This window comes from Gossypium arboreum, chromosome 4 (genome assembly GCF_025698485.1).
Source record: "Gossypium arboreum isolate Shixiya-1 chromosome 4, ASM2569848v2, whole genome shotgun sequence".
Lineage (NCBI taxonomy): Eukaryota > Viridiplantae > Streptophyta > Magnoliopsida > Malvales > Malvaceae > Gossypium > Gossypium arboreum.
The window spans coordinates 6095430-6167077 of record NC_069073.1 but is presented as its reverse complement, the minus strand read 5'-3'; the positions used below and the strand labels follow the sequence as shown (position 1 = coordinate 6167077).

Sequence of the window (71648 nt, the reverse complement as noted above, 5' to 3'; positions counted from 1 at the left end):
TCATGGCGAACAACACAACCTCTTAGGCACTCATTCATGGCCGATTATGCATGTTGATGTTGAGGCCAATTACATGTTTAACACCACACATGAATGGCACACATTTTACTAGCTAATGCTTTACATATTGTAGCTCAATACTTATAATATAGCATCAAGCACTCATATGGCCGATTATACTTAGTCATTCTTGCACCAAATCAACAATAAATTCCAAGATTTTCACATCATATGTGTACTAGGCCGAATGTACTTGCAATTTCACAACCATTCTTCAACATTTTCTTCTTTAAACAAACATATTTATCACTTACTTCATAACCAAAACATCATGTGCAAACATATACACACATATAGGTGCAAGGTCAATCTCAAGGGTTCATACCCATCCAAACACAAATTTTACCAATCAAGTAACAAGCATAAATCATGCTCATGAATGCACCATGGCCGAATACCTCACACCATGCTCCTTTTAATTTTGTTTTTGATCATGGTTAAACAAAGAATTCAATGTCCTACTCAAGAATACTAAAAGAAATTTCAAGAGTAGTCAATCCTTCATTACATGCATCATCAACAAGCTTCACATTTAGCATGCAATGGCTTTAACACAATATCAACCTTGGCCAAACACCATTTTCATGGCATAACAAGGATTTGAACCATGGCTAACATGCACATCAAGTTAGCAACCAAAACAAGCATGAATCTCATGACACAACCTCAAACATACCTTAATCTTGATGCAAGTATGACCAAATCTCCTTCTAGTTCTCTTCCAAGCCAAGCATGAAGCAAAACTCCTATCTTCTCCTTAGTATTTTCGGCCAAGAAGGAAAGAACAAGGATGAACAAATTTTTTCTTGTTTTTCTTTCACATACACGGCAATGGGGGAATGCCACACTCACACACATTTTTTTCTCTTCTCTTCCCACAACTTAATTATTAAATCATTTCCTCATCATCCATTAACAAAACATGTTTCAACATGTTTTCTTTGCCCATAACCCTTGTCATGGCCGGCCACTAAGCTTCCTTTTGGGGAAATTTGACATGCAAATCCTTTATTTTTGCATGCATGATTAACTAGTCATCACACATTTCCCCATCATACTTTCAAAGTTTACTACTAGGTCATTTCTAGTGAAATTCACCTTTATAACACTAAATCGAATCATCAAAAATGCCACACACAAATTAACACATATCATAGGCATCAAAATAAATTTTAAATTATTTTTATGCCTCAATTTTTTGGTCCCGAAACCACATCCCGACTAGGGTCAATTTTGGGCTGTCACATTATGGATTTAGAATTTTAAGTGCAGGGGACACATGACCATAACCCACACCTATGGGAAGGAACCGTGTGTTACACACAACCTAGACACACGCCCGTGTGTCTAACCATGTGGACCCTAATAGGCTATTTTCCAAGCCTTTGGTCACCTTTTCTACCATCTATACTTAACGGTTATCAATTTTTGAAATAAAACATGACTACGCATTTGTAAATCTTTGAAAAATCTTATCATATGGAAACCTCATATTATTGGTTTCATACATGAAAGGTTATTTCCCATTTAGCGTTTATGGGTTTCCATTTCACTTTAATTCGTCCGAAATTGGCTCGTTCATATGACTCATTGGCCATTGGTAACAACCCATCACGTGTAAATAAAATCATGCATAGATTCGTAGGTCATAGCCTACTCTAATTAAGCCAATTTCCATGGCCATATACAAAGAAATAAACATATTTTACATGCCTTCATTTGGCAAAGCAAATGACACATATAACAAAATACTCAAAACCCTATACATGCTATTGAACAAAATAAAGGTGTCTATATACCAAAGCTAGGCTTGTTGGTAGTGTGCTGACTCTCCTATCATCTTCCAATCTTTACGAGTCTTTGAGCTCTGAAAAATAGGGAAAAGTAAGGGGGTAAGCATTTACATGCTTAGTAAGCTCGAATAATAGGAAAGTAGACTTACCAAATATTTAACATGCATCCATGATGGATAAGGAAACCAACAATTATGAAATGCTTCCCTATTACATGCACTCAATCAAAAAGTTAGTAACATAATCAAGCATCATATAATTAACTAGATGAGCTCATCATTCAACATCTCATTTACACAAACATCTTATGTTAATCTCATTGAGTTTTTAGGAAATCTCGATGGAATACCCATTAACCGTCAATTCATACGAATGATCATTCCATATATGTACTCCCGCGAGCCTCACATCTTATGGCAGGATTACCAGTCCAAGCTAAATCCCTTATTACGGCAAACACTCTTAATGAACTCGGATCTGAATTACCAATCCAGGCTAAATTCAGACCCTAATCAGATTACCCGTCTGGGCTAAATCCATAATGCACACAAAATCTTCGGGAGGCTTGATCGTTCAAAGGAACACCCGTCCGGGCTAGATCCTTATTATAATTGAGATCAACGGGATTACCCGTTCGGGCTAAATCCTTACTGTAACACATGCAGGATCTCAAATCACCTGTATTTTCGGGTTACCCATCTAATTCACTTTTTCAACCTCAACCGAGACTTTTAACCACAATTCTTTACTAAGAATGTATTTCATGAATATTCACACTATCAAGATGTACAGTTATCATATGTTCATAAATCATACAATTATGCATACTACAAGTTTACTTGTGTTATCCGAACTTACCTGGTATTTGTTTCGGAGCTGTGTTTCAGTTATTCCGAAACCTTGCGTTTACCTTGATCGACCTCCGAAATTTGATCCTCGGGGTCTATGACAACAAAATTATATCATTAATACCCCACATTATACATTACAAGTCCAATTCTCACCCTCGGTTTAAATGACCGTTTTGCCCCTAACCTTTAACATTTTTACGATTTAATCCCTAGGCTCGTATAATGAAACACATGCACTTTCTATCTTACCCAAGCCTAGCAAAACACTTTTCTCTCTTATGGAAACCCACATTTCCCATTATTTTCTCATTTCTACCACACAATTTATAACTTTTTCAAAAAGGTCCCTAGAAGGGTTTTTCATGAAAATTACCCAAGAAAAGATGTTTAACACATATTCATCTCTCATATTCCTTCATAATCCATCAAAATACAAATAAATCATGCATGGGTAAATTTTTAAACATGAACTCTAGCATGAAATATGGGTAGAAATGAAGAGTACAAGCTACTGGGATTCCAAAAATACAAAGAACATTAAAAACGGGGCTTGGGAGCACTTATAATTGAGCTTGAAATGTTGGCAAACCCTAGCTATGGTGACAAGAGAATTTCGGCAGCTATGGGGAAGAAGATGGCTGATTTTGGCTTGATTTTTCCCATTTTATTTCATTAAAAAACCAAATGACCAAAATGCCCTCATGCCCTTTCTTTAAAATTTCATCCATGCAAGCCCATTTTTGTCCAAAAATTTAGAAATTGGGAAAATTACTCTCCAAGACCTTATAATTCATAACTCAATGAAATTTCATATAAATTTCTACTAGAATTCAAGTTTTACAATTTATTCAATTTAGTCCCTAATTTCCAATTGAACACCTTACTCAAAGAATTTTTTCATGGAACTTTAACACATGCATATACTCATAATCTAGGCCTCATAATAATCATAAAATAAATATTTTTATGTCGAATTTATGGTCCCAAAACTACTATTTCGACTAGGCCCTATTTCGGGATGTTATATTTCTCCCCCCTTAGGACTTTCGTCCTCGAAAGTCTTACCAGAAAACAGATTCAGATATTGACTTCTCACGGTTTCTTCCGGCTCCCAAGTAGCCTATTCCATATCATGTCGATGCCATAAAACTTTTAGTAAAGCCACATTTTGGTTCCTCAACTATTTAACTTCACGAGCCAAAATCTTGACTGGTTCCCCTCCTGGTCATGTCCGATCGAATTTTAATCTCAGTCGGTGAAATCACATGGGAGGGGTCTGATCGGTATCGCCTTAACATAGATAAATAGAACACATCATGAATCTTTTCCAGTTCCGATGGCAACACCAAACGATAAGCTAACGGTCCAATTCTTTCGGTGATCTCGTACGGTCCGATAAATCGTGGACTCAGTTTACCTTTCCGACCAAATCTTAATACATTTTTCCATGGAGATACTTTCAAAAATACTCTATCTCTAATTTGGAACTCAATTTCCTTTCTTTTCAAGTCAACATAAGACTTTTGCATATCTGATGTCGCTTTTAAACAATATTGTATCACTTTAACTTTCTCTTTAGTTTCTTTAATCAAATCAACTCTGTGAATCTGATTTTCCTTGAGTTCTTTCCAGTACAATGGATTTTGGAACTTCCTACCATACAAGGCCTCATAAGGCGCCATCTTCAAACTTGTTTGGAAACTATTGTTGTAGGAAAATTCTACCAAAGGCAGATATTTTTCCTAGTTACCCTGAAATTCAAAGATGTAACATCGCAACATATCCTCGAGAATTTAAATCATCCACTCAGATTGACCATCAGTCTGAAGGTGAAAAGCTGTATTCAAGCTTAACTTCGTACCCAAGGCTTCTTGTAACTTCTTCCAGAATCTCGAAGTGAACCTCGGGTCTCTATCTGAAATAATCGACAGTGGTACTCCATGTAATCTTACTATCTCAGAAATGTACAAGTCGGCCAATCTATCAAGGGAATAATCTATCCTTACCGGAATAAAATGAGCCGACTTCATCAATTTGGCCACGATAACCCATATGGTATATTTCTTTTTCGGAGTCAAAGATAATCCTATCACGAAGTCCATGGTAACTCTGTCCCACTTCCATTCGGGGACCATTACAGGCTGTAACAAACCTGAAGACACTTGATGTTCAGCTTTAACTTGCTGACATACAAGGGATTTCGATACAAACTCAGAAATATCTCTTTTCATGCCTTTCCACAAGTATATTTTCTTCAAGTCGTTATACATCTTGGTACTTTCGGGGTGAATAGACAAACGACTGTTGTGAGTTTCTTGCAAAATTTTCCAAATAAGTTCATTATCTTTTGGTACACAAACCTTATTTCTGAACATCAAACATCTATTGGAACTAATTCAAAATTCTAATTCAACACCTGACTCTCAAAATCCCTTTTTGCTTGCAAGTCATCATCATTAAGCTGAGCATCATGAGTTTCTTACAGAAATATCGACCTAGCCTCCAGTTCGGTCAATACTGAACCATCTTCAAGCAATGTCAAACGAGTATCCATGGCTCTCAAAATAAACAGGGATTTTCTGCTCAAAGCATTGGCGACCACATTCGCCTTTCCCGGGTGATAGTTGATGATCAGATCATAATCCTTAATTAATTCTAACCATCTTCAATGTCTCAGATTAAGTTATTTTTGAGTCATCAAGTATTTCAAACTCTTGTGGTCTATGAATATACGGCAAGTCTCACCATACAAATAATGCCTTCAAATCTTCAGAGCAAAAACGATGGCGGCAAGCTCTAGGTCATGGGTTGGATAATTCTTCTTGTGAGGCTTCAACTGCCGTGAAGCTTAGGCTATTACCTTACCATCTTGCAGAAGTACACACCCCAATTCGTTTAAGGATGCATCACTATAGACCACAAACTCTTTTCCCGGTTCAGGTAGTACTAAAACAGGAGCTTCGGTCAGTAATGTCTTTAACTTCTCAAAACTTTGCTGACACTTCTCCATCCATTCGAACTTAACATCTTTCTGTAGTAACCTCGTCGTTGGAGTTGCTATCATGGAGTATCCTTTTACAAATTTTCGATAGTAACCGGCTAAGCCCAAAAAGCTTCTAACCTCAGTTACATTTTTAGGCGGTTTCCATTCGACAATTGTAGAAATCTTACTTGGATCAACTCGGATGCCTTCACTCGAAACAATATGACCCAAAAATCTGACTTTTTGGAGCCAAAACTCACTCTTGCTAAACTTGGTATACAGCTGCACTTCCCTCAAAGTCTGTAGCACGATTCTCAGGTGCTTCGCATGCTTTGTTTCATCCTCAGAGTAGATCAAAATATCGTCAATAAACACAACAAAAAACTTATCCAGATATGACGAAAGATCATATTCATTAAATCCATAAATACCGCTGGTGCATTCATCAGCCCAAACGGCAAAACAAGAAATTCATAATGAGCATACCTCGTCCTGAAAGATAGCTGTTTTAGGTACATCCGAGTCTTTAACTCGCAACTGATAATAGCCAGACCTCAAATCTATCTTAGAGAACACAGTGGCTCCTCTCAATTGGTTAAACAAGTCATCAATCATTGGTAAATGATACTTATTCTTGATAGTTACCTTGTTCAGTTCCCGATAATCGATACATAACCTCATTGACCTATCTTTCTTCTTTACAAACAATACGGGGGCACCCAAATGTGAAAAACTTGGCCTTGCAAATCCTTTATCCCTCAGCTCTTGCAACTGTGCTTTCAACTATTTCAACTCAGTTGGTGCCATTCTGTGCGGAGCAATAGAAATAGGAGTTGTCCCTGGTACCAATTCAATACCAAACTCTATCTCCCTTTTAGGAGGTAATCTGAGTAATTCCTCCGGAAACACATCTGGATACTCACATACTATCGGCACAGACTCAATCTTCAATTCAGTTTCCTTAGTGTTCAACACAAATGTAAGGTAAGCTTCGTATCCTTTCCTCATATATCTCTGGGCAACCATTGTCGTGATTATCATTAGCGGCGAACCCAATTCTCTTGATTCGACCCGTAGAATTTCACTATCCAGGCATTTCAATTTAATATACTTACTACCACAATTTACAATTACATCATGCAGGGCTAACCAATCCATACCAAGTATTACATCAAATTCATCAAATGGTAACAACATAAGGTTAGCTGGGAAACAATAACCTCGAATCGTCAAAGGACAATTCTTACAGATTTTGTCAACTAGGACTGACTTGCTTAGTGGGTTTGACACTCTAATAATATCTTCCGTATTTTTAATAGGTATGTTCAAACTAGACGCCAATCTTATACAGATATATGAATGCGTCGACCCCGGGTCAATTAAAGCAACAACATTTGTATTAAATAGAGAGAAAGTACCCGTAATAACATCAGGAGCAGCGGCTTCCTCTCGAGCACAAACCGTATACGTTCTTGCCTGGGCTCGAACCTTTGATTTTATAGTATCTTTACTCAACACTCGTCTGTCACTAGCACTCCTAGGGTATTTCAGAGGTCTACTTCGTGAAATAGGAGTACTCGATTTCTGGGTTACATCCACTTCTCTTTTCGCTCGGTCTGGGCAGTCTCTGAGAAAGTGATCAAAAGAACCACACCTAAAACATGTGCCACTCTTTATTGGGCACTCTCTGAAATGAAATTTATTACAGCTCTTACACTTCAGTTTTTGGCCATCTACACTCCCCACACTAGTCACCATCGGGGAGAAAGACTTTTGACCTAGTCATTTAGACCTTCTCGCTCCACCTGAATATCCCACTGACGAAGTGGAGCGTTCATGCTGGTTCCTGGCTTTTTTCATGGATAACGAGAGTGTTTTACTGCTAGACCTCTTGCTGGCAACTCGAGCCTCTCTTTTAGCTTGTTTTCTTTCATTATTAAGTTTATCGACCTTCTTGGCTCAATCGGTCAATGTGGCAAATTTCCGTATTTCCAAGATCCCAATCAACAACTTGATGTCCTCATTCAGACCTTCTTCGAAGCGTTTACATATTTCCGTTTTCGTTTGGACCCATTCAGTTGCGTAATGACTTAGTCGTACAAACTCTCTCTCATATTTCGCTACAGTGTTGTTCCCTTGTTTGAGTTCTAGGAACTTCTTTCGCTTTGAGTCCAAAAACCGTTAACTAATGTATTTCTTCCTAAACTCTACTTGGAAGAAATCCCAAGTAATATTTTTATTCGGTACTACCGAGGATACGGTCTTCCACCAATGGTATGCAATGTTCGTCAAAAGGGACACAGTACACTTCAAACCTTCCTCGAATGTGCGCGACAAATCATCTAGCACCCGCATTGTATTTTTGAGCTAGAACTCGGCTCTTTCAGCGTCATCATCAACTTTAGCTCTAAATTCCTCAGCCCCATACTTTCTAAGCTTATCAACAGGGGCTTTACCAATTCTCACCGGTGCCATTCCTTGTGCATGTCCTCATCAGGTTGGTTGGGGGTGGGGGAAGTCTTGGTACATTGGGACGATTTCTTAAATAATCCCCAAACCATTAGTCTATCATATCAAAGATGGCAACTCGGGCCTCTTCCCGGCCTTCAGACATAAGCCTTCTACTACTAGTAGATACAACTCATTGTACGGAAGCTGGAACATGGCTCTCGGCTCCCTTGGACTCATCTTGCGCTTGATTGGAAGATATTTACTATATTCAAAATAATTTAAACAATTAGGAGATATCACATTATCAACATTCGAATAATGGCATGTATAGCGAACTTTATCATCTTCTACGGTAGTCCTAGAATAGACTAAACCATAGCTCTGATACCATTAAATGTAAAACCCATCACTCGTATCCGACGCCGAGATAGAGTTCGAGGTGTTACCAGGACTTTACATTTGTATCACATTATTTGGGATCGCAAACTTTTGCTCAAACTTAATACCTTTCAACCATGAATATCTCGCCCCTTATATAGGCCTTCGAGGCCTATAACATACTTAGAGGTAGTGCGGGACTAATTCGTGCACATTCACTAAACCTTGTACTCCTTAGAAAATTTTTCTTATCTTAAAGTGTCACACGCCCGTGTAGATGGGTCGTGTGGTCACACACGCCTGTGTGACTTGAGACATGCCCATGCCCTTTGGCCGTGGGCAACACTGACTTATCAACACAGCCATAGTATACGCCCGTGCTACCTGCTCGTGGACAACACTGTCTTTTAGACACGGCAAGTACACAAGCCCGTGCGGCCTACCCGTGTGCACTATTGGTTTAGAATTTTAATGCAGGGGACACACAGCCATAGCCCACACCCATGGGAAGGAACCGTGTGTCTAACTATGTGGACCCTAATAGGCTATTTTCCAAGCCTTTGGTCACCCTTTCTACCATCTATACTTAATGGTTATCAATTTTTGAAATAAAACATGACTATGCATTTGTAAATCTTTGATAAATCTTATCATATGGAAACCTCATATCATTGGTTTCATACATGAAAGGCTGTTTCCCATTTAGTGTTTAAGGGTTTCCATGTCACTTTAATTCATTCGAAATTGGCTCGTTCATGCTACTCATTGCCAATTGGTAACAACCCATCACATGTAAATAAAATCATGCATAAATTCGTAGGTCATAGCCTACTTCAATTAAGTCAATTTCCATGGCCATATACAAAGAAATAAACATATTTTTATATGCCTTCATTTGGCAAAGCAAATGACACATATAACAAAATACTTTAAACCCTATACATGCCATTGAACAAAATAGAGGTGTCTATATACCAAAGCTGGGCTTGTTGATAGTATGCTGACTCTCCTATCGTCTTTCAATCTTTACGAGTCCTTGAGCTCTGAAAAACAGGGAAAAGTAAGGGGGTAAGCATTTACATGCTTAGTAAGCTCGAATAATAGGAAAGTAGACTTACCAAATATTTAACATGCATCCATGATAGATAAGGAAACCAACAATTATGAAATGGTTTCCTATTACATGCACTTAATCAGTAAGTTAGTAACATAATTAAGCATAATAAAATTAACTAGATGAGCTCATCATTCAACATCTCATTTACACAAACATCTCGTGTTAATTTTGTTGAGTTTCTAGGAAATCTCGATGGAATACCCATTAACCGTCAATTCATACGAATGATCATTCCATATATGTACTCCCGCGAACCTCACATCTTATGGCGGGATTACCAGTCCAAGCTAAATCCTCCATTTTATGAACTCATAAGGTGATGTCGGGATTATCAGTCCAGGCTAAATCCCTTATTACGACAAACACTTTTAATGAACTCGGATCTGAATTACCAGTCCAGGCTAAATTCAGTCCCTAATCGGATTACCCGACCGGGCTAAATCCATAATGCACACATATTTTTCGAGAGGCTTGATCGTTCAATGAAAGACCCGTCCGGGCTAGATCCTTATTATAATTGAGATCAACGGATTACCCGTCCGGGCTAAATCTTTACTGTAACACATACAGGATCTCAAATCACCTGTAATTTCGGGTTACCCATCTAATTCCCTTTTTCAACCTCAACCGAGACTTTTAACCACAATTCTTTATTAAGAATGTATTTCATGAATATTCATACTATCAAGATGTGCAATTATCATACGTTCATAAATCATACAATTATGCATACTACAAGTTTACTTGTGTTATCCGAACTTACCTGGTATTTGTTTTGGAGCTGTGTTTCGGTTATTTCGAAACCTTGCGTTTACTTCGATCGACCTCCGGAATTTGTTCCTCGGGGTCTATAACAACAAAATTATATCATTAATACCCCACATTATACATTACAAGTCTAATTCTCACCCCGGTCTAAATGATTGTTTTGCCCCTAACCTTTGACATTTTTACGATTTAATCCCTAGGCTCGTATAATGAAACACATGCACTTTCTATCTTACCCAAGCCTAGAATAACACTTTTCTCTCTTATGGCAACCCAGATTTCCCATTATTTTCTCATTTCTACCACACAATTTATAACTTTTGCAAAAAGGTCCCTAGAAGGGTTTTTCATGAAAATTACCTAGGAAAAGATGTTTAACACATATTCATCTCTCATATTCCTCCATAATACATCAAAATAAAAATAACTCATGCATGGGTAAATTTTTAAACATGAACCCTAGCATGAAATATTGGTAGAAATGAAGAGAACAAGTTACTGGGATTCCAAAAATACAAAGAACATTAAAAACTGGACTTGAGAGTACTTACTATTGAGCTTGAAATGTTGGAAAACCCTAGATATGGTGACAAGAGAATTTCAGCAGCTATGGGGAAGAAGATGGCTGATTTTGGCTTGATTTTTCCCATTTTATTTCATTAAAAAACCAAATGACCAAAATGCCATCATGCCCTTTCTTTAAAATTTCATCCATGCAAGACCGTTTTTGCCCAAAAAATTAGAAATTGGGAAAATTACTCTCCAAGACCTTATAATTCATAACTCAAAGCAATTTCATACAATTTGCTTCTAGAATTCAAGTTTTACAATTTATTCAATTTAGTCCCTAATTTCCAATTGAACACCTTACTCAAAGAATTTCTTCATGAAACTTTAACACATGCATTTACCCATATTATAGGCCTCATAATAATCATGAAATAAATATTTTGATGTAGAATTTGTGGTCCCAAAACCACTATTTCGACTAGGCCCTATTTCGGGATGTTACAATTGTGGTCATTTTGATATGTAGTTTGGTAGTGAATTTTGCCATTTAAGTTGGCTTGTAAATATTTATGTTTTGTTTTGTATATATATAGCCATGAGTGATGGCTTATTTTGGTTTACTTTGGCAAATATGGTGATGTGTATATATATGTTAATGCTCTTTAGTGATGAGGTTTATATTTGCTATTCGAATGCTTAGATGAGATATGGTAGTGAAGGTAGCTAATGGTGGAGAGTTTGACATTGATATGTTTTTGGTCCTAAGTAAAGAAATACTTATATTAAATTATGCATATAAATGCTTTGTGAATGTGAAATTGGTTTGATTTGAATAAGTAAAACAGGATATTATAAGTATGTTAGTTATTGGTATTCAAATGGCATGTTTTAGCCTTGGTTTTGATTGTATTGGATGCTTATATATGCTATGATTTGTGCCATTTAGGTTGTGTAGGTGTGAACAAGTTTGAGGTGGAAAAATATCTTGGTAAATAGCCTATTTTTGTCCACACGGGCAGAGACACAGTCGTGTGTCTCAGCCGTGTGTGATGCACGATCAGATTATATGGTCGTGTATCCCCTGGTGTTGAAATAAAAATTAAGTCAATATGCTCCACACGGCCTCACACACGGGCATGTGGCTTGGTCGTATGGCATAGGTCAGTATACCCTACAGGTTTGGCATGACTTAGCACACAACCTGGTACACGGGCGTGTATGGCCATTTTTAGGGCACATGGGCTAGCCACACGAGTGTGTGTGTTTGCCATGTGACCCAAGTCAGAGAGTTACACGGGGTCGGACACAGGCTGGGACACGGCCATGTGATCCTATTTCGAATGTCCACATGACCTGTGACATGGGCATGTCTTTGGCCGTGTGAGACACACGGTCGGGCCATATGGGCGTATGTCTCTTGTTTTTGAGAAAATTTTCTAACTGTTTGAAAAGTTTCCAAAGTTACTGGTTTAGTCCCGAACCACACCGAATACATATTTTAGGGCCTTGTAGGCTCGTATTAGGGACGATGTGGATGTTGTTGATTGATATTTGAATTAAATTTGATAAAGTATGTGAAATGCATGTAAAATTGTTTATTATGTTCGGTAATGCTCTGTAACCCTATTCCGGCATTGAATACGGGTGATGGGTGTTACAGTACATATATCTATAATACATAAAACATGTTGCCTCTTTAAAAACTTTACCAAAAAACTCAGCACAACAAAATGGAAAAGGAACACAGCGCATATTTATTCCCTTCATGACAACTTCACATAAAATCTCATATTAAACATATTTAATCTGGAATACTAGCTTTTCAATAATCACTTGAACGAATTTGTTAAACATTTTTTATCATCATTCTCCTAGAAGTCATGAATAAGTAATAATTTTTTATAAATATATTTTGATCTCTTTAAAAATTACAACAATAATCATTACATATAGATACAAATGGTCCAATGGGAGCAAAAATTTCCAGGAGCATTTGGAACATTTCATTTCTGAACAGAAGAGCCGTTTTCAAGTAGTGTTCGATTGATTATGTATTAATCAATATTTGATTGATTGGTCTGAGGTTATCGACAAAAAAGATTTGTCTAAGTCATTTCGTTTCTTTTTGTCCAAGTTACTTTTCTTTTTGTCTAACTCACTTCTTTTTTTCTTTGTGAGTTTCGAGAATATCCCCATTCATAGGTCTAAAATCCACATTTATGAATTGAAAGGTCCAAATGATTAACTTTGCAATACATTGTTAGAATCAATAGGTCTTCAGATTATTCATTTGAAAATTTTGAAACCTTTCTTATTGGATGATCATAATACTTCTCGAAAATCAAAATTCTTGATCAATAGAGGAACAATATCACCATTATTGGTCAATAAGATACCAAAGTGGATGATTGACTCATTTCATACTAGAAATAATCGCAGGAAATCTTTTGATAACATGGATTTCTATTTTTCAATGATATCCCACGATCAAGACGATTGGTTGAATCCCGTGAAACCATTTCATAAAATTTCATTGATATCTTCTTTTTTATAAAGCAAATCGACTTCGATTCTTGAATAATCCACATCACTTCTGCTTCTATTGTAACAAAAGATTCCCTTTTTATGTGGAAAAGGCCCGTATCAATAATTATGATTTTATGTATGGACAATTCCTCAATATCTTGTTCATTCGCAACAAAATATTTTCTTTGTGCAGTGGTTAAAAAAAAATACTTTTTGGGGAAGAGATACTATTTCACCTTTACCAATCTAGATCATAATCCTTCTATACATGCGCATGTTGGTCATTATAAAATATTCTTTTAACTATTATTCACTGAGTTAATTCTACATTCAAATTAATTTAATTTATATAATATTTATTCAAACAAATCCAGCAATTTCCCAATAGCTTATATATACTTTTAGCATTCTAAATTTTTCAATGATTTTAATAGAAACTTCAGATATAGTGATTCATATAAAATTATAACAACAATCATTAGATGCATGTAAAATCTTTCATGATCGGTCATTGCAATAAGATTTTAAAGATATATCAATCTCATTTCAAATGTATAAATGTTTTTATTTTATTTTATTTTTATGTTTTTAAGAGGTAGTTATAGATATTGTTTACCACCAAACTTAATAAAGTATTAATTGAAAACTTGAAAATAATTTTTTGTCATTCCACCAGTAGTTCAATTAATTATACTATAGAATTTATATTATATGAAAATTAAATATATTTTAACATAATGTAAATATTAAAATTATAATAAATTATTTATATTTAGAATTTTAGTAAAATATATAATATTATTCAATATGTATATTTACATATAATTATTAAATATTAAATAAAAATATTTTTAATAAAAATATAAAAAAAAACACGTCACCTAAATGGATTCAAGTTAACTATTTACAAATATGAGCGAGCTTGAACAAAACTTGACTCATACTTTCGATTGAGCCAAGCTTGGGTAACTATGCATAATATTAAAAACATGAGGTTCAGTATGGTGGTTGCTTAATTATGTATAATATCAAAATCATAAGGTATGGTGTGGTGATTGCTCACCTTGTCTCTTGATCATGAAGTCAGGGATTTGATCTCTGTTCATGAGAATAGAACACATTTCATGGTTAGTAATTTACTTCTTTGAAGAGCACTCACGACGAGGGAATTAGTCATTGCTATTGGTAGTGGACACCTTGGTTTCGACCAAAATTTTGCAAATTTGGCACTATCATTAAAAACTATTTTCATTAAGGTCACTCACCATTAATTTGGAGTTAGACAATATTTTTGTACACACTACACCCATTTTAGCCACCTAACTTTAGTAAATTTTCATTTTGATTATTTATTTCTCTTTTATATATTTTATTTTTTTCAAACAATTCTTTGTAAAAATCTAAGTTTTTCCTTGTAAAACCCAAAATTTCCATTTTCCTAAAAAACTAAAATTAATTCAAAACATAAAGAAAATAGAAAAGATAAAATGTTTTTTCTATAAAAATACAACGTATAGAAACTTAGGTAATTCTCAGTAAAATCTCTTTTACTTGAAAAAAACTAAAACTATTTCTAGAAAATGGGCAAATCAGGAGAAATTAAAATGATGATTTGGTTTTTCCTATAAAATTCAAGTATTTCCTTATAAAAATCTCGTAATTTCTTGTAAAATCTTAAATTTTCTCTTTTACAAGGAAAATTAAAATTAATTTTTTAAAAAATTAATAAAATTAAGAAATTAAAAGATAATATGATTTTTCCATATAAAACCAAGGGTTTTTCCTATAAAACCTAAAATTTTCCAAAGTTCAAAAGATGTGACCAAAACTTACTAAAGTTAGAATGATTAAAATTAGTGTATAACAATATTGTCTAATCGTAAATTAACACGGGTGACCAAAATAAAAGCAATTGTAAGGGTAGTATCCTTTTGGTAAAAATGTATTAAATGTTATTTTCTTTTAAAATTTAGTTAAAATTATCCTTATTATTGTATAGGTATTGGTTAAGAAAATCTTAAAAATAATATGTTAATCTCTAGTATCAAAAATATTAAAATATCACTTATAATCTAAATCTATAGTTATTTAATGATATAAAACAAAATTTTATCTTAAAAATATATCAAAATTTATTCATCTAATCTATCAAACAAAATATTTTTAATTTATATAATTAAAATATTAATTTTATCAATCAAATTTGATAAAAATCATGAATTTCATAAATAAATAATAGAACTTCATCTAAGAGTATCTCCTTTCCTTGTTCTAGTGTTTACTTTTATCTAATATATAGTGATCCGATTTTCGTCAATGGCGGAAAATTTAATTTTAGGCTCGAAATCATTGAACGGAGCTGTTTAGGAAGTTAAATTGAAAGGTGTGTTCGGACAAAAAAGAGAATTGAGAGGGGAATTAATAAGTGAATTATTAAGTATAGTACAATGACAAAATTGAATGGTGACTAGAACAGTGTGATTAGATTCGAAATTAAATAAGTCCTTAATGTGCTATTTAACCTGGCCTTAAAGTGCAACTTAGTTTAAGGTAAATTAATGTTTTCATGAAAAGGTAAATTAAGATAAAATGTATAGATAGTGAGTGTGTGGATGAACTCACAACGTAGCCATATCTTCTTCCACCGAACTTAAGAGAAGAGAAGGAAACTTTGCATGTTTGAACCACCATTGTCGTGTATTATTTTTAAAGGGGAGAGAGGTTTTTCATTGAATCTTTGTTAGATTATTACTTGAGGGTGCTAGCTAAATGTAGCACATTGAAGCTTTGCATGTTTCAACCAATATTGTGGTGTATTATAATTTTAATGTAATTAAAATTGAGTTATGTAAATTATTTAATTGAATTAATTAATTATTTTTTAAGAATATTCAAAATTTTGGTTGGATATATGAACTTGGTTTTTTATTCAGCTACATTTAGTCGAACTTGGACTGACCCACCTAGCCTAATAAGGTTAGGGTGTCGTGGCACGTAAGGAGTAAAATCCCTTAATGTAATCGACTTCTAGGCCTAGAAGTACTACTAGGATTTGGATTCTTATTAAATAATTATTTCATGTACTCTGAATTCAAGTATAACTCTCGCAAATGTTTCCTCTATAAATACTATATCATAGTTAAATTGTATATAGGCCCATATTAAGGGAAAACTTTGTCAAAATTTAGTAAAATTTTTTATTTGAGTTATTTTTCTTTAAACTCAAATAAATTTTATTTTTATTTAGTTTTGTTTTTTAAATTTGTGAGATTGCAATTGCAATCATCTAGGGATTAATATTCAATTTTAAAAGTTGATTTTCGATTTTGGATTTCCACGTAAAGAGGAAGTCGACATCCCCTTCGGGAAATCTCAAGTTTTCGTCATCATCTTGTCTTTGATTCTTTGAGTTAGAGCTCACTCTCTGAGCATCCAAGAGTTTAAGAATAACGAAGAAGATCATTTAGTTGAAAGTTTGAAGGATTTGGACTCCAGTTTGGATCGATTGTGTAACACTTCTCGCCCGACCCAATTGTCAGGTCTAAGTTACTAGATGCTACAATAGTCATCGGAGCAACTACCATCAAATATACCAAAAATAAATCATTCAAACATTCCATCATGTCTTAAACACATCCACATTATGTAATGAACCGAAAGTTACGGTATCGGAAATTGAGTCTTGAGTACTGTTTCCATGAAATTTATTCATGAATATTTATTAGAAATATTTATGAATTATAGTTGAATGGTTATTTAGTGTTTAATTAAGTGTAGTAGCTTGAATTTAGTTTAAAGGACTAAATTGCATACGGTATAAAAGTTTAATTATAGATTAAAGATTAGTAAAGGGACTAATCTAGCAATTAGACCCTAAATGCCATGTGTGTGAATGTATGATATAACATGTGTAATAGTTGGTAAAGATATTAAATGTGTTAAAGTAGTTTTTCTTATAGATTAAGTTATTTTATTAGAATAATATTATATTATTAATATTATTATATTGAATATAGATTTATGAGTAAATTAAAAAAAAAGAAAGAAGGAAAGAAAGATAGAAAGAGTTACAGAGAGCAAACGTGAGAAAGAAAGAAAGAAAGAAATAGAAAAGAGAAATTTGAGGATTAAGGCCCTAAAGCTTGATTGGTAAGATATTTTAGCTTATTTTCTTATAATTTTTATGTTTATGGATGCCTAATTCAAAGTTCTACATGTATGAGGTTAAAATGAAGAAAAATAAAAAAATTTTAGATATTGATTTAGTTGAATAAATTGAGGTTTTATGGGTTAAATTGATAGAAATTGAAGTTAGAAGTGAAAATTGAGTGATTTATTAAAAGAATTCTAAGTTAGGTTTAAATAGGGATTAAGTTGAATAGAGCTCAAAATTTATGTTTTATAATGAATTTTATGAGTTAGAAATTGTTAATGAGTTGATTAAAAGAGAATATGAAGCTTAAGTTAAAGAAAAAGATTAGTAATGGAAAAAGGACGAAATTGGAATTTTGTAAAAGTTTGATAGAAAGTGAAAATGTGTTTTATGAATTAGTATATTGATGATTTTTAATTGTATGATTGTTAGTAGCAAACGTAGCACGGATACGTCATCAAAGAAGGAAAAGAGAAAGTGAACAAAGATATCGATTAAATTCGATAAATAGTGGTTTGTATTTCTATAAACCGAGCTTAATCGTTATTGCTATATTTGATATTTATATTGTATGAAAATGTGAATGAGGTAAGTATTTTTACCGTATTGAAATGAATGTGATTTTGAATACCCTATTAACAGTGCCGGGCTAGTCGGATATAGTTGACATGTCATAGGAATTGGAAGTATTGGGATATTCCGACATTGAGTCGATGAGACACTATGTGTCGACTACTGTTAAAGTTTCGGATTTGTTCCGATGAAGTACTTTGTGTACTATAATGTTAAAGTTCGGATTTATTCGATGAAGCACTATGTGCTTATCCCGAGTGTGGGTTGGATCCGTATCCGTCGATGTCCGAGTTATGTTAATAAGGGTAAAAAAGTACAGTTATTAAAGTCTTGATTGATATTGAATAATAGCAATAATGTGTTTGAATTACCATGTTTTAAAGTTGATTAAGCTATTGTTTATAGAAATACCACTGAGAGTATTCTCAGCGTAGGTTTGTTTCCGTGTGCAGGCTAGGTACGAAAGTATAAGGACTCAGCATACAAGCCGATCCCCGAACTTAAATTGGTGAAGTTTCTATCTTTTTGGAAAATGGCATTGTACCTAGGATGTCTTTTGGTCATTTTGAAAGTATCTAAGTTGTTAAGTGATATTTTGGTATGTTTTGTAAATGTTACCAAAACCTTAAGTATATTATGTTTTGATATGTTAGTGAAGAGTAATAAGAGGAAGTGTTGGTAAATATTGTAGAGAGAAGAAATGAAGATGTTATAAACTTAGTTATCAACATTTTATACTAAAACAGATTTGGACAGTAACAGTAGTCCAACTTTGAAAATATACCAAAAATAGTATAAAGTGAATTAGATGATGAATAAAATATGTAATTTAAGCTTAATGAATCTATTTTTATATGGAAGAAACAAAATAGGTAAAAGAGTTGTATTTTATGAGATATTTACGTTTTGGTGAAATAGGGTTAGAGCAATTTCTAGATTCCCTATTTTGAATTTAGAAATTCACCATAAATTGTGTATTAAGAATTATGACTCAAACTTTATATGTCTGGATTCCTTATTGAGTCTATTTTTAATTGAAATAAATGGAATAGTCATTGGATTTCTGTACCAGAAGAAATTTGATTCGTAGTGCACAAGGGTCAGAGTAGCCGAACCATGAAACAGGGGAGACTTTTTCTAATAAACTGTACTAATTGGCCTGACCAAAAATTCTAGAAAAAAATTAGTAAGTAGATATATGAGTCTATTTTCAGGGAAAATTTACAGAATTGGATTTCGAGTTTCGTAACTCGAGATATGATTTTTTTAGCGACCGTGACGCAGATGGATAGTTTACTACAAAAACTGTTTAAGTGCTAAGATAAGTTTTGTAATGTCCCCTGCTTGACTCCGGCAACGGTCTCGGGTAGGGGGACGTTACACATTATGATATACAATTAAATCTAAAACTAATTCGAGCTTACGAATGCTACAATTAAATCTAAGACTAATTCGAGCTTACGAATGCTTTTTATAACCCGAGCATGAAATAGGACCAAATTGAAAAAAATTTAAAATTTCAGATCATGTTTTGATACCCTTACCTAGTACCAATACCAATTTGAGCTTTGATGTTTAAGAAAAATTGAATTAAAACCAAATGTACCTATACCAATTGATCTGTCGTAATTTGATATGGAAAATTAGGCTTTCCCAGTGTACTTAAGTAGCTTATTCTCAAGGAAGGTAGCGTCTTTTTTGTAATTTTTATATTTTAAGTTGATAAGTGTAGATATCTTGTTTTTACTCATTTTGTAACCCAATATGGCCAATAGTGCCATCAGGGGCCCTAATGTGTGGTTAAGTGGTGTAGGGACATGTTGGAGGTTGAAAACAAGCGAAAACGAAACTAAAGGAAAATGTATCGCGATATCCAAACCTTAGAATCGTGATACCTGTAATAGACTTGAAGATTGGAAACCACCCTTTAGTGGTATCATGATATCCACCTTTTAAGAAGACCTCTAAGTTCGAAACTGACCGGGGTATCGTAATATCCTTTCTTGGGTATCATGATACTTATATTATGAGGGGACAAAGTTGGACAAAAATGGTAGTCTTTGTCCACTCGACACACCAATCACACAAGCCCCTTCAGGGGCAATTTTGGCAACAAAAATTCATCAGCCGTCAACCTAAAACAACCAATTTTGACTGAGGAGAGTGGGAACTCACATTAGTTTTATTTTTAGCTTTAGTTTCTCTAGGTTTTCTTTAGTTTTTCAGCAAATTTTTTTAGGGTTTATATTTTCTTTTCTCTTTTCTTAGTTTTAAAGATTGTTTTATTCTATTTTCTTATTGTTCTTATAGTTAGTTGAATTATTTATCATTGTAGCTTAGGGTTATTTGCATCACTAGTTCATGTACCTTGGTTGTAAGTCATTTTCAGATTTTGTTTAATGTATTTCATTTTTATTTTTATTTTTACTTTGTAGTTGTTAAAGTTTACTCCTTTTATGTTTATTGTTTTAGATATTCTTGTTGAATACTTTTTTTACATGCATTTTATATTTTCTCTCATAAAATCTCAATTTTTATATTTTTCTTAACCTTTACTTTAATGGCTTCTTTGCTTTTCATTTTCATGTGTTAGCTTAATAGATTAACTTGAAATCACCAAGAGGGGTGAATTGTAGAGGTGTTCATGGGTCGGGCAGGCGGGTTGGGTCGGGCTCAACTAAAAAATTATCAAAAATGAGCCTAAAATTTTACCCAAGCCCAACCCAGATAAAAATACTAAAACCCGAGCCTAGCCTAGCTCACCAGATTAATTTTTTATATTATTTTTATATATATATAATACATCAAAATACTAAAACATCAAAATAAATATTTCCCAACAAATTGAAAATAAATTTTAAAAATATGTAGACTTAAATAACACTAAGATAAATGCAACTTAACAATCAAATACCTCTAAAATAATAATAAAATTAACAAATGCCTTTAAAATAATAAGAAAATTAACAATAAAATAAATTTTATACAATATCCAAATAATAACAACAAAATAGTAGCAACATAATAGTAAAATAATAGCAAAATAGGGAGAAAACAACAAGAAAATAACATTCAAAAATAAAAAAATGAATTTTTTTTTTGTCCTTTAGTGAATTCGGGCCGAGAACGGGCTAAAAATACCTTACCCGAGGCCCTGCCTATTTTTTAAACGGGCCTTATTTTTTTTGTCTAAGTCTATTTTTCGGACCTATATTTTTGCCCAAACCCTCTCACATTTAGGGCGGGCCTTCGAGTTGGGTCGGATAGCTCGGCCCATGCACACCTCTAGTGAATTGGCCTCTTAATAAGATTTTGGTTGCTAAAAAAAAAGATAGAGACAATGAACACTTCGACTTATAGTGGTTCAGTATCAATTGCCTACTCCACTACCTTAGCTTTCCACGACTAAAGATTTTCTCAAATTCACTAATTTGATAATCTTTGAGGATAAGATTTAACCTTACAAGCTCTCTTAAGGTTTCTACTCGAACCTTAAGACACAAACTCTTACAAAGAGTGAACACAAATAGCAAACTAAGAAGAAATCCTTACAAGATTGAATTGTTTGTCAATTATGCACTAATAAATAAGAATACACTTGAGCTGAAAGAATAACAATGAAAGCTCACAAGTGTATACAAGAAAAGTATGAAGATTGAGCACAAAGGTTAATTGGTTGATCTTTTAGGCTTGAATTATCTCTCCTGTTGTTGTAGGATCTTTGGAAGCTAGTATTTATACCCCCTAATTGATTTCCAACCATTGTGGTTGTTGGAGATATGAATAGAATCGTTGGGGATGTGAAAATTATTGCATTTAATTCACCTACAACAGCGAGTATCGACACCGACTAAGACGGTATCAATAATTTTTGCATTAAATGTAGAATTTAATGACCATTAGAGTTAAAGATATCGATACCAGATAAATTTTATCGATACCATGTGAAAAGTATCGATACTTAGATAAATTTGTGAAAAAACAGAATGTCAATTTGGTATCGTTTTTAAAAGGGGTATCAATATTCTGAAAACTATGATACCAGGCCAAAAAGTACTTTTTGGCTATACTGACTTGTTTTAAAAACAGTTTGATTAGTTGAAAGAATTATTACTTGATTAAAATCATTTTAACTTGATTTTAAAGTTGATTCAAAAATTTTCTAAGAGTTCAAAGTAAAGATTCAAAATTTTATCTCTTAGACTTCATTTGAGAAATTATTTTGTCAACTTTGATCAACTTTAACTTTTATTCAAAACCACTTTAATTTGTTATATCAAAATATATGATCAAATAAAGCTTAGTTTAATAATCTCTCATTTTTTATATAACAAAACATTTGGTAAATTTTTTTGAATAAATTACGCCTCTTCATAATGTCATTTTCAATTTAAGGCCTAAAGAAATGGACATAAAAAAATTGACATTCATTTTAGTTTGAAAATAATGATCACATAAAGTTAATATTTAGCACAATATCAATCAATTTACCTTTACTTTCTCCCTTTTTATTATATAAAAAATCAAATAAAATTTTAGAAGAAAAGATGGTTAGTTCAAGATTATATATATAAATAAAAAAAGAATGAACTAACATTTACTACAACAAAACAGGCCTACTGCGACACATTTTTTTACTTAGGTCGATGCAAAAAAGGTTAGCATAGGCCCCCCGGACTCTTCCAAAAATGTCATTCTTAGTGTCATTAGCATAGGTGCTGAGACATTTTTGAAAAAGTGTTGGCATAATTCATCATAAGCCAACCTTTACTGAAGGGTTGGTAAAGACCTAGTCAAGGTCGACTTTTTGAAAAAGGTTGGGATGGGAGGAAACAACATAAAAAAGGTTAAAATAAAACATTAATATGCCAAATTTTAAAGAGTTAGGATAGATTTGTCTAAGGAACTTTAAAAAGGTTGGGATAGGCCTTGTCTGTGCCAAAGCCTTACATAGTTGGCTCAGGTCCTATATTTTTTATGATTTTTTCCTGACTTTTGAATAGCCTATTTTGGTAAAATATTATCAAATTTGTATGTGTCGGGCTTGGACAAATTTGAGACGACATTAATTGAACAGTTAATTAACATAAATTGATCATATTAATACAAAATTACCACTGAATAATGCACTTATTAATTTAAATACAAAATCCTAATAGAAACAGTCAACACGTTGACAACATGTTTACAACTTGTTGTCCATTACATCACTAGGTAACTATAACACCTTAAACTTGGCCTAGTCACAGAGCCCGATTAATAAGACACTGCACCACCGTCACATATTACTTATATTATAAATTGTCTCATTAGCAAGCGAACAACATTTATTATATCATTGATTAGAATTTTTTAGGTCAAGTATATCCTAATCATCGTATAAGCATACTAAAAATACATAAGACGAACTTATAACAATAATTAACCATGTTTTTAAACCACTAAGCAAAAATTTTGAAGAAATCACGTAGGAAACGATACAGAATCAAAGGTATCAATAATTCTCCTAGATGGTGTCAATACCACCTAGAAAATCGGTACCAAATTAGCATTATGTTTCTCGTCTAAAATCAAAACCCAAGAAAATATTGATACATTTTAAAAAGTATCAGTTTTATTACCCTGAATATCGATAATCGTGATATGGTATCGATACCAATTTACACAACTAAATTCCTGCACATTTGAAAATCATTGAGGTATCAATTTTAAAACCCAAATATTGATACCCCTGCTCCAGACAGCAAAAATACAATAATTTAAGGCATATAGTCTATTCTAACTTGTATCAAATCGATATGCATCTATTACTTTATCAACATTCGTCAAAACAACTATAATGGCAGTTCGAAACATCATAAATATGTTCGAACAAGTAATCAATATGCCAAGCTTGATACCCATAAATCCTAAGAGCAATAAAGTCATGAAAACATCCAAAACATCCTGACATCAATCAACTAAAAGTCTACCACATTGCCTTGTTCACACAGTTTAAAGAATAATAATAATTCACCTACTCAAATGCTAAACTACTTGGACTAGTCCCTTAGAAAATATTCTGCACCACTCACACTACAACGCTTAATAGTCTGTAAAGGTTTAAAAAGGAGCAGGCGAGCTTAAACAAACTCAATGAATGTCGGAATAACCACAAAGTTTACACAACATCAAAGGTTAAACAAGAGCATACTACAACACGTTCACAACCATATTCTAACCATGCCACAATAACATATTCACGCTTCATTAAACAATAAAACTAGCATATACTCTCACGTACTACTACACTCAACATATTCAAATAACTCATTTACAATAATTCATCAAGACTAAACAATGTATACATGCTTTAATAGCTCACAAATCTAGCTTATATATTCACATGCATTCACAAGTTAAATGATAATGACCCAAAATACAATAAATAAGATTTTCATGAAACTTTAATTACATATGCAATTTATTATAAGAACATACTAACATTTTCATGAAACTTTAATCAACTCATTTAGCACATTATTTACATGTTATGCATCCATCTCACATTGTATTATCACAATAAATAATATCATATTTAACCGAAAATTTGGCACTTGAGGTTATGAAACATAAAAGTGGGTTCTATCACCACAAATCAGATACACAAATCTCCAACACACCAAATAACCCTAGAATCGAACATATCCTAAAAACATTTCAATTTGTTATATCAAAACATTTTATCAAATAAAGCTTGGTTTAATAGATTCCTTTTAACATGGCCATATCTACTTTTCTAGACCCCAAAACCCATTTTGATGAAAAATTCCTATCGAAACATTCTTATTCTGTATCGGAATTAAAACACTCATTGAAAGGCGACTTAAAACCACTAGGAGGATTTGACAAAGAGGCACTAGTTGTAGGATGCTTCTTAAGGGCCATAATAGAAATCTAAGCACTAAAAATGCATTGAGACACTAAAAAACCTCGTTTGAGAATTTTATCAAACTGTTGGTGTGCAAAGGGCTTGATCCAAAAACTTGAGAAAAAGTGTAGTAATAAGTTACCCCATGTAAGAAAACACGGTGTATATAGTGAAATTAACCCAATAAGCTACATTTCATAAAATAATAAGATTGAAAATTTTAGATTTTACCTCAAAAGTGTTGAAATGTGGAAAACCTTGAAGCAATGTTGAAGAAATATTGATGCTAAGGTGTTAGGAAGGATTTGAGTGTTAAGATTTCATGAAAAAATCGAAAGGTTTTGAAAACATTTGAAGCTGGGGAAAAAAATTCAAGATAAAAAGGGAATAGGGTTTTAAAATTGTTTTTGAAAACTCACGATGCAGGTACCTTTAAAACCCAGTAGGTATCGTATCGATAATTTTAAAACGGTATCGATAACAAATCACTATTTTGTTTTGTTTTTCAAGTGTAGAAAATTTTCAAAAACACAAATTTTAAGTCCTAAAGTGTTCTAAGTGTCCTAAAATGACTCTAGGATAAATCTTATTGAATTCATATGCATAAAAATGCACAAAGTAAGCATGATACATGTAATTCATGAAGTACAATAAGTTCAATAATTAGAAAAATAGACTAAGTTACCAAACAAAGTCCATTTTAACAAGTTTAAGGGCATAAAAAATAAGTCATGTTAGACAGAATAAGGTCAAAATAGATCAATTAACCACATAAAACTCCCTCTATCTTATTGTATACAAGAGCTATGAACACCATACTATCACGCTTTTTGCAAACAAAGACAATATACAAAGTTAAAAAATCAAACAAAGTTATTTATTTATTAATATTGTTTTCATTACCAATGTAATACTTATTACCACTTAATTCAATTTTGATCCATATTATATTACATTTATTATTTTAGATTAATTATAACTTAATCAGCATTACAATTATTTAACAATAAAAATTAATATTTAATACTATAAATATACACATGTCATTTTCATTAAAAAACATATAAAGAGTTATTGAAAAAATCATATATCAAAATTATTTAATAGGTTTTGTTTCCATTGGTAAAAAATTGTATGATTTTCATTATTATTTGAAATGTTTAGTTATTATTATTTGATATTTTTACCATTATTTGATTTTAATAATATTTACATAACTATAAATAATGTTTATCATTGTGTTATGAAGTATTATGTCAAATGTAATGAAATATTAAAATAATGATTCTTTTAGGTGAAATTTTGACTCATATTTGAATGTCAAGTTATTTTATCTAAATACTTAATATTTTACTATAAGTTAAATTTTCACATTTTTATTTTTATTACTTTTAAAATTTATTTTATTTTCTCAATTATTTTCGAAATTAATGGGCTTTTATTATAAACTAGACCAATTCGATTTTTCTACACGTGTTTGATAACTCAAAATTAAAACAATCCGATAGAATTTTTTCTACCAAAATATGTGGAAAATAATAAGTAGATAAGATCTAATATTTTAATTAATTCAATTTTATTTTATTTATTTTAATATTATATTATCTTATAAAAATTTACGTTTAAATTTTTGTTTTTTTTTTTTTTTGTTTAAAACAAGGTGTAGTGTTTAAAAGTTAAGGATAAAACATAGAATATAATTTTTTAATAATTTATAATCTATATTTTTAAACAATCTAATTATCTTTCGTAATTAACTTTAAGCAATATGTCAAACAAAATTTATAACTTAAATTCAACACTTAAATTTTTAATACTTATATTTTTAATACTTAATTTTTCAGTTTATCAAACAACATCTTAATTAAAAACATATTTTTTAACAAATTATAGAAATATATTATTTAATAAGATTTATTATTTTCAAACAACAGAATTATATATTCAATATTTATTTTTACTAACACAATAAATAATTTTATAATATAAAATCAACATATATTTAATATTAGAAATTTTCAGTTTATCAAATAATATTTGAGTGATAAGTATATCATTATCTATTTATAATTTTTCATAATTTTTATTATAAAAACCATCATTTATTTTTATTATGAATTATCAAATGTAATTAAAAATTAAGTAACTGAAATTATTATTTTAAAGCTAATTTAATATTTTTCAATCTTATCATAATTTTAGTTAAAATTTTAAGTAATTTCCTATTTAAATTATTATCGAATTGACTTATAATACCAAATTAGATTTTAAGACATTAAAATTTTAAGTAATTTCCTATTTGAATTATTATCGAATTGACTTATAATACCAAATTAGATTTTAGGACACATATGAAGGTTTGTTTTTTGTTTTTGTTTACATTAAAATTTGATTAAAAATTAAAAAAGTTAAGAAGAGATGAGAAGTGGGAAGTTAAATAACTATACTAACTATAATGAAGTGTGTTATAAGGCTTTTATTACTAAATTGACCCTTAAAGTTATATTCTAATTTTTATATTGATCTTTAAAGTTTGTTTTTATCAAAAGTAGCCCTCAAACTATTAATTTTATCTCAATTTACTTTGAAAAATGATATTAACCAATAAGAATAAGGCAAGTCCTACATTCTTGTTGGATGTTGTACTGTTTTTAGGTAAAAATAGACAACAAAGTCCTACACTCTTGTTGGATGTACTGTTTTTAGGTAAAAATAGACAAAAATAATAGTTTAGGACTACTTTTGAGCCCAAAAGACTTAAAGAACAATATGAAATTGGGGTATAGTTTAAGGGCCAATTCACTAATAATTCCTAAATATAAAGATATGCACGTACTCACTTTTTATTTTGTCATGGTTTTAATTTACTTATTTTTATAAATTGGTCCTAAACTGGTTAACAAATATCAACTTAGTTTTCTTTCAAAAATAAAAATAAAAATCAATTCAGTGTTTTTGGTACATGATATATATATATATATATATATTATACTATAGATGATATAGATTTAAGCATATATCTTTTGCTTTATTAGAAAATTGGTCTCTCAACTATATCTCAATCCCAGTTTGGTCCTTAAAGTTTTTTTTGACAAAAGTGATACTTAAACTATCAATTTTATCTCATTTTACCTAAAAAGTACAGACGTTCAATAAAAACTCGTCACATGTCAATTCTTATTGGTTGATATTATTTTTTAATAAAATTTATAGTTTAGGTATTACTCTAAAAACTTTAAGGACCAAACTAATAATTAAAGTATAATTTAGGGATCAATTTGTGAATAATGCATATTTCTTTTATCAAATAATATTCAATCAGGATAAAACAACATTTAGTCCCTAAATTTTTAACTTTTTTCACATTGCTCCTTGAACTTTTTTTCGTTTATATCAATCTTGGAAGTTGGCAATTTATGACTTTTCAGATGACCAAATCACTCATCTAAGTTTAGGGATTAAATTTTAAAAAATACTTAAATTCAGGGCTAATGTGGACCAAGAAATAATTCAGAAACTAAATTGGAAAAGTTGACAAATTTGAGGATTAAATGTTGATTTATCCCTATTTTATCAAACAAATACTAAAAAAAAAAAAAATCGAAGTAAATTAAATTATGAAAAGAAGGGTTAGCTTAATATAGAGCATAAACCCTTACTCCGTTTCTGTGCAATTCTAAAACCCTAACTGAACCCCATTTCTTTTCCCTTTCTCCAAACCCTTTACTGTTAGAAACAACATATTTTCAAAAACGAAAATATGATGAACACCGTCTTCAAACGCACAACTTCCTTAGCCTCCAGGCGGATCCTCGCTGCCTCTGCTCAAACTCTCCTTCATCACTTCCACTCTACAGCAACAGTTGCAACAGCCGCCAGAGATGCTGAGACTTTCTTTATTAACAGATTCAAACCCTTCCCTGGCTTTCCGGCGTCTGCAGCGAAGGGGTTTCACGCCAAATCAGGGCCGTTGTATTTCAGGGCATCGACGGGCGTACAGGCAGAGTATGCCGTCGAGGATTATGTCGATGAGAAGGGAAGTGAAGCGCTTGAGATCTCTAATCTGGGGATTGCTCCCGAAATTGTTTCTGCTTTGAAGAATAGGGGTATCACCAAATTATTTCCAATCCAGGTATATACGTGTGTATATATTGTTAGGCTCTTTGCTTTTAATGATATATATTGGAAAATAAGATGTAAAATTTCCCGTTATTTGTAACTGTAGAGGGCGGTGTTGGAACCAGCAATGCAAGGAAGGGACATGATTGGAAGGGCAAAGACAGGGACAGGCAAAACGCTTGCCTTCGGGATTCCTATCATGGACAAAATCATTCGATACAATGCTAAACATGGGTTTGTTGAATTTTTTTCCCTTTTATCTTACTTAAATTTACCGATGCTTTTTTTCAATTCCTAAACGGAAAGGTAAAAAAAATGCATGTTTTTGCGTTTATTATGAATAGTTAAGCTATCTCAATTTGTTATCTATTTTTTCATTTTTAACTAAATTATAATAAAATGATAATGATACTACTTTAAAATGATAATGATACTACTTTAATGTAGCCTTTTTAACGTTTACTTTTAGAAATTTTTAACAACTAATATAACAAGTGAACAACCAAAGAGACCATATTGGTTTATATTTTGATTCTTTTTTGTGCATGTGAAAGATAAATTGTTGTATGGGTAATATTTGTCATCATTTTTAATCAAGAAGACATGTTTTGTGTGAATATGTAGCCGTGGTAGAAACCCTTTGTGCTTGGTTTTGGCACCAACAAGGGAACTTGCTAAACAAGTTGAGAAGGAATTTCATGAGTCTGCTCCCAACTTGGATACAATATGTGTTTATGGTGGTACTCCAATTTCTCGTCAAATGAGGCAGCTTGATTATGGTGTTGATGTAGCTGTTGGTACACCAGGTCGCATTATTGATCTGCTTAAGAGAGGTGCTCTTAACTTATCGGAGGTTCAATTTCTTGTTCTTGATGAAGCTGATCAGATGCTTCAAGTTGGATTTGCCGAAGATGTTGAAACCATACTGGAGAGGCTGCCTGCAAATCGTCAAAGTATGATGTTTTCAGCAACCATGCCTAACTGGATTAGAAGCCTTACCCAAAAGCACTTAAAAAACCCATTAACGATTGATCTGGTTAGCCTGCCTATCTTCTTTTTCCAAACTGCTATGTTATGTTATGATTTCTGGCTTATAGTTATTGGTTCATCCTTGTATTTGTTCTCTGCAAATTGTTTAATGTTGCATTGATGCTGGTTACATATGGAAAAGATTTCACAGAACTAAAAATGAATGCTTAGCATGATGAAAGTTTTACCGTCATAATCCATATTCCTGTGAACACCACTTATTTCTTGTGGCTTATGTGCACCTTTAGGTTGGAGAAAATGATCAAAAGTTGGCAGAAGGAATTTCCTTGTATTCAATTGCAGCAGATATGCGTGGGAAAGCAGCAATTCTTGGTCCACTAATAACAGTAAGGGTCATGCCCTTGTGGTTTGTTTGTTTTCCTGCTTGGCATTTTTATTTTTTGTTCTTTTCATTTTAATTTCAGTTCTGTACCCATTTCAAATGTTTTATAGTTTTTTTTTTCTCAATAATTATTGCTTTCATTGTCAAATTCTTTTTTAGGAGCATGCGAAAGGAGGGAAGTGTATTGTTTTCACTCAAACAAAGCGTGATGCAGATCGGTTGGCATATGCCATGGCAAGAAACTTTAAATGTGAGGCTTTGCATGGTGATATATCTCAAAGCCAGAGGGAAAGAACTCTCTCAGGATTCCGAGATGGGCATTTTAATATTTTAGTTGCTACTGATGTTGCTGCTCGTGGCCTTGATATACCTAGTGTTGACCTGGTAAGCTTTTCATATTATTCTCTGGGTTTTGTTAGAAACTAATGCTTGCTTATAGATGTTTATTTTTTATTTTCGACTTGTGATGCCAGACTTGGCTTGTTAGATATTTTATTAGTCATGTTACCACTTTAAGGAAAACCTACTTCTTATAGGTCTGTTCAATGTGACATCCTAGAAGAATCTGTATGACTTGTGTGTGAATTTCCTACCACTGTTGCAAAAGTTTATCTTACGGTTCATTTTTGTAGGTTTCAATATTCTGCTTTTTCTATTTCCAATTAATTGGTTGCCTATTACTTAGGCCACTTTTGGAGTAGTGGGCCATAGTTTCTAATTGTTAAAACAATAGAAACTGTGCAGGCATCGTTAGAAAATTCTGCATGTTGAAATAGGAATTTATGGAAGAAAAAAATCGCACTGTAAATTTTTGCTGATGCTAATGGTTACTGATGAAATTTCTCAGGCATTTGGGAACCTGTCATTATTTTAGAGTGCATGTGTTTGTATATGCTAGCATTGTTTTGAATAAAGTTTCTGCATGAGTTGATATCGTGAGTTAAAAAATTGCAGCAAATTGATACTTTTGATCTGTCTTCAATTCTTCTGTTCAGTATCTAAGCCTACATTTTCTCATAGGCTTATAGAATTCAAATCCTTGATGTTCAGTAGTTAATATGGTGATTGTTCTGAGCTCTTTCAAAGCCAGTAACTTGTTCTCCTTACTCTAGTTTTTAATGTTCTGTTATTGATCTTGTATTCTTAAATAGGTAATACATTATGAGCTTCCAAATACATCTGAAACTTTTGTCCATCGAACTGGCCGGACTGGTCGTGCTGGAAGGAAAGGAAGTGCAATTCTTATCTATACTCAAGACCAGAATAGGGCTGTTAAGGTTATTGAACGAGAAGTAGGCTGTAGATTTTCTGAGGTAATATCTTGTATCCCTTTGATGTTCATGCTTGTTTTTCCTTTCCTTTTCCCTTTCTTTTTCAGGGATCTTTTACAACTTTGATACTACTTTATTGAGGATTTTGAGCATTAATAATAGGGAAGTCAAAGAAATTTTAAAAGCTAAAGTGAAGGATTTTGAAATGGGGCTAGCAAAAGTCTAAAGTTTTGACATTGATACTCTTTTAGCCTTTTGGAGCTGGAGCTGGCGAAAACATTAAAGCTATTTCAGCCTTTTATCTTATGAAATCAAAACTAATTTTTTAGCCTTGTTTTCATCTGGTTTGGTTGTCAGCCATTACTGGTCGTTAATAATATTCTTTGAGCCAAAGACCTAACTGGTTGTAGGTCAAACTGGCCGATTTTGATTTGTAAAGCACTTCTTGACAATTTCATGCTAAATTTCTAACCCTAAGTCCTAACTCTTTAGTAGTTAAGGTTCAAATAATGTTTCTACATGTCATTTTTCTATTCAAATCTGAAAATTCCAATGTAATTAAAGTATGTGTGGTGTGAGATTGTCAGCCTTTGTTCCTTTGGAAATGTAATGAGTGCCTATTATTGGTTCAGGTGATTTATTGTCTCTTCTTGAGCTTTGTGAGAATTAAAAATCATTTCCTAAGATAGAAATTTAACTAATTTAACCAGACCCTTGTGTCTTTCCACCAATGAGATCCACTATTCTCCATTTGAAAAACAAATGTAAAGAATTATAAAATAGTATCGTACAGTCCAAGAATATTAAGGATGGTCTTATTTCGATTTTGCATGTAAGATTTTATAACATGAGGTAGGAAAAGACAAGAACTACTATTATGACACACGAAAATATCTAATTCAAATCATTAAACCAAAGTTATGCATAAATGGATAATTGTACCTGAAAGATATACATGAAGTTTTACATTGATTGCTATGTTACTGTATGTTCTCATGGATAGAGCTTATAGACTGATTACTCTTTAATTTGTTGTAGCTTCCTAGGATTGAGGTTGATGGTGGGAGCACTGGTATGTTTAATGATATTGGTGCTGGTGGTCGATTTGGAGGTGCACGAGATCGTGGATATGGTGATATGGGTTTTGGTCGTTCTGGTCGGCAAGCGGAATATGGATTTGGCCGTTCTGGAGGCAATAGGGGTCCTGGATTTGGTCGTAGTGGCAGTCAGTTTTCTGATGAGATGGGTGGTTATGGAGGTCGTTTTGGTTCTAATAACCGGTCTGGAAATTTTGGTGGTTCTGCATCCAGTCGTCCTAGTGGCTTTGGTAATTTTGGTTCTAGACGTACTAGTGGATTTGGGGACTTTGGTTCAGGTAACCCAGGTGGATTTAAGGACAATCGTTCTGGTCAAACTGCTGGTGGTTTTGGCGGCTTTGGTTCTGGTGGATTTGGTGACAAGCATTCAGGCCAAAGTAGTGCGAGCAATGGTGATTCTCGATCTAGTCGATTTAGCCGCTTTGGGGTCTCTGATGTTGATAATGATCAGAGCACTGGAAGAACACCCTTCTAAATTCTTTGAGGTAAGCACGATATGGCAAACACCACTAGGAGCTCTCCCTCTCTTTTTCTTGTTACTTTTTGCTATCAATTTGAAATAATCATTTATTTTGCAAATCTTGATTCATTTTCATTTTTGCAAGATTGCCTGGTGCTACCTAGGTCTTTATGCATTCTTAATACTTATTGTCTTCCCTTGGGTTTGTGTGGAATTAGATTTCTCTGGTAAAGCCTTCAAAATTGTAGTGGATTGGATTTAGTGCAAATATAATAGAGATACCATTTTTCTTTATTCTGTTCTTGGTTTTTTCCTTGTAGAAGTGGAAACCTGCCGCTGTATTATAGAATGTAAAGGTGATGGTAGGTTGCATGCTACAATTCTTATGCAAACTTGTAGCTTGTGGACAAGCTCACAATATATGTGTTAACCAAATATGCTTGGTTGATTATATTGAAATAAACAAGTCTTTATTTGGCAGTCACCAGCTCTCTCGAAAATCAATTATTTTCAATGATAAACACAAAAGCAAATACAAATAAACCATCTAGATTTTAGTTATGTTTTGATTTGGGGTATTGGTTATAATTTGTTAGTGAGTAATGTGTTCTCTTTGTGAGTATGGTGCTCAGAGGAAGAGGTGGTCAGCATAGGTGCAACTGGAGGTTCTCTTTAGTGACAGGTTACCGAGTTGGTAATGCAAAAGGAATGTTTTTTTTTTTCTTCAAAGAGGAGTGATGACTAAAAGTTGTTTACCTCCATTATTTTCCATTAACCTTCCTTTTTCCGTGCCTTCCAAAAGCCAAAGATTTGGAAAATGCACAAAATGATTTCTGATGAATGAAGCACACAAATTCTTGGCTGATCTTATGATTGCTTTTTAAGGTCTTATCTTCATTTTTTGCTCTATCACATCATGTTGATGACAAAAAGTGTATTCACTGCATATGTTTGCTTTTATTTGGCTGCAAACAAGTGCTTACTCCATCCCCTTTGTCCATTTGGTAGGATTTGATTGACTAGATGTTTGTGGCCTACGAATTACATTTGTTCTCATTTGCATTTATTTTGGAATGGCAGGGAAGAAGGCAGCAATCTCGATGACAGCTTTCAGTGGGAAACAGATATTGAGAAACAAGGATTTTTTGTTTTGGTTCGTGATAAGTTTGTTGGGAAGAAAGAAAGGATATATAACCCTAATCCCTTTCCTCTCCCCTGGCCGGTTAGTGCTTAAGTTAACTAATATATATACTAGTTACTCACATGGGAATGTTTTAAGATGCTGACTATTAATATTGAATTGATTCTATGTGAAGAGAAAATATAATAAAAAAAACATCCAGAACGATCATGTATTACGAATTAAGTTGTCATAGTATATTTCATTATGGGAAAGTGGCCTGTTCTTCAGTGTCTTCTTTAGTGGTCAGAAACAGAGGCAAGAGAGGGTTTGCAATGGCCTTGCTCCTTCCGGAAAATGATAGAAAAACTGTCCCCCCAAAACCCCGAAAGTTCCCTGAACATAAAATTCTTGGCTTCATCCTTGCTATACATATACATATCGTATAATTTATTTCTAGCATGTTAAATTTATATTTGAAACGTTATGATAGTATGGTGTAGCCAAAGCCAAGCATGCTTTTATTTTCCATAAGGTCGCTCACTAACAGTAACCAAAGATGCTAAATATCATCTATTCTTCTTATATATATTTATGAGTGTTTTTATCTTTATTTTTATATAATAGATTTGATCTCGGAACATCATACGTAATAAACATTTAAAAAATTCTGATTCAGTAACAACTTGAAAGCCAGCCAGAAACAGTAGTGCTTCAGCACTAACAAGCTCAGATATCAAGTTTGAACAAGACCATCATATACGTCCCAAAACAGAGCAAATACCACACTTCTTGAGAATCCTCCAACACCCTTCATTGTCTTGTATTAGTCCGCCGGCCACTGCCACATTGTTAACAAGGCGAACAACTCCACCAATGTTAACCTTGCACCATCCCACTGGTTGGCACTGCTATACCATAACTTGTCGTTTAACTCTCCGCCTAGCCTGGAGACCGTTTATTCCATTGCCCCTGCTAACCCAAACAGCTTAACCCCTCAGCCTTGTACTCCGTTCCAACACTCCTCCAATATCTCTAAAATTCTCATAAAAAAGAATCAGCTTATTTCTTCTTTGCTAAGGATTCCAAAAAATTGCTCCAAAAGCAGGTCTCAATTCTGGGTCTCCTTAGCAAAGTGCCCAAAGTACTCTAAGTTGATAAATATTCAATCCTTAATATCAATTGAAAGGAACTCGTCCAACTTCCATGGTTTAACAAGTGATGCCTAGAATGACATAGCCACGCTGCACTGACGTAATACATGACAGGTGTCCTCGACCATACAGTCATAAAATTGACAGTTGGGATTCACAATATGTTTGCAAACTCCTTCCACATTTGTCAAAATCTTGCCACTACCAGCAGCCAGAGAAACACTTCAATCCTTTTAAAGACCACGCGACTTCCAAATCCAGTGCTATTTTTTATCGGCATCTTTCTCGGGAACGTTAGAATATCATATGCCGAGCTGACCGAGAACCTGGGTTTATTATCCCATATCCACACTTGAGAATCGACAACATCCTGCGCTCGAAGCCAAACCCATTACTAATCTTTATCTGAACCTGCAACGATACGTTCTTGGAAAAATAAACGCGAATTTTGTGGTTGCTAACCTGACGCGCTAAGCATTGACATAATTCGACCAAAAGCTTCTCAATAACAACCATTTGCTCCCTTAAAGCCCTAGCAAATAAAACCAAGTCATCAGCAAAGAATAAATGGGATATATTTGGACCATTCCTTACTAACTTAACTGGATTCCAACTGCCTCCTCCGTTAACTTCCATCATAATAGCCTGAACCAATCTCTCCATGCATAAGATGAACAGATCGGGAGAGGATTTCCCTGTCGAATTCCCCTCGACAGATGAGAAGTTTCAATCATGGACTCATTCCGTAGAATATGTGTCGACTCTGAACTCACATAATGACATGGTATCTTTCTGCAAATCCTTAATAGACTTCCACTTCAATTTTAGCTTGGTTATAATGTTTTTTTATTATAAAAATTGATTCTTGGCTTGGTTTAATCAGTCCAAATGGGTCAACAGGTTTTTTACATCATCAGATTGATACCCTAACCGTTTTTTGTCACACTGGTTGATCTTGTTATCTGGTTTAGATAAAATTAAATTTTAATTTTTTTTTTATATTTTGAATTGTAGAGAGTTTTAGTTTTTCTTAATTTTTATATTTTTAAATAATATAATTTTTTAGAAAAGTATGTTTTATTTAAAATATGAAAAATAATTTTTAAAAATTATGTTCTTTTAAAGGTAAAGATTAAATTGACAAAAACTATAAAAATTGAGTTTAAAAAACCGTTAACTTTAATTGTAAAAGAGATAGATAAATGAAAAAAATACAGTTACTATAGGAATTAAATTAGAGAAAAGCGTTAAATGAGGAAAAGGTATGTTGCCGTTGGAGTTTACTGCCAACGGAAATCCACTTACAGTTACAGCCTATCTTCCTGATTTGGTATATGTTTTCTTTTTACAGCTATTTTCATTTCTTGTTTCCTCTTTCTTCTCCGATCTCTAACAATAATTTCAGTTGTCCTCCTTCCTCAATTCATTTTATGTTTCGATTCGAAGTCTAATTCTTCGTTTCGTTTTAATCTCTTATAGGTTTGAATAGCGACATTTTGTTTAAATCCATTTTTTTTTTCAATATTTTAGATTTCAATTTAGTTCTTATATAAATATTTGCAGAGGAAATTGATAAAAAGGAGGAAGATGGGCCTGAAGCAAACTATAAGAAGCCTGGATGCGTTTCCTCGTACGGAGGAACATTTGTTGCAGAAGACGCAATCGGGAGCACTTGGTGAGTTATCCTTTCTTTTTATTTATTTATTTCAATTTAATCCAAAAATAATGCTTCTTATTCATTAAAAGCATTGCTAATTTCATCTCTCTCTCTTTTTGGGGGGGTAAAATTCTGTATTATAGTCTCGATTGTTGGTTTAGTGATAATGGCCACGCTGTTTACTCACGAGCTTACGTATTACCTAACAACATACACCGTTCACGAGGTTTGCATTTTTTTCTAATTTTCATCAGTTTTGCTACCTGTTTTTGTAGATTAATTGTTGGGATGGAATGATTGCATTGTTATTTTGTTGAATTTCTTAATATTTTTGTAGAAGCAAAACTCAAATTAACATGTTTAGAATTAGACCTTCTGGGTCCTAATCTTCTGTTTCTAGTCGAAGTGTGTCATAGAGGCTTAATGTTCCAAGGACAAAATTGAAACTTGTCTTATGGTGAAGTGTGCTCATATACTAGCTTGGAAGAATGATAGGCAAAAATCTGGGGGATGTAAATTATGTGGCCACAGATTACGTATTGTTCTTGTGTAGTTGTAGTTCTAGTGATGTGATAGTTTTTTTATATTTGGGTTGTGCGTGTATTATGTTTATGGATAGAGTTATGTTTATTTTCTCTCTGGCAATCTCTGTTTTATCTTGGTCTGCTTAGTGGCATCCAAGTCGTTTGCTAGTTTGTTGGATAATCTTTTCTGTAGGAAGTCTTCTTCAAGATAATGAATTCTTTGATCTTGTGCTTTTTTTTTCATTTAATTCTTTTTTAAATGCTTTTATTGCTGTCTTCTGATATCTTTGCAAATCAAATCTATACCTTTCCCTAAACTACTTAAACTTACTGATCTGTCTAATATTAATCACGCTACAGTCTGTTTACAATGTTTCCACATCTTTTGGATACAGTTATTATCTGATAACTGTTTTAACTGAACCGCCATTTTTTTGAAATATAAACCTTGAACCCTTCTGCTGTTCTACAGCTTTCATTATCAGAATCCCATTATTTCCAAGCCTGACTCACCTCAAGTGCCATGAAGGCAGCTTTCTATAAACTCTTCCGTATTAATAAGAGCACCCAAGCACTTTAAGTTCTTAAACAAGTTGATTTCCTCTCCTACCTTTCTGAGTTAACTCTGTGAGTGAATTCTGTTGCAAATGATGTGATGCCATTTGTAGTTTTAGACTGTCGGTTGATATGATCTAACTGAACAAGTATTCGGCAGATGTCTGTAGACTTCAAACGTGGAGAAACGCTTCCAATTCACATTAACATGACATTTCCTTCATTGCCTTGTGATGGTCTGTACACGCCTTATGTGAAAATCTTCCTTTTATTTGTAGATTCTGTTTTTATCTCATATTTGGAATATTGACTGTTGGTTGTTGCTCTATCATATTAATCTTGCAGTTGCAAGTGTAGATGCCATTGACTTGTCAGGAAAGCACGAAGTGGATCTTGATACTAACATATGGAAAGTAAGACAATTGCTTCTTTTGAGCATTCTTTATTAGCTTCATGATAGTTGTGTACTACTGAATGCAATATTCTTCTTAAAAGAACCCCCCCTCTTCCCGCTTTAGAGATGAGTGTTGGATTTGTGGTTAGATTTCCTTGTTTGATATCTGGCTAACTGTGTTAAACTTCCTGCAGCTTCGCCTGAACAGTCATGGTCATATCATTGGCACTGAATATTTGTCTGACCTTGTGGAAAAGCAGCATACCACTCGCAATCATGGTATTGTCCTTTGTGTTATCCACCTCATGTTTTTAATTTAGTTTATTTTTTTGACAGCTGCATCCTTGTTCAAAATACCTGGTTATGTTATCTGGAGTTGTTATTTTTGTCTAGTAAACACCAATATTTGCTCCTTGTTGTTGGTAATCAATACTCTGCCTTTTTCTCTTTTCCTTTTATTTGGGGTTGAATTGAGCTGATTGGGTGGGGGGGGGGGGATAAGTGGGAGATAAAACACAACCAAAGGATCGGATTCTTATAAACTCATCTTTGTTTCGAAAATTGGAAACAGTCAGGTTTCTTCCTCAAGATGCTTTAATGCAAAAAGAGCTACCTTAGTAGTTGGCCTTTCACCTCCAAACTAATGTACTGAGAACTCTCCTCTTGAATTCTTTTCCTTCATTAACTAGATGTAAAAGGCTTTTGTTCACCAAGTCTCTGTCAAGGGTTGCCATCTACTATTATCAGACATCTTTTAAAGTATCTGATATAGGAAGGAATGAGTCATGTACTTAGGCTGTCAACTATAGCTGGGTGAGTGTTAGTTTTCAATAGACATTTACAGAGGGTCCTTTCTTATAGGTAAATTGGGTTGGGTTCAATCTAGAGGTCACTTGGCTTATTAATTAACTGAATTTGAGTGATGCAAAAGATCAAACTTTTCCTCCGTTGCTGTTTTCATCCTCACCCACATGTTCTTATTGCTGTTTTTGAGAAGGTCTTCTGGTCAAAGGTGGAAAATTTGATTTTATAAGCTATATGTATAGATGGCATGGGATGCTAAAGCGATCATGCTTGGCTTCTTCGACAAAAGATGTGAGTCACTTTGAAAATGAAGAGTAGGCATTTTCTGTGATTTATTAAGGCAAATATTTGTGACTTGTGCTTAAGCCTCTTTTCAAGCTTTAGATTTTTTATTGTTTCTCTTTTTCGGCATTACCTGATTGCTCGGCAGCTTTTGTTTAGGATACGTATTGGGTTTCCTTGATTTCTTTTAGGCTACATAAAATTTTAAATTTATGGATATAAAATTGTCATTACTTTGTTTTGTTTATTTTCAGTATATGTTTTATATGTATAAAGAAAAATAGAGATAGTACCATGTTATGTTTCTCCAAGGCATAAGTCAGTAATTCAAATAATAAATTTCTTGGAATGAATGTAACCAGATGATAAGGAGCATCATGATGGTTCTGCTAAGAAGCCTCACAAATTCAGTTTTGATAAAGATGCAGAAAATATGATCAATAAGGTGAAGAAAGCATTAGAAAATGGAGAGGGATGCCGGGTATTTATCCCTTGGAGTTTTCTTAATTAAATTTATCAGCTCTTTAATTAATCAATTAGTGTTTAACTTTTTATTTTTGGGGCCATCAGAGTGTTAAACAAAACCATATAAAGGAAAACTAATCAATTAATGTAACTTTTGCTACAGGTTTATGGGGTATTAGATGTCCAGAGGGTGGCAGGAAACTTTCACATTTCAGTTCATGCGTTAAACATTTATGTTGCTCAAATGGTTAGTAACTTTTTCTCTTAGCATTCTAACTTCGTCTCACATCCTAACTCCTAAGTTATGCAAGACTGGTTGTTTTACATGTTTGGTCTTGATTGATCTTTTTTGAACTATTATAAGACTAATACTCTATTTTTCTCTTTTAACGAAGAAAATATATGAATATCTTTTATCACATAAGACTGTAAATTACTGTATATCCACGGATAAAAAACCATCAAAACTCAAATTATGAAGAGGTGAAATAAAATCACTATCATTACTTTCATTTGATTGGTTTCCTTTTTCTTTTTCTTTTGTAGTCTAAGGTTCTCTTATTTTTTTATGCAGTTAAGATTTATTTGACATATGAATTGAATTTAACTCAACCAGCTCTTTTAAAACGTAGTTGGTAAATTATGTGGTGCCAATTATTAATTGTGAAAAAGATTAAGCGTTTTAAGTCAGAATCATAGATCAACTTATTGCAGTTCAAGTGGGGGTTGAAGGTCAGAAGGAAACAAATTCAGGTCAAAATAAGTATTAGTTATATTAGACTGACTTGGTAGATTTAAAACTTTTTCCATGTGAAATGTTGTCCACTTTAGCCCTATGGAGATGTAGATATCAATGCCCTGAACCTGTTGAAAGCCTGACCTTGTTGGGCATTGTGTACTTGATATGTTAATGTTCATAATTCAATTCTGGAGTTATTATGCGAATTTCTGGACTCTTGGATGTGGTTCGGAATTTATTTCTCCTCAGGCTAAAATATGATGTGTTGACTTTTTAAATCTATTGTATTCAGTGTTATTAAGCTGATAGAAGTACTTTTGGTCTTCGGAAGATCTTTTTTCCATAAATTTATAGGGAACTATCCCTAGAGTTGGTGCACTATCCATCTGATCTCCAGCTATGCTCATGTGTTGGGCTCTGCTTAGTTTTAGGTCGAATATTTTCCATTAATTCAGAGAAAAAGTGCATTGAATGACTCTAATTAGAGATCTTAGTTATATTTGTTCAAATGTAAGTACCTCATTCTGATCTTAAGACCTGTCAAGCTTTAGAGAAAAGTTCTTGGCCTCGAAGATAATTTTCTCCTAAGGTTTGAAATTTTAATTAGAGTAAGGAATTTAAACTTCTTTATATAGTTCGAAAGAATGTACTAGGCTTGCATACTATGTTTTCTCTCGTAGTTTCTTGGCACTAGAATCATGAGGATTCTAGAACACTACCATATTTTGTTCCTTTTCTGCATTGCTTTTTCTTTTGTCACCAGCAAATTAAGTAGAAATCCTCTTTTCTTTGCTGACAGATCTTTGGAGGAGCAACACATGTCAATGTGAGTCATATGATTCATGATTTATCATTTGGGCCAAAATATCCAGGACTTCACAACCCACTTGATGATACAGTGCGGATTTTGCATGACACAAGTGGAACATTCAAGTATTATATAAAGGTTTGAATTTTGATTATTCTCTTGATTGACCAAATATTTATGGCAACCTCAGCCTTTTCAAGTAACTTGCATATGGGCTATGGCAAATATCTCATAGAACTATGCACTGCAAAAATTCCATCAGTAGTGTACAAACTGATGATCCATGTTTTCTGTATTAAATTGATCTTTTGCTTTTTGCGACTTACTTGGGGATCTAGTTAGTGGCCCAATCGGCATTGTAGCTATTCCTGAGTATCTATACTTATTATAAAACCCTGATTTAGTTTGTCATAGGTTAACCCATTTCTTTTAAACGATAACTAATATTATTATGAATGTGCTTTTATCTTTTCATACTTTTATATAATCTTTAAATAGAAAAATTAAAAACCACATATCCAATGATTGAACACATGTTTAATAAGATTTATATACAAGTTCTTTACCACTCCACCTATAACTATTGTTGAATAAATTTTAAAAGAAAATATTTTTTTACATAAAATGTTTTCTTTCACCCACATCATGGGTGTGACATAATCTTGTGTCTGTAAATAGAGTTAAAACCTTCTTAGTATTCTTTCTCACTCTTCCATTTAGTGCTTTAGCCAAAATAGTAATGGTCATCTAGCATGTAACTGCCTGAGTTGTATCATTTTTTGTTGTGTCATTGTATGATTGGTTGGGAAGAGAGCCAACATAAAACTTAAACATAGGTTGGTTCACTTTATCTAAAGCGGTTGGAGTTTCTATTATATTGGTGATTGTTTTTATCCTTCACACAAGGATACCGCACATCATGTTCTCATACCTATCTTCACTCTTCTTTTGCGGCATTCTGTAAACATTGCCAGGTCTTCCTCTGGTACATGCCACTTCTCTACCTCTAGGCTCCACGCTCTCAACCCTTATAAAGCTATAGATTCAATAATATATTCTTCCGGTTGCTCTCCTTCCCTATAGATATGGTGTTAGCTTTAGAATAGCTCCCAGATCCATAAAATAATAACAAGCTGTTAAGTTTTGTCATCTCTATTCATCCAAATGTTCTCTTACGGTGCTTGCAGATAGTTCCTACTGAGTACAGATATATCTCGAAGGAAGTTTTGCCAACAAATCAATTCTCTGTCTCCGAATATTTTTCACCGATGAATGAGTTTGATAGGACATGGCCAGGTTGGTTGGAAGTTGGATTTTGTAAACATCAGAACTATCTCCTTTTGGTTGCTGATTACTAACTGCTTCACCCTTTTTTCTCCAGCTGTTTACTTTTTGTATGATCTGTCACCAATCACTGTAACAATAAAAGAAGAGCGCCGGAGCTTTCTCCATTTCACCACTCGACTCTCTGCAGTTCTGGGTGGTACATTTGCATTAACAGGTTTGCTACCTCTGCTCATTCTGTAAATCATCCAAAGTTACTGATAAGTTGCTTAAACTTTACAAATTAGGCGCAATTGCAGAATCTAGGTGCTAAATGTGAATTTTAGCATGGTTTTTAGCAGTTACATTAGTTTTATGGTTTTGGTTGTGATTTAGACCTTTGGGTACTGTTCACTTCAGGTTAAGACCTTATCATAAATCTTATGATTTCTCCACATTTTTGGGTTCATTTATTTGAATGCTTTAGAATTTCATGTGGAAACAATGCTCTGGTTCACACATTTACTGGTTAGAAAACTTATACCATTTGTATATGCTTATATCCTCGATCTTATTTCAGTTAACAAAGAATTGTTTTGGATCAGGAATGCTAGATCGTTGGATGTATAGACTTATCAAAGCACTGACTACAACAAGCGCTAGGGGTGCGTTTCAGTAGATTGGAATTTGGAGTGCAAGAGAGCAACATAAACTCACATGTGCACCTCCTCAGAGGAATCCCCAATTTTGTGGAAACACTGCCTTCTGAACATAGCCTGACCTTAGACACACACACACATATATATGTCTGTGACTTCATAATTAATTCCATGCAGCCTTGTTTGTTGTTTTCCCTTGCACTCAAGATTTAGATGCCCTAGGTGGTTTTCTCATTTTTGTAATGCTATTTTTATTCAAGCAATGGGCAACTTAGGGCTTGCTATTTTTGTAATGCTATTTAGAACCGATCCATAGGGGTTGGTTTTTGGACAGAATTTCGATTTTTAAACGATACTCTTGAAGTGCTCTATGTCTTGCATATATTCAGACATGAGTAGGAGCAAATCATATTCCAAGAGGACAAGATTTGCAGCTCTCATGACTTTTCGAGTTTATAAAGAACAATATTTGGGAGTGCTTTTTCATGCTTGATCGTATGCACAGAATGTCTATTGATCTTAAGTTGGTCTCATAAACTCCACGGCAAGAGAAAGCAAGCAATTCAAACTAATTCTTATAATTAAATCCATATTTTACTCTCTCTTTTCTTTTTTGTGTGAACTTCCATTGCAACTATTAAATATCCTTCGTGTGTGTGTGTAAGTGAAGTTAGCTATTAGCTATTGTATGGTGTTAACACAATTTGTATTTTCTATTTATTTTAGACATTTTCATTTTTTAAAAGGCATATTATTCAATTTTACAAAAAAATTGCTTCTTAATAAGTTTTTATATTTTAAAACTTTTATTATTTTCACCCATCTTCATTTTTAATAAAAAATACTTTTTAACTTGCTACTATCTTTAAGAATACCCCAATAGGAGAGAAATATAAATAGACATTCACTAAAAAGTTATAGAAATAAGCTAAATATAAATCATCTTAATCAATTGTTAATAATGCACTTTAGCCTATTATCGTCAAGTTGTTATGATGATATATTTTAATTAATTAATTGGACACAATTAAAAGGCCCAATAAATTCCAGTGCATTAGTAATGTCCGAAAACTAGCACTTAAATAGTCATCTTCTTTCTCATCCCTCACGAACTCAAACTTCACCCTCAATATTATATTGCTCAATTTTGACAAAATCCTCCAATAATGATTTCAAGCTACGCACGCTACATTGGTAATTTTAGCATTTACAATCGAAAAGTCAAGTAAAGACAAAAACTAACCAAAAAAAAAGCTAATACGGTTTTTAGAGAAAATAGAACATATTTTAAATAAAAAATGAAGGCAAAAATAATATAGGAAGAGATGGTGAATTGGATAGAGGGTACTAATTGAAAATCTTGGTATGGATAATTCTCCCTTTTATTAACTTCCGAAATAAATTTGAAGAAATTATAAAGTTGAAACAAATTAATACAAGTTGCATATCTTGTAATATAATTTTTTGGTTTATTTATTTATATTAAAATAGAGATGGATATATCCCAAATTTCATGTTTCCCTCAAAATATCTAACCATTTTTATGTAGAGATTGTTTGTACTTCTATCTTTGTTCCACCTCTTTAGTCGACGAGCAGTAATGGAGGCATCCCATTCTTCTTCTTCTTCTATATATGGCTCCGGGCTTCACCAAAACTTCTTCAGACGCTCGCCACTGGTTTCCGCCATGCCCCTGAATTCCCGACTATCATTTCCCACAACTCTTGTGGCAAACCCTCTTCCACCAAAGCTTTATTTCTCTACTAAACATGCAATTCTTAGAGTTGGACAATCCCCAAGGTCCTTTTTTTTTCTTCTCATTTTAATCACTACCCATTTCTTTTTTTCTTTTCTTTTACTTTACTTGCGATTCCATTTGTTGTAGTGCCTTGTTTTTCATTTGGGTTGAACTCTTCTGTGGGGGTATTTTTTTAACAGGTTGCTCAAAATAGATGGTAATAATCCTTTAGTTGGAGTAATCTCAATGGGAATGTTGGCTCCAAGAAAGTTTTTTAAGAAGAGGAAGAAAGTGGAACATTTCAAAGATGCAGCTGATGAAGCTAAACAGAAGAGCTGGAGGAGACTAATGCAGGAAATTGAGGACACAGGTTCTGCTTCTACAGTACTTAGACGCCAACGGACAAATGACCAATCTCTTTCTAAAGACTTGGTTTTAGGCACTTTGGTTAGATTTAAGCAGATGAAAAAATGGCACTATGTTAGTGAGGTATCTTTCATTAGTTATGTGTATGCATGTATGGATGTTATGAGCCTTATCTGCTTTAGCTTTAACATTAGCTAATTATCATGTTCCTTTTTCCAATAAATAGGCTCTAGGTTTTGGGGTAGTTTTGGTTATCTATTTAACATATGCTTCTCACCTGATATGGCTCAAATGGAAAACAAAGGAAAAACCATTGAATTTTGTTTTACCAGCCCTCATGGATTATTTTGTTGATAGCTAGTAAATTTTAAGTAGTCCCAGTATGATAGTCTTGTCATTTTAGTACAAAAATGCACACATTTTATCTGATGAAGAGGTGAACATGTAAAAACTATAACCAAAATTTAAGGCATAAATAAATGCATTCATGAATAGTTTTGGTTCAACAATGTGGCATTTGTTAACTAGATCTAGAATTGTTATGGTCGTTTGTACTTTTAGAAAATTTTTCCGAGTTGCATTTGATCCAAATTAATTTTTTTTTATTGCTGTTCTTCTGATCAAAGTAGAAACAAACACACAGGGATGAAGGGGGAAAAGAACAAGGATAATATACCAGAAACTTGTATCATACAGAAAGGCAACCACAAACTTTTGAAAACTAACTGAACCTTGGGATTCTTGCAGACTGTTTTATGTTCTTAGTTTGCAACAAAGAGAAAATAATATTTTTTAAAAAGGTTTTTGTTTAAAAGTAGACTAGATCTTTTGAATTATAACTTGTGTAAATATGGGAATTCTGTGTGATTTTTATGTTATAATTGCTCATTACATGATATGCTAACCATTTTGATCCTATAGATTCTTGAGTGGCTTCGAGGTCAGAGCTGGTGGGACTTCAGTGAAATGGACTTCCTGATGCTTATAACAGCATACGGAAAGCAAGGGGACTTTAACAAGGCTGAGAAAATTTTGAGCTTTATGAATAAAAAGTGTTATGTACCAAGTGTTGTATCACATACTGCTCTTATGGAGGCTTATGGGAAAGGAGGTCGATACAATAATGCTGAAGCCATTTTTAGAAGGATGCAGTCTTCAGGCCCTGAACCTTCTGCTGTGACATATCAAATAATACTTAAAATACTAGTTGAGGTAGTCTGATTCCTCAAAACCTTGTTCTATTTTTTATAAAATTTTCTTTCTTAACAACATTAACTTAGAGATCATTAAATGATCATCCACTTGATGCTATTGGTAGAGAGACTTTTTTTATTTCTGGTAGAGGTTGGCTTTGTCCTTGTTTTCATTAAATTATAAAATTTTCTTGGCTTTTATCTGAGTATTGATCTTTCAATATCTTATTAGGGGAACAAATTTAAGGAAGCCGAAGAAGTTTTTGAGACACTTTTGGAGAAGGAAAAATATCCTTTGAAGCCTGACCAAAAAATGTTTCACATGATGATTTATATGTATAAGAAGGCTGGGAGTTATGAGAAGGCCCGTAAACTATTTGCGCTGATGGCTGAACGAGGAGTTAAGCAATCCACAGTCACTTACAATAGTCTTATGTCATTTGAAACTAATTACAAGGAAGTGTCAAAGATATATGATCAGGTACAATTTTAGGCATTGTCTGACCTATACTTTTCATGTTTATGCATTATAGTAGGTGGTTGTGGTCATACTGTTTTGGAAAGAAATCTTTTATAGGAACACATAAGTTGCATTGATTCTAATATCATAAAATAACTCTAGTTTTATTTTCCATATCATTCTGCTTTGTTCACCATATCCTTGAGTACATGGAAGAGTTTTTCAGTGTGGTCTCAATTGAGGGTAGTATATAGATCTTGTTTTGATCATCTTGACTGATAGTTGTGTTTAATCATCAGTCCCATGCTAACATTTCCTTGCACGAAAGTGGTTGCATCCCACATCTGTTAAGTATTTTCATGTGGTCTTATGTTAAGTTGGCCCCTTCATTTATTGCTTAGCATGGTATCTAAATCCAGGTCTGCTATGTTGGTCTTCATGTCTAACCACGAGTGTAGTTGACGATCGCTAATAAGGTTGTCCATGTATTAAGTCCTATGAACTGCAATTGAAGGGAGTGTTAAGTGGTGTTATCCCACATCTATTAAATATTGGGTTTCCTATGGTCTTATGTTAAAGTTTGACCTCCATTTATTGCCAATTGGTTTAGGTACTTTAACTAAATTTGTAGTCTAAATGTAGAAACTAAAAACTGAGTTGCACATAAACAAATGAAGGCCATTACAAATGTTTAGAATTTTTGCAATAAAACATTATTTAAAGCAGAGTCTATGTTGGAATCATTTTTCATTTCTCTCTATTCAGTCTAAAGTCCCTAACCAAGACCTATGTGCATCTGTTAAAAGGATTGTCTGATTTTCTTTGGTGGTTCTATTTATTTGAGGTAGGAAAACTCCTATGTGCATCTGATCTTATTTGGTCTATGTTAGGTTTCTAAATTTTGAGGTTGTTATAACCTACAATTTCCTTTAGTTGGTAAAGTTCTTGTCATCATACTTTTGTCTTGGAATAAGATAGATTCACTTGGAACTTACATGAATTCTTTCCAATGGATTATCCTGTAAAGAGTACACATTTTAGGGTTTGAATTGTGGAATAAGGTGTCTAGGGTGGCTGTCAAGGTTGAATATTTTTGAGAAGGCATTGGAAGATGTAATATCTATCGGAGCAAATATATTGGGGCTTGAGTGTGTAGCTTGCTAGGGGTAGAAACGGATATTAGTTTATTAACTTTAAGAGGTATTATTGGAATAATTAGACCTGGTTGTGCAATAAGTAATTACACTAGTTATTCAAATTAAAAATCATTTCAATTAGTTATTGATTTTTTTAATGTTCAATACACTGCAAATTAATACCTGAAAGATTAGTTGTTTATTCCCTCTAGTGAAGTAGTTAAATTTTGCTTCGTTCTCTCTTAAAATGCTGTCAACAGCTAATCTTATCATTTTGTACATCGTATAACTTGTGTTTACATGCAACAGAAAATATTTGTTTTTAGAAGTGGCACGTGTTCCTTTATTTTTTTTTTGTTGATTTTGCATTCATATATTTGTGTGTTGATGTATAAAAAATCTATAGCCCTTTCAAAGTGCCTGTGTAGGCAATCACATTTCTATACTACATATGAAATATAAGACATGTTTGGTTTGCCTCACATCTATTTCGGATGCATTCTGTAAAAGTTCCATACATCTTTATGTGAAAAAAAAACAACTTATTCTTCAGTATGCATTCACAAGAAGCATGTGTGCTAACAGACACCAAACTGTTTCATGTTGTCATACAGTCAAACCAGTGTTTGATTTTTTAGCTTCTTGCTGTCTCTCTCTGAATATTTTGATGATAATAGTTATGTAACGGTTTGTAGTAACTTTATTTTAGATGCAAAGAGCTGGTCTTCACCCTGACGTGGTGAGTTATGCCTTGCTCATTAATGCTTATGGCAAAGCCAGGAGGGAAGAGGAAGCATTGGCTGTTTTTGAGGAAATGTTGGATGCTGGAATCAGGTGTGTAAGTTCAACTTGTATATTCAATTTGAAGCCACAGTGGTTAGAAATTAATGCAGTTAGTTAAGTTTTCTTGCCCTCTCCATTGTAGAGTTAATGTTCTCATCAGCTATGGTTGTTAACCTATTAATAGATTAATATGACTTATTTGGTTGTTAACCTACCATGGGAGGATTTAAGGTCTAGATTCAACTCACCCCTACATCTTAGCCAGTCCACTTGCACCAAAATACATTTTGACCCCTTAAAACAGTTGACACAAAGTAGTTGCTTTTATCTGGTTATTAAGTGTTCCAGGTAGTTCATTGGGCTGTTAGATTCTACCTGGATGGTTGAATTAGTAATTAGATGTGACACAAACCAAACGTCTTATTTTGTGACTTAAATCTAGGGCAACATTTTACCAATGGCCTAGGTGATCATCTATTCTTGCTTATCCCAGCTTTACCCCTGATAGGATAGTTTTGTCATCAATTTTTATAGTTTTTATGGCTTGGGCTTCATGCTAGCTTCATATATTTGATGGATTCAGTGGACATCCTCCTGAATATGGGTAGGTGAATGAACGGGATAAAGCCGATGTAGGTGGTGCATAATGCTGACTTGAGTATGCAACTAACATGTAATGGAAAATCATTAATCTTTTTTTGTGGTTTAATTTAGATATATCAGTTTTCTGGGTTTTCCTTCATTAATTGACTGTGGAGTTTGTGGCTAGCTATTTGGAAGCTGTATATTCATTCTGCCAAAGTTGATGCTAATTATTATCGCGGATATCTTAGTGCTATCCTATTGTCTCCTTTTCAGGCCTACCCATAAGTCTTATAATATTTTGCTTGATGCATTTGCAATTTCGGGAATGTTGGAGCAAGCTCGGACTGTTTTCAAAAGCATGAGACGAGACAGGTAAAGTGTTATAATTTGAAAATCAAGCAACTACTATGGCTTTTCCTAATGAATGGTCTCTGGTTGAAGCTCTATTTGTTTCATGCAAAAAGGAAAGAAAGTTACTTTAGACCCTAGCTTTAGGAATGAGATTTTAGATTATCTTTCTAATTGACATAGTTTACTAGGATTACCGAGTTTAAGATGGTTTACTCATGGCTTTTATCCTTTCAAAGCAGTAACATTTACGATTGATTCAGTGCTGAAACATCGAAATTAACTTTTTCTTTGCAGATATACCCCTGACATTTGTTCTTATACAACTATGCTATCAGCTTATGTCAATGCATCTGATATGGAGGGTGCTGAAAAATTCTTCACGAGACTGAAACGAGATGGACTTAAACCCAATATTGTCACATACGGGACGCTGATGAAAGGGTATGCTAAGGTAAATAATCTCGAGAAGATGATGGAGACATATGAAGAAATGCGATTAAGCGGTATCAAAGCAAATCAAACCATCTTCACAACTCTCATGGATGCATACGGAAAGAATAGGGATTTTGGTAGTGCTGTTGTTTGGTACAAAGAAATGGGATCTTATGGTGTTCCACCCGATCAGAAAGCGAAAAAAATCCTTTTGTCTTTGGCAACAACTGCAGATGAACAAAAGGAGGCAAAACAACTTGTAGGGTGCATGGAGACTAAGGTGAATGGATTTTCGAGGCTTCTTGATGAAGAAGATAACAATGATCATATAGAGGAGGCCATATTGTATGAAAAAACGGGTTGATTATAGTTTCTTAAGCAGTGATTGTTATCAAGAAAAGCAAGCAATTTATACATACTGGGATACTCTTTGATATGTAAAGCCTGGAATTTTGTTTACTGGTAGTATACTCAGCCATGAAAATATATATCACAGTTAATGTAGAATTTTTTGGCCGAATATCAGAGTTGTTATACGTAGCAAGTTATAATTATATGATTGTATCTCTATTGTTCTTGACTTCAATTTCATCAGGGTTTTCGTTTTCCAATTCCAGCTGGAATTATTTATATTTGGCAGATGCTTGAACCTCCTGCCCTTCAAGATAAAAGAAAAAAATTGGAGCCTAAAATTGGTTTTCTTGGTCCCTTTTAATCAAAGATCAAATCGACTCAAATCAAAGTGATTGGACAGTTTATAGAATGTTAATTCAAATATCGTGGTTATCTGAAACTGAATTAAAATTTATTTTATTTAGTTTATAATTATGTTGCTAAATAATATCCCAAAGTCATAAAGTAAAATTAATTTTATCAAAATAAGTTAAAAACCCAAAATAAAAAAATTAATATAAAAATAGAGAACCAAATTGAACTGGATTATGATGAACAGTTAGAAAAATTCAAAAAATCTTATCCAACTGAACCGATACCATGATTACTTTTAATCCTTCAATCTTAATCCATTGCCATGTTTACCAAAAGTTGCTCCTTGTGGCTGAAGAGAGTGTTTAACTTTTAGTAAATTCTTCATTTGATTTTTGGACTTTACCAAATTTAAAAATAAATAAATAAAATTCAAAGTTTAAATGAAAAAATGAGATCCAACAAAATGTTAAATCTATATAACAAAAATTATTAACGAATCAAAAGTTAAATAAATAAAAACCTATTATATATGACAAAAAATATATATGAACATAACATGAATACAAAAATCATCAGATGACAAGATGAAAAAAAAAGAAGAAAATTGCTAATAACATAACAATCCCTCCCTAATAAAGCCTTTGTTGTTTCATGTACGTGGTATTGTAATGTAAGTTGTGGTATTGTAATGTAAGTTGTAGATGTTTGATGTTTGATGTGCCTAGCAGCCGTGAGGAAATGAGTGGCAAGTGTAGCACTCAATAATGAGGATGTCCCGAAGCCGAAAGAGTTTGTAGGGACAAGGTCTGCATGCAATGTGGACAATTTCTTGTAGAGGATGGAAAACTACTTACGTGCCAAAGGCATCACGGATGATGCGGTTAAGGTAAATACTGCTTCAATGTTTCTTATTGATATTGTGTTTTTATGGTGGCGGGCTAGAACCACAGATAAAAGGCAAAGTGAGATTGGGTCGTGGCAAGACTTCCAATGTGAGTTGAAGGGACAGTTTTACCCAGAGTTTGCCAAGGAAGAAGCTCGGGCAAAGTTACAAGGTAGAACGCAACGGGGCATAGTGGGGAGTATGTTCGAGAGTTCAATGAATTCATGCTCCAATTTTTAGATGTGACCGAGAAAGAAACATTGCTTGCTTTTAAAGAGAGATTGAAACCGTGGGTTAAACAGGAGGTGGAACAAAGAGGTGTCCAAAAGCTATCGGAAGCCATGACGGTAGCGGAATCCATGGTTAAGCTTGGTCTAGGGAAAGACAAGTTTGGGTCTTCCAAGTCTGAGGAAAGGGGCGTACATGAAAAGGATCACAAGGAAGACAATGTTGATGGTAATGGCAACGGCGACAATGGTGGTAATGGGAAACCACGAGTTGGGAAGAAGAAACCCAAGAGGAAAAGGGACAAGCTGAAATGTTTTTTTCTGTAACGGTCCACACATGTTGAAGAAATGTTTGAAGAAATCCGCGTTTAAGAAGAAGCCGGTGGGTAAGGCCTTGGTACTTGGTTCGAGCGCAAGGGGTGTCGAAGCCAGTGAGGCCGAAAACGAGAATAAGCCAGTGGAGTGCTTCTTATGTCATGGTCCACATAGGTTGCGGAAGTGTCCAATGAAGTCTGTCATCGAAGGGAACGATAAAGCAGACAATGAGCCCAAGAAGCTTGGTTCAAGCAAGGGAAAAGTTGAAGAAAAGAGGACAAAGAGGAGAAAAAAGAAGCGAGTAAAGTGCTTTTTGTGCTGTAGTCCGCATGAGTTGCGGAACTGTCCAAAGCAAGACATAGTAAAAAAAAAGGCAACGTTCGAGCTTGGTGAGTCGTCGGAGGGGCTTCCACCCAAGGAAGAGGTGAGTTTGTAATCCAACTTAGAAGAAGAAATTGCGATGAAAATAGTGAAGCTGGGACCAATGAGGCTAAAGTTGAGTGAAACGTCGGAGTTGGCCGAGTCATCGACGAGGCTTCCACCTATGAGAGATGTGGGTGATGCATCGAACTTCAAGGGGAAAGAAACGATGCAAGTGGGACAGGTGACCTGAATAAATGCAAAGGTACATTCCGAACACTTCGATAATGTGTTGCATTCTAACTTGTTGACTTGGCAAGAACGTAGGGGTCCTTTCGAAGTTATTGAGCAAAGTGGCCGAGAGATTGTGAACAAAGCGAAGCCAAGTGTTGTGAATCAAGAGGATTCTATTCTAGTCAAGTTAGAATGTGAGCAAGAGAGGGACATAACTTCTTGTTGTCGAGATGTACAAACAAGTAGGATGGTTCGAGTTAAGAATCGACGTAAGTCAAGGCAAAAGTCTTGAAGGAAGAGGAAAGCTAAGGAATCGAGACGAGACCGTGAATCAAGTCAGTGCCATTCGGAAGTCGCAATGAGGACGTTGCGAGAATGGGTGGGGGGAAATGTCACGGGTCACAGTTCAGAGCTCGTGACCATCGCATCAAATGCATCCGATGGAGGTTTGTTGTTTAGATGGGGATAATTTCGCCCACAAGAACTGGCCTGAGGAGAAGCCTATCAGATTGAAGCTTGGTTGCCCCGATAACGAAGATATGACAACTTAGGCTAATTTGGTAACTAATCTTAGAAGACAGAGGGAATCATATCTTGTAAAGATTAGATTAGATTTGATATGGCATATCTTGTAAATCTCTTAAATCGTGGGATATGATTAATCTCGTCCGTCGATGTAAATGTATCTTGACCATCGATTTTGGGGGAGCTCAACTATAAATAGAGAGTCTCCCCCTCATTTGTACTCACTCTATTCCTTATTTCATTATTCTTTGTGAATAAGAGAATAAAGAGCATTTACTCAAACACTTTGTGTGCGTCTTTTCTGTTGTTCTTTTGGTTGCTCCTTTTGTCATAAATCACTTCCGCTCTTCAATTTGGTGCCTTGGATGAGTTCTTAAGGAATCTTCACTTGAGTAAAGGCTGATTTAGGCAAGTTTGGATCGCTTAAGGCCACACGGATCATGGACGAAAGATCTAGCCCCGTGACAAGTGGTATCATCTTTGACTACCCAAAAAATGAAGGGTAAGGTTTCAACACAATTCATAATAGTAGCATAGGACAGGCTACAACAACATGCAATCACACCAAATTTGGTTCCCAACTTTTGGTATTATATGATGCAAATTCTATTACCACAACTCTCAAGCCATATATCCAACAATGGTCGGTGCTATTGATGGTGGTGGTGTCTGCGGCGGCAATGACTTCTTTTCCATTGTTAGATGATTGACATGACTTAACTTGGCCAGAGTGATTGGCCTTAGAGAAAGATAGAGTTAACAAACTCATATCCACTATCAGAAGGAAATAATCCACAATTCCATTACCTACATTCAATGTTATTTGCACACTCACACATGTTTACCCACATATAAGTTTGATGTGACTTTATTTAATTATCGAAAAATTAAAATTCAATAAGCTTACTTACTATAATTAAATTACCATTTTCATAAAAAATTAATTACCACTAAAAATAATTAACCACTTATAAGTTTTAAAATCTTAATTTATCCTTTTATTTTTAATAATGTTATTATTTAAAAAATTGTTTTAACCCACAAATTGTGTGAGATGAATTCTCGTTATTATTATCATTATTTTAAAAAAATTGCTATTAATAATTCTTGTATTAAGTTTAAGTTACAAATTTAGTAATTGTGATTTGTAGTCTAAATTTGATATTTTAATTTCTATATCATTATATATATGTATATATATATATATATATATATAAATTTTGCTATTAATTCTGTAATGTGTCTTAAGTTACAAATTTAGTCCGTGTACTCTATTTTGATATTTTTAATTTTTATATCTTTTGAATTTTAAAGTTTGAGTCCTAATCAAATAATAGCCTTAAATCGTTAGTTAAGTTAAATTTTGTTATTTCGAAAATCATGTGTGGCAATATTATCACGTATATAATAATATGTCAACTTACTATTTCCACATAATATTAAAAAAAACCATCATTTTACTTAATAGATTTATTTGCTACCATTTGAATCGAAAAATATATGAACTAAAATAATCAAATTTGAAAATGTAAACTAAATCCACAACTTACACATAATGCAATACTAATAACATAATTTGACCTAATGAATTTATCATTCTTGTTTAGATAAATACTAAAATTCTAAAATTCGAAAAGCACAGAAATTAAAAAGACCAAATTATAGTATAAAAATAAAATCCATAACTTATGGATAATAAAAAGATTAATAACAAAATTTAACCTATATTTTTAAGATTGCCCAAGTTTAAATACTAAGACTTGGCATTAACAAGAATTTAAACATTGCATGTTAGTTTATCACTATACCAGTGGCTAGTTGACTGCAACAAAAAATTTTGCAATGTTTAAATTTTGAGATAAGAGGGTTTTATATGAGACTCACAAATAGCCATTGCATTTCAAACAATTGAAATTCCCACAGAAACAAATCATTGGCTTCACCTTTAGCCATTGCAGCGCATGAATCCACTGCTCCTCTATAATTTTATATTTATATAGTTTTACACCTCACATGGAATAGCAGCTGTTATACAGAGTAGCTATCAGATTCCTGAAATCAACAACGAAATCTACCGTATGCCAGTGGACTCGTACAATGCCTAATGCTACTACACCAGGAAAACACGTATATGCTTAATGCCCTTAATCACTTGGTTTCTAGTGTCCCTTTCAGTTTATTCTTGTTGCTGTACAGTTGAATTCTGAATTATGAATGATCATCTTCTGTATGCTTCTTGAACACATTCTTTCATGAATTCATTCAACGCTAGCAACGCTGCTCCAACTGCAGGCTCCACCTGAAATGCATACAAGAAAAGCAGTTAAAAGGTAGGTTGTGGTATTTGTAAAACGATGTATTTATTTAGCATTTGCGTAAAGAATGCTAATGACGATAACCACTCAGCATTAAACCAGGAGGACCTCCATCCTACCCATCCCTTGCATTAAAGAACTACCATTTGCCAGCCTGTCATCTATGATATTTAGGGACACTCTTCTAAAGACAATAGACCTATGTTACTTGGCCTCAGGTGTGAGTGTTGAATCAAGGGTGTCGGACAAAGGTACTTCAACCAAACTGAAAAGTCGAAGCAAAATAGCATTAGACTATAGGATAGGTTGAAAGGATTAATATGAATAGAGCAATGACTCAAAGGGAGACCGATTATCTTGGAATCAGCATATAATCGATCGGTGTAGGATGAAAAGTTATATGCAGGCAGACCAGCCTAAACCTGCCCCATCCCAAAACCATGTCAGGGCATAACAAATAAGACTGTACTTGCCATTGACAATTAGTTATCAGACAAAAGTAGTAGTCTGAAGGTGTAGGCCAGCCAATAGACCCACTCAAGCAGGAGCATTTTTCCATTCATTTATCTTATCTTCTCGTATATTTTGATGTCATGTTCCAATCATAACTCTGATATTTATTCCTAAACATCAGTTTTCGCATTTTGCATCTCCTTTTGATTTCCACTCTGCTAAGGTTAGTAGAAAGAACATGTGATTATTTTTGTCAATGAAGTGACCAAAAAGAAAATAACAGTGGTTCAAATATAAGAATGTGGAAGGCAATTGTAACAAGCACTTGGACTATATTAAATTATTCTTACCTTAGGCCTAATAGGATGGGCCCCAGGATAGTCTTTGGAGATAAAGTCCATGACTTCTCTTCCTATGTCCCACCTCTGGTTTGCTTCAAGAACACCACCAACCATAACAAGAGGGAAGGAATTTTTTCTATCTGCAAGGGTAGATGCATAGAAATACAGAAATTCAGTAGCCATAATCTAATCAATCTGTGGCAAAGCTATCAAGGAACAGATATCCAAGTTATACATTATTGCTCAAAAAGTAAAGTCCATAATCTGCTGTTTGCAAGAACAAATTAGCTCTAATGATCCTGATACTAGCAAGTAGTAAGCATAAGAATGGACCACATATTTGTTTAAATGCTTATTCAAACAAGCAAAACAATTTATGCCATAGAAATAAAAGGAATTAAATAAAAAGAAAAAGAATATAACTTTTTAATGTTATGACTTGGAATCACATGAAGTGAGCAAAGTAGATTAAGATTCAACAACTATATAAATGGCCCATAAATTTTAAGAAGATGCTTTGCAGTGTCAAAATGATCTTGTCAAAGTTTGTGACCTAAAAGAGTGGTCATTGCAAGGTTATAAACAAAAGAAAGCAGATACTAGAGCTTCAAGTTGCAGCTGAACACTTTTAAGCACAAGATGAGCATTGGATGATGGCCCTTGTAAAATAATCTAATCGAATATTCTATTCAAAGACCAATCATTTTTGTCAAGGGGATAGAATAGATCCTTTATTTTGTGTTTCATAATAACTGCATGATATCTCATTGAGGCCTAAAAAGTTTAATCTAATTTGACTATGTCTGAAAGGTATAGCAAATAATCCTATGTTCTCCATATATTCAGATTTTCTGCAAGAGTAAAATATCTTTGCGCTAAATTTAAGCAATGATGCACTATCTGACACTACAAAGAATTCTTTGCTTCTAAATATAAGAATAGTCCAAAAAAAGGTCTCTATTTTGGATTTTGCTTGATATGCCAACCTGCACCGCACAGGCCAAGTCTCTGAACAACAGCTTTCACACTTAAAGCTAACTCTTGAACTGCCTCTTTCAAAATCTTATTTGCAACTTCATCACCAGCCTCTGCACAAGAGACAACAACTGGGACAAGTGCGGCGATGCGAGCCCAGGATGGATCTGCATAGGTCCACCTAAAACAATAACAGAATAACAAATGAAATTCAACATTTATTGATAACAAGACCATGAAACTTAATTATATCAATCTAGCCCAGTCTTCAGTTGATGTAACAAGTTTGTGACACTAACTATTTCTCAAGTTTCAGAACTTGTGAGAAGGGAAAATAAGTTTGCCACATGCCAATCTAGTGTTGAGAGAATAGAGAAAGGTCTTATACATGAATTAAATAGGACAACTGAATCCATCATTTATGAACTTTTAAAACTAGTTCCATTTCATCCATGACCTTTTAGGTGAAATAGCACCCAATAACCTTCTATAATAATATCATCCTTCTATTATTAACCATTAGAAAGTTGACAAAAATGGCCCTATATGCAACTGTGGGAAAGAAAAAAGGGTGTAGCCAAAGCACAAGGCTCACACTATAAGTAGGGCTTGGCGAAGGTCCTGATGTTTGCAGCCTTTCCCCTGTTTGTACTGAGAGGTTGTTTTCAAGGTTTGACCCGTGACCAAGCAGATAACAAGTAAATACTAGACCATTGCCCCAAGCACAACCTTCAACCATGACTCTTTTTGCAGTTTCAATTCATCAATCATTTTCCAATTTAAAAAATATTGGGGTAAATTACACTAGTTATTAATGACTCTTTTTCAGTTCCATTTCAACAGTTTCCAGTTGCAGGTATGCACGGTTCAATGCAACTCACCTGACTGACTGCATTAGAAATTGTAAGGAAGTTTCCATAGGGAAAAAACGCTTATGATAACATTCGTGGCAAGTAACCCAAAAAACAATGGCCAGAGAAAAGACAAATCCAGATTATTAACATGCATCCCTTTATCATAACAACTGTTCCAAAAAAAAAAAAAGAAGTTTATCATAACAAAAATATGCGTTTTAAAATACTGGAAGGAATTTTGGAGATTTAAGTAAAAGTGAAGGAGCATAGAGAAAGATAGCAGAAAAATGAATATGATGAAATAATAATAATAATAATAATGAAAATGAAATTCAGTGGAAAGATCACAGACTGATAAGTGCTATTTACATAATTTTTTCCTGACAAAAATTTGCTATACAGCATGACTCATCTAGTTTACATGGTCTTTTTGTTGACTTCTTACTTTTAACTAATGAAAGGATGATATTGACACACATAAGAAAGGTCATGAAGTATAATGTTAAATTTAAAAGGTTATGGATGAAATATAAACCAACCTTAAAAGGAGACAACTGAATAGTGCAATTTCCCAAAATAATAAGCTCCTTGTGAACCAGTTTTCAGATTTATTTGAATCCTTTAATTTTCATCCCAAACAGCAAAGACATTCTAGGAGGCAATTATTAGCCATATCTTCAAGCATTAAGCCATACATAATGAAGGGAAATAATTTCTCAAAATAAGTAACCGTTTACATCAATTAGAAAAAATACCCAATTAGTTCATCAGCGGAAGAGAGACCAAGTGTCTGCAGAATGGTAGATGTAAGCATCGTATGTGGTCCACGACCGTCATGAGCTCTAATTACAGCAGTTAGTGCCAGCGCAGCTATTCCATATCCACTGCATGTAAAGAAATGAGCACATAAGTAACAAGTCATACTAGTAGGCAAAAAAGAAAAAAAGAAACAATTAGCAACATATCGTCCAACAACGCCAGTAACAAGATTGAACAAAGTTTCTACTAGATTCCTTTAAAGGCTGAACTTCTTTCTTCTTATCAAGAGATTTATCTTGAACTCGGTGTTCCCCTCCAGTAACACAAAACTCAAGAAAGCATCTTTGTTGCCTTTATCATTGTTCATTTAGTTTTTAAAAAAAAGTGTAGGAAAATAATTGCATTAACATTGTTGCACAAATAAGAAAAGTGAAGTAGACCCGACTGTTTTCATTTGGTTCCATGTTGATAAAAGAAAGATTTATTTTTGAAAAAACAATTCTTGAATAATGTTTTTGGTAAAGCTGAGTTTATTCCTATAGGAAAAGAAAGCGCAGTATTTTTTATAGAATAGAGTTTCCTTTGCTAAAGGAATTAGAATCGTAATATCAATTTCAATAAATTTAATGTGTCAGCTTCAATTCAAATCCAATTTGTAAGCCATTAGCCATCTAACGATATAAGTAATGTACTTGAACTAGTTTAAAATTATGTTTTCCAATACTGAATATAGCCAAAACAATGAATTTTAGACTCAAAAGTTTAAGCTCCAAATTTAAGTTCCCAAAAAAGACCTTACACCTTAAGCTTTGTGTCACTTTACATCAATAAAATTTATACAAAAAAAAGTCCCATATGGTAGAAACCAACGTCTTGAATTGAATATTACAGCAAAATAAACAATAAAATAGGAGGCTTATCTTTTTCTTCTTTTTCTTTTTTTTTTTTAAAAGTCACAATAATGTACCTTCCCCAATCACCTAGGACAGGTCCAGCGCCAGCTGCTCGAGCTTCTCTGCCATCTTCTGTGAATCCATAGGCAATGGTTCCAGTACCAGCAATTAGTACACAACCATGTAGCTTACCCATTGTCCCACTAGCTAAAGCTGCCACAGCATCATTTTGCACATAGAGCTTTACTTGGGTGGGGAATATGTCTCTATACGAGTCATCAAATTGCAGATTCATGACAATGTTAGTTGCATATTCATATGTAGAACAAACTTCAGGTAAAAAGAGAAGCAAAAGGGTCATATGATTATCATATCAAAATTTGAATATTTTGGGTGAGAATAATACAGATGAAGCATTTGCCAAACTTTTACATGTAAATTATCCATAACTCATTTAAGCGTACATATTGTCATATTGCAATAATTCTGGCATAAAAAATGAATCAATATCTAAAGACAGTTCTCATTTAACAAACATCTAAGATATTGTACATTAAAGTAATCACATGGGTTTTCCTGAAATTTCTATTAATTTAATCAGAATCTCCATTTCATTTAAAATGCACGTTGTTTTCTCCTCAGAGCCTAAAGACGGTTCTCATTTATATGTTCCAAGTTAATGACAGTTTTCACACAAGTTCTGGCATCTTTTCAATTATGTTGAGCTATAAACAAAATGCCAGTCTCAAATCTTCTGCAATACTCAAGCTGCAAGATTACAAATAGAGAGCAAACCTAAGCCAGGTTAATATTCTTTGTTGGTCTGTAGGATGGTTAACCCCAGATACTGCTAAACAAACAGCTCGAACTGCAGATCGATTAGAACCAGATTTTGAAAGTGCATCTGCCATAACTTGCTCTAATGTTTCCCTGGCCGCAGTTTCTGTAATGTACAGAAAATTGACATCCAAAATAATGGCATGAACTAACAGAACGTCTATTTTAGAGCCAAAAACAGAAGAAATAAACAACAAAAACTAGATGGTGAAGTGCTGCTTTTATCTTATCCAGCAAATGAATGATAATTCGTGTAACCACAATCAAATATCACAACGCATTTCATGCACTATCTAATCCTCCCTTTCACTAGTTCTTTAGAAGTTTCCAACGCATTTCTTTGAGAATGAAGAGACAACTTCAATGTTTCACATAATCAAACATAAGTGCTGCAAATAAAAGCAAAATACTGCCTTTGTTTTTTTTTCTTCACAAAATGTTAACCTCCATTGCTCTAATTATTCAAATATGCAGCTATTTGCTGTTAAATGCATGAAAACTTTCTTGTCTTTGGCTTCCAACTAAGAAAAATAAAAATGAGAACCCTAAGCTTAAAAGCAACAATAAATAAATAAGAATCCAGAGAGAGGGGGTAAAATTACCGCCAACGCTGTTATGATTGGAGCAGCCGGCGACGGCACGGGCGAGAACGGGAAGAGGGTCGGGAAGGGCGTCGGAGAAAGGCATAATTGGCATACAAATGCAGACAGTAGAAGTGGTTCCACCATCCAATCCTAAAATAACCGGCCGGTTCGTCGCCACCGCCACCTCGTGCTCGAAGTCCCAGATTTCCCCATTCCTATATCTCTTCATTCCTTTTTGATGACTCTAACTACCAAAAATTTCAAACAGGGGAAATCAGAAATGCAGTAACAAAGCCAAAAAAAAAAAAATTGACACCAATTTCCTCTTTAGTTTTTTTTTTTTTTTTTCAAAGCGTTTTACTTAGGCGAAATGGATTTGGTAGATTCGGCATTTTTATGTTGTTCTAAGGATTGGCATTTTGAGTCATCATATTGGATTTTTTTTAGTTTTTTTTTCAACAAAAAATTTCTAATTTAGGGGATAAAAATTTGGTAATAACTGAAATTTCATAAAAAGTATCTTTTAGAAAAGGTAATAAATATTAATATTATATTATTTTTATATTATATGTCATTTTAAATAAAATAATTAAAAATATATCTACAATTAAATGCAAGATTGAAGCCCATTTTATGAGTTGGGAAAGAGGTGCTAGTAATTAAAAGACATTCAGGAGTGGAATCAAAAATTTGTTAAAGAGTTATATTTTAAAGTAAGTATATGAAAAAAATTTATTTTAGAGGAGGCGACTCCTGCCAATAACTCTAATTTTGTTATTATAGATATTGTATAAAAATTAAATATAACGAGAACTTATCATTTTATTATCATAACAAATAAAAATAAATATTTCACTAATAATTCCATCATATTATAATAATGGGAGTGATACTTATAAAAAGGAAAATACGAAAAGCATAGAAAATGAGGGACTTGATTCGGACGGCTAATGCGCCAAACGCTAAATTATGGTAGGCTCGGATCATCATTTTGGGTTTAGCATTATTTTAAAGATTCGGTTGAATCCTGTGTTTTTATTGTAATTAACTATGATGCGCCCATATTTTTATTGCATTTCACTCGCATCATTTTCATATATAAAATTTTGGATCCATAATTCTACCCTTCCACTTCCACTTCCACTTCCATTACCTTAATTCTTATTATACACTCCCTCCTATTCAAAACTATCTTTACAAAATCCAATGCATTAATAAAATATTCAATTTTATATATAAAAAATTACTATAATTTTTTTATCTTTTTAAATCTTGGAATTTGTATTATTTATTAAATTACTCAAAAATTTTGTTAAATTTACTAATTTAGAATCCAAGTGGCAATCCACTTGTATGCCATGCATGTATGTCAACGTTTCCATCCATTTTGAATTCCTAAATCACTTAGCATAATTGTGTTTTAAAAGTTTGGAAAATTAACAAACTTGGTGATAAATTTTTGGACGAAAACCAAGCATATCTAAGTAGATTTTTTAACTTGGATGTGTAGGGTTGTTTCTTATCTTTTTAACGCAATTTGGATCGTGTCAATTTAGCTTTTAAAACTTAAGTTATGATTGTTTTATTGAAGTAGCAAAAAGCTCTATACATTTTAATTTGGGAATGCCGAGTTTTTTAGTTTTAGATCAACTTTGGACAATGTTTTATTTAATTTGATGTTCAAATAAATTTTCAGATAGATGTTTAAACAAAAGTTTAGACAAAATAGTTTAAACACGTCGATACAAAAAGCAAAGTAATAAGAGAAAAAAACACAAATCTAAAATGTGAGTAAAAAATATAAGTAAATAGAGAATCATCACACAATAATCGTTAACGCAATTTGAAGATTCATCAATTCTACATCTGCAGAGTCTCGCTTAGAAAATAATTTTATTCAACAATTTATATGGTACAGCTATTGGCTAAAGCCCCCTAAAGTTGAATTCAAATTGTTACATCACTCTACCCAAATATCTCTCCATACAAATCCTTAAACAAGGAGTGTATAAATACACCTCCAAATGACTAATGAAGAAGTCAATCAACAACCTATTTGTAGGCTAATACAAGAGTCTCTTCAATGGCATTTTGTTAAACTTTAAACTCTCATTTAAAAGTTAAAAATATCTCTTTAATTATAACTAATAATTATCTCATAAAAGCCTTCATATCCAAGTAAAATATGCAGTTCAAACTTCAAGTAAAAGGATAATCATTTAATTGATTCTACCGATCAACATGATCAATGACAAAAATTATTAACAAATGAACTTAATTTCTTTTAATTGTTTTAACAAATGACAACATGATCAATTTATTTTAATCCTTGACAAACCTCCTAAAACGAAAATTTTTCTATTTAAATTATTTTATAATTTATAAAATTTTAAATTAATAATAATATTACACTTTAATTTTTAATAAAAATAAAAATTAATTTAATTATTAAAAATTATAAAAATATAAATTATTAAATAATAAAATTATATTTTTATACCATTAAATTTCAACCGAAATTTTTTTCTGAATTCGCCTGACCTCAACCCATCACTCGTTGAGCATAATGGAGCAGGGTGTTATTTTTGTTGTCCTTTTCAGCTATGAAAACCAAGACAGATTCTCTCTCTCTCTCTCTACTGCTGTTGGTGGATTTGTTTCCATTTGGCCATGCCTTGGATACACCCAACTTTCATACTTTTGTCAGCCACAACTTTCCCAACCTAACCAGATTTTTTTTTTTAATTTACTTTTATTAAAAAATTCAACAACATATTAAAAATGAAAATCTTTCAGTCTAATTATCACTAGTGACGATAATTGGACCAAGCAAGCATACATTGTAAGGCTCAGAAGTAGAAGACAAGAATTTTATTTATTTTTTAATTTAGAAAATAAATTTGTTTATTAATTTGACTTTTTTTAAAAAGTAAAATTTATAAACCAAGAAATATATCATTTGTTAAAAATTTGAAATTCATAGCGTCATAATATATGAAAAAGGAAGTTTTGTAATTTGTTATTATTGTAACTTTCAGAAATAATAAAATGGAAATCTGGTTGACATAACTTTGACTTAATATAAAGCATTCAAGGATGACTATTTTTTGGGTTTGAGAGATCAAATTATTTGTTTGATTTAAAGAAATGCATTGCCTAAAACACTATATTCAGTGTTGGATTCAATTTTTATTTAATTAAAAAAAATCTTGGGAAATGAGTTTATCTAGCTTAAGCTATTCCATGGCTGCTTATGAATCTTCCATATGCTAAAGCTTATAGATTTGTACCATGCCATAAACACCTCATGGTTTTGCTCTTCAGAATTGGAGACAAATGTGTCCTTTTTAAACTTTAATTGATACATTATAATAAATGGTAAGGCTACTCGGATTGAATTTCTTTGACTGGACTGCCACAAAGATATACATACATTACATGGTACTATTACAACCAGGGTGGGGAGAGAGAGGAACCATTACTCTTTTTTTTTTTGTAGAAATCATTCCCCCACACACCACTAGTAGACAATTCCCATTATTTGATCCCATAAATTGGGTATGAGAATAAACACCCTTGACCAATGGGCCAAACGATGAGGATCAAAGGAACCAATACTAGAATATGAGTTATTCATTCTATGTTTAACATTCAAGAATTAAGTCAACCTTAATTGGAGCAAAAAGAATTACAGCTTCTCCACAGGAAAACCGGTAACAGGACTTATCTCTGATGCCAGTGAGCGTAGCTCGTCCACTTCTTCGTTGCTTAGTCTCCAGCCAAGGGCACCTGCAAATTCCTCAGCTTGTGCAGCATTTTTGGCTCCTGGGATTGGCACAACATTCTCCTGTGCTATTAACCAGTTGAGCACCACCTGTAGTAAAACAAGCTCATTTCATAAAAGATCTCAGCACATTTTAAAATAACCCATCGAGTAGTTGCAACTCGAGATGAAAAAAGCATGAGAAGAAAACAGCCTGTTTCCACCTATTTGTGACAACTTCCAGATGTGTATCTAAAAGTTACAGAGGAGATGCTACATAGATACCAAATTAGGATAATGACATCAAAGAGGACTTAAAGCACTTACAAAGCTTTGTGGTTTTTTCTCATCTCATTGTGATCTTAGTGCATGACTGCATATGCTATTTGGTCGAGGAATGGGTCATGGAAATCAAATATACTTTAAAGAAGACAACTTCTGTGCCAATTACTTCACCAACTTGAGCCAAGATTTTCCCAGCTGGTGTAGGCCATGATTATGAGGTTGTTGTAGACGGACTAGTGCCCATGGTTGTAATTAAGCTGAGTCACATATTGTGCAATGAAAAGAAAACGCCATCAAAGCCTAATGCCTAAAGATGTTGGTTGTCCAATGGGCAGCACATGAAATATCGAGTTTCTAATGCACTTGTCTTTTTGCTAAGTGCTGTTAATATGACCATAATATTGAAGCGGCAGATCTATCAACAGATGTAAGCATATATATATATATATACACACACACAAGCAAAAGAACAAGAACAAACCTGTGTTGGAGTTTTCCCATAATTCCCTCCTATTTCCTTAATTCTGATAAGGAGAGGTTGGAGCTGTATATTTAAAAAGACCTTAGCAATCAAGTCTGAAATTAGAATTGGGATACAAAACACTCAAGAGACATACCTTAGTTAAAAAATCCGGAGTGTAAATCTGGCCTCTAGGTCCAGATGGCGGATTTTCTGGTTTATATTTCCCGGTAAGGGCACCTGAAAAGAAGATATGGCACCCTACTTGTGTTAAAAAGAATATATATGCCAGACTCAGTTTATGCATTTAACATTTGTTCTTGTTTCCAAACTCTGGTTATTTGACTTTGTGTACTACATCATCCCATTTTGGTGGATAATCGACCTTGCACATGCAAAAGTGTTGTTTAAAATGAATGCTAGTAGTTCCAAATCCACATCCCTTAACGTGCTCGATTTTATATTTAATATTGTTAATTCTTTACATCAGTATCATGGCAAACAACAAAAGACTCGCACTTAAATGAATATAAACAAGCAACTAAAAAAAGAAAAAAGACGGACATGACCTTGTGCAATAGGACAATAAGCAATCAACGTGACCCCGAGCTCATCACAAGCAGCTTTTACTCCATTCTGCTCAGGTAACCTGTATATGAGACTGTAATTCACTTGGTTCGAAGCTAGAGGAATTCCTCTCTTCTTGAGCCTTTCATAAGCATCACGAAGTCGCTTCTCTGAAGCAAGGAGTTTTTACATTATGATAGTTACAATGTGTATAAGTAGGAATAAGAACTGTTGCAATCAGTAATTCACAACAGAAATATTACCACTGTAGTTTGAGACGCCAACTGCCTTCACTAGGCCCTGTTCAACAGCATCGCCAAGACCATCAATATACCCTGAAAAATCATTTTTCAATGAACTCAGCTTCTATTCAACATGATTGGGCTGCATAAACATCCAATTGTACTAGCTTATATAAAGTCTGGTTCTTCAATGAAATAGTGGGCGTTGCATTGCGAACAACCTTCATTTCCCCATATACCAGGCCTGAAATGCAATAGAAGAAAAATTGTGATGAATTACTAAGAAATACAATCAATAAATCCTATAAAGCATTACGACTACAGACCAATGGAGTTGATAAAGGTCTACTGATGAAAGGCCAAGCCGATTAAGGGAATCCTTGAGTGCACTGATGACACTTTGACGACCAAACCTCCAAGGCAAAGCTGCAAACTTCGTTGCAACAACAACCTCTTCACCGGGATTATCATTTTCTCTTTCCTTTATAAATCTTTAAATATACAATGTATTTTGTTAGAAGAGTAAGCCAGCAGATAACTAAACTAGAGCAAGCTAATTCCACCTTTGGCGAGATTTTAAAATAACACCGTTGTCCTCAATAAAATTCAAGACACATACCTTCCCAGTAGAGTTTCAGAATTTTCAGCACCTAAGGCGAGCTGTGAAAAAGGAATCATCAACGGTATTCTTCCATAAATAAAGTAAATAAATCAATCTATAGATGATCTCGTGTTTTACCGGAGAGCCATAAACTTCAGCTGTATCGAAAAACGTAATACCGCAATCAAGACTTTTATTGAAAGCAGCCTTAGCAGCCTTCAATTTCTGATCTGCTTCCACAGCAAGTAGAAATCAATCAGATATGCAGAAAGCATAAGCAACAAATGCAGACCAAGAGTTCCAAATAGAACATTCTCAACACATCACTTTGTGGCAGTTGTACAAATCAAATCTAACACTAAACCTAGTAATTGGAAGAATACAAAATCAATAATTCTAATCCAAGAACCTGCCAGTATACAAGGCCTACAAATATATAAACTTAATTAGAGAGAAAAAAAGAGTAAAATAATCCAAATTCTAGATATCAAACAACCTTTTAAATTTTGAACCATAAAAACACGATACACAAGCAAGAAACACTGAATTACATTAAAATATGGGGAGGGGGGGAAGAGAAGAAGAAAAAAACCCATTATTCTATTATTTTCATTTTATGAAATTACTTACACAAAACACCATAAAATAAGCAAAAAATCAAAGAAAAATGAGCTGAAAAATGTAAAAGTTTACCATCCCATTGAAAGTTGTTCCAGTAACTGGTGTCACCCCAAGACCAAGCTCCGATTCCGAGCTTTGTCACTTTGAGCTCCGATCCTCCTAACTTCAATTTGTCTTCTGTATCTATTTTGAGAGCAGCAGTAGTGGCAAAATCCTCGGAAGCAACCGCTCTTATTCGGTTGGGTTTCTTGCAACTGAAAACTGAGAAACAGGCACTGCTAACATTCATGGCCATTGATGATATTCCTTTGGAACTCAAGGGCAAATTCTGTACTTGCAATTCCTAACACAAATAAGATTTTATTTTATTTTTAAAATATATATAATTATTTAGTTTTGCTGGGAAATTTTTGTATCCAGTGGAAAGTGAAGTATCCACAGAAAAAAAAAATGAAACGAAATCCACAACTACTGACACACCTACGTAGTTTAGAAAGTATCCACAATAAAGTCAAAATACTTCATTTAATATTAGCTCGGCCGATATTAGTATTTATATTCGCATTATTTTCTTAAATGAGTTAGAGAAAACATATTAATTTTAAATATTGTATAAAAAATTAAATATTAAGAATAATAATACTATAATTATACAAAAGGAAGTAAAAAAATGTATTACCTTCAAAACTTATGGGATGAATTAGAAAAAAAATTTAAGTCATTTTTTCTAAATTTATGGTTATGTTAAATATATTTTAATGTTAATTAATTTGTTCGATATATTTTTCTTTTATATATAATTTTTATTTATTAAATATTTATTTTCTCTACTTCTTCATATTATGGGTATGGTGATTTCTAATATTATAAAATCAAGTATTTCAAATATCATTATTATTGAAAAAGTCAAGAGTGCCCTTTTTTAGTGTCCCAGAGAAACAATACTTGTTGTGGTTAGGTTGGAGTAGGGTGGTGACTTTTCTCGGTATGGTAAGGGACGGGAGCTCTCTCTTAGCAGAAGAACTAGTACAGTTGACGATGAAGAGTTCTTTGATTATAACGAATAGTAACCTATCGTTGTTAAACTCTATGTGGACGAGGAAATCGTATAACCCGAATAGTCTTCGTGCACAATTGAAGAGTATATGGAAGACTAGGAAAAAATTTGAGATCTAAGTGATATGGCAAAATCTGTTTTAGATCTCGTTTGAAGATGAGGATGATTTGGAGATGATCATGGAGGGAAGACCGTGGTTATTTAGAAGACAATTGATTATTTTTGATAGACTGAAGGAGGCTACAGAAAGGAGAAATATTAAATTGGTTTTCTCCCTATTTTGGCTCAAAATTGGTCATTGTCCACTAGAGTGTGAAAAGAAAGATTTTATGCACGCAATAGGTTTCTACTTTTGGAGGAGTAATGCGATCAGAGATAAAAAGCAATGTTTGCCGTTTGAAAGTTCAGTTGGATGTCCAAAAACCGCTACGAATGGTAACTTTTATTACAACTGGCAATCAAGAGAAAGTATGGCTTCCTTTAAGTATGAAAACCTACCGAATGTTTGCTTTGGTTGTAGTCATACGGGTCATGCTGTGAAAGATTGTACTAAGATCTCAATTTCGGGGGAAGAGAAGCTGGAAGATGACCTCTCTTACTCACTAGCGCTAAAAGCTGAATTTACTTCAGTAGGTAAAGAATGTCTGCAATTTAGTTTCTCAATAAAAAAAATCTATGACACAATGCTCATATATTAGGGAGACTGTGAAGATGGAAACATCGGAGGTCAAATTTCAAAAAGACATCACCCTTAGTAAGATGTCGACAATGATTCATCATGTGGAGGAGATCCTGCAAAAGGTGGAGTTTTTGACAGAAATGCGACCTACGGATTTGTTCTGTAATCCTAAGGAAATTAAGCCATCTAGCCAACGTTGTTCTACAGAAATTAAATCTAAAAAAGCTGATTCTCATGTCTCAAATCTAAGGATTGAGCAGTTTTGGGGGAAAGATGAGAATCTGAATAGGTTGGGTGCAATAGCAACAGAAAAGACCGAAAAGCACAAAAGAATAAGTTGGAAGAGATTGGAAAGGACTGTGCAGATTGATGATGTCCAAATGGAAAGCGTGACAAGTAAGAGGAAGGGTTTTTTTAGTTATAGAGGATGAAACTAAAAATTCTTCTCTTAGTAAAAATAATTATAAAATGGGGAGGATTTTGAGGAGATGGTTTTGATCATTAGTATTTGAAGACTCCTCAAGAACAACTAGTTGTTTTTTTCTCAATTAGGATCGACGGTTACCCATAGGCAAGCCAACTGGACTCAATGAAAATCATAAGTTGGAATGTCCATAGATTAGGGAGTCCACAGGCAATAAGAAGGCTTCGGTTCATGCTGAAGCAACATAATCCTCAAATGGTCTTTTTCATGGATACGAAAGTTGATGGCAGACATATGGATAGGGCTAGGAGGAGTTGCAGATTTATTAATGGGTTTGATGTTGAGGCAGAAAGTTCAAGGGGTGGGTTATCATTGGCATAGAAAGGAGATGTTCATGTTACAATTATAAGCTATTCTAAAAATCATATTGATGCTCTGATTAAGGAGAATCAAGTTGACAAGGAATGGTACTTCACAAGATTTTATGGAGCACCTTTTACTACTGAAAGGTGTAGTACTTGGAATTTACTTCGAAAATTAGGAAGGACTCAGACTCATCCTTGGCTTATTTTTGGGGATTTTAATGAAATCTTGTACTCATTTGAGAAGAAGGGAAGGGTGCTAATAGATGAATAAAGAATGGAGGTTTTTCGAAAAGTTTTTGACGAGTGTCGACTCTTGGATATAGAGTTCTCTAGGTTGTGGTTTATATGGGAAAGAGGAAACTTACCAGAAACAAACACAAGGGAAAGGTTTGACAAGAGGGTTGCAAATACATAATGGTTTTCAGTTTTCCCACATGCTCGTATTCAACACTTGTCTTACT

At 33.4% G+C, this 71648-nt stretch overlaps 5 protein-coding genes across 15 annotated transcripts; 3 read left to right on the top strand and 2 right to left on the bottom strand.

Annotated features, from left to right (window-relative positions):
• Positions 1–28681: 28681 nt before the first annotated feature.
• Positions 28682–34787, top strand: LOC108460294 (DEAD-box ATP-dependent RNA helicase 53, mitochondrial-like). The gene is made up of 8 exons (XM_017759735.2): positions 28682–29205; positions 29299–29426; positions 29817–30228; positions 30470–30568; positions 30724–30948; positions 31716–31877; positions 32874–33417; positions 34473–34787. Exons 1-7 carry the CDS (start codon positions 28834–28836, stop codon positions 33405–33407), a joined length of 1932 nt encoding a protein of 643 aa, XP_017615224.1. The 5' UTR covers positions 28682–28833; the 3' UTR covers positions 33408–33417; positions 34473–34787.
• Positions 34788–35727: 940 nt separating this feature from the next.
• LOC108460295 (uncharacterized) lies at positions 35728–44294 on the top strand. 7 transcript variants are annotated; one of them, XM_017759736.2, is made up of 12 exons: positions 35728–36450; positions 37230–37341; positions 37467–37549; positions 38563–38638; positions 38748–38815; positions 38991–39075; positions 40245–40363; positions 40511–40594; positions 41886–42032; positions 43082–43190; positions 43276–43395; positions 43763–44294. In XM_017759736.2, the coding sequence occupies exons 1-12, from the start codon at positions 36328–36330 to the stop codon at positions 43834–43836; spliced, it is 1200 nt and encodes a 399-aa protein (XP_017615225.1). In that variant the 5' UTR covers positions 35728–36327; the 3' UTR covers positions 43837–44294. The 7 variants fall into 7 exon arrangements, with proteins under 7 accessions (XP_017615225.1, XP_017615226.1, XP_017615229.1 ...); XM_017759737.2 differs by having other exon boundaries at positions 35729–36450; positions 40245–40327; XM_017759738.2 differs by lacking the exon at positions 35728–36450 and adding an exon at positions 36822–36996.
• A 743-nt stretch (positions 44295–45037) lies between these two features.
• On the top strand, positions 45038–51414 carry LOC108460774 (pentatricopeptide repeat-containing protein At3g59040). Of its 2 annotated transcripts, XM_017760415.2 has the most exons (8): positions 45038–45179; positions 45366–45616; positions 45755–46043; positions 46842–47132; positions 47346–47594; positions 49419–49543; positions 50351–50449; positions 50723–51414. In XM_017760415.2, the coding sequence occupies exons 2-8, from the start codon at positions 45417–45419 to the stop codon at positions 51222–51224; spliced, it is 1755 nt and encodes a 584-aa protein (XP_017615904.1). In that variant the 5' UTR covers positions 45038–45179; positions 45366–45416; the 3' UTR covers positions 51225–51414. The 2 variants fall into 2 exon arrangements, with proteins under 2 accessions (XP_017615904.1, XP_052883057.1); XM_053027097.1 differs by having other exon boundaries at positions 45139–45616.
• A 4565-nt stretch (positions 51415–55979) lies between these two features.
• Positions 55980–62619, bottom strand: LOC108457639 (uncharacterized). Its single transcript, XM_017756696.2, has 7 exons — positions 62142–62619; positions 61498–61645; positions 60777–60968; positions 59806–59934; positions 58208–58377; positions 57231–57361; positions 55980–56411 (listed from the first exon to the last, which is right to left on the bottom strand). The coding sequence occupies exons 1-7, from the start codon at positions 62350–62352 to the stop codon at positions 56331–56333; spliced, it is 1062 nt and encodes a 353-aa protein (XP_017612185.1). The 5' UTR covers positions 62353–62619; the 3' UTR covers positions 55980–56330.
• Positions 62620–65464: 2845 nt separating this feature from the next.
• Positions 65465–69210, bottom strand: LOC108458251 (uncharacterized oxidoreductase At1g06690, chloroplastic). 4 transcript variants are annotated; one of them, XM_053027301.1, is made up of 11 exons: positions 69143–69210; positions 68735–69005; positions 68180–68271; positions 68060–68100; positions 67767–67931; positions 67662–67684; positions 67462–67533; positions 67201–67368; positions 66789–66871; positions 66653–66715; positions 65465–65997 (listed from the first exon to the last, which is right to left on the bottom strand). In XM_053027301.1, exons 2-11 carry the CDS (start codon positions 68955–68957, stop codon positions 65812–65814), a joined length of 1116 nt encoding a protein of 371 aa, XP_052883261.1. In that variant the 5' UTR covers positions 68958–69005; positions 69143–69210; the 3' UTR covers positions 65465–65811. The 4 variants fall into 4 exon arrangements, with proteins under 4 accessions (XP_052883261.1, XP_052883262.1, XP_052883263.1 ...); XM_053027302.1 differs by having other exon boundaries at positions 69147–69165; XM_053027303.1 differs by lacking the exons at positions 65465–65997; positions 69143–69210 and adding an exon at positions 66218–66404 and having other exon boundaries at positions 68735–69136.
• Positions 69211–71648: the final 2438 nt, after the last annotated feature.

Coding starts and splice junctions, on each gene's coding strand:
- LOC108460294 (XM_017759735.2), top strand. CDS start 28,834: ATGATGAACACCGTCTTCAAACGCACAACTTCCTTAGCCTCCAGGCGG. Junction 29,206..29,298: donor CCAAATTATTTCCAATCCAG/GTATATACGTGT, acceptor TTGTAACTGTAG/AGGGCGGTGTTGGAACCAGC. Junction 29,427..29,816: donor CGATACAATGCTAAACATGG/GTTTGTTGAATT, acceptor GTGAATATGTAG/CCGTGGTAGAAACCCTTTGT.
- LOC108460295 (XM_017759736.2), top strand. CDS start 36,328: ATGCATAAGATGAACAGATCGGGAGAGGATTTCCCTGTCGAATTCCCC. Junction 42,033..43,081: donor CATTCAAGTATTATATAAAG/GTTTGAATTTTG, acceptor CGGTGCTTGCAG/ATAGTTCCTACTGAGTACAG. Junction 43,191..43,275: donor GTTTGATAGGACATGGCCAG/GTTGGTTGGAAG, acceptor TTTTTTCTCCAG/CTGTTTACTTTTTGTATGAT.
- LOC108460774 (XM_017760415.2), top strand. CDS start 45,417: ATGGAGGCATCCCATTCTTCTTCTTCTTCTATATATGGCTCCGGGCTT. Junction 47,595..49,418: donor TGTCAAAGATATATGATCAG/GTACAATTTTAG, acceptor ACTTTATTTTAG/ATGCAAAGAGCTGGTCTTCA. Junction 50,450..50,722: donor AAAAGCATGAGACGAGACAG/GTAAAGTGTTAT, acceptor TTTTCTTTGCAG/ATATACCCCTGACATTTGTT.
- LOC108457639 (XM_017756696.2), bottom strand. CDS start 62,352: ATGAAGAGATATAGGAATGGGGAAATCTGGGACTTCGAGCACGAGGTG. Junction 59,935..60,776: donor GTCCTAGGTGATTGGGGAAG/GTACATTATTGT, acceptor CTTTACATGCAG/TGGATATGGAATAGCTGCGC. Junction 58,378..59,805: donor TCCGCTGATGAACTAATTGG/GTATTTTTTCTA, acceptor TTATTGTTTTAG/GTGGACCTATGCAGATCCAT.
- LOC108458251 (XM_053027301.1), bottom strand. CDS start 68,957: ATGGCCATGAATGTTAGCAGTGCCTGTTTCTCAGTTTTCAGTTGCAAG. Junction 68,101..68,179: donor CTGAAGTTTATGGCTCTCCG/GTAAAACACGAG, acceptor CCTTTTTCACAG/CTCGCCTTAGGTGCTGAAAA. Junction 67,932..68,059: donor TCTGAAACTCTACTGGGAAG/GTATGTGTCTTG, acceptor GTATATTTAAAG/ATTTATAAAGGAAAGAGAAA.